Source organism: Coloeus monedula (assembly GCF_965178545.1).
Source record: "Coloeus monedula genome assembly, contig: HAP1_SCAFFOLD_242, whole genome shotgun sequence".
NCBI classification, from domain to species: Eukaryota; Metazoa; Chordata; class Aves; order Passeriformes; family Corvidae; genus Coloeus; species Coloeus monedula.
Window position 1 is genome coordinate 15,893 of NW_028120689.1, and position 70,253 is coordinate 86,145.

Genomic DNA, 70,253 nt, shown 5'->3' on the forward strand with positions numbered 1-70,253 from the left:
AAATAATTCTTTTGCAGAGGGAGAGCATGTAAACCTGATATGAATGGAGGAGACCAGAGGAGCACAGCAGCGAGGTGGGTCAGTGCCTGAAGTCCAAGCTACGGCCTGACTTTGGGCTCTATGTTTACCTCACTGTTGGGATTTTCATTTTGAAGATGCGAAGCACTTGGCACAGCAGGTTATTGGCACCGGGGGGACCATGAGCTGGATGAGTATTGATTCCAGCACAGAACTGGATGCTACTGGAGTTGTTGTATTAGTGATGAAACTATAAGTAGCCTTTGATTTTTTTTTTTTTTTTGTGTTTTACAGGTGGTCTGCAGCATTCAAATTGCTACTCCAACATGACAGACACCCTTGCAGAAAGAGGTCACAGTCGAGCACTTTCAGGTGGAACCTATCTCGGCAATGCAACCCTTTTGGACACTACATGGGCATGTGCCTTTCCATTTTGTTTTGCCCCTTCTCCCCTGGGAAGGTTGGTCATCATTCAGCTTTTCAGGGGTGGTGTTTCATTTTGGTTATGTTGCAGGGCTGTTCTTTGTCTTTATTTTTAGGAAGTAAACCTGGATATCAGCAGTCAAGGTCAAGTGAGTGAGGTAAGCAGTGACCAGTGGACGCAACCAGTTATTGCTCGGGTGCCAAATTCTGGGGCAGCTCAAAGCATGCATTGTCTGAGCATCCATTTGTGTGTTTTAGGTGGCCCACTTGTATTATGCCTACAGGGGCTGAACCCCCTCATGGACCAGCTGATGGAGCCAGTTTATCACCCTTGAGCTGCCTGTCCCTGTGAGCCTTCCAGAAGTATTACAGGGCTCTGCGATGAAGCCTGTACCTTTTCTGTTTGAAGGTGCCATCTGGGCAGCCTTTGGCAATGGCTGAGGAGTTGTGGAGAGTCGGGGAGGGAGGGAGGAGCGAGGGTCCCCTCAAGTTTCAGTAATGCCACATCACCTTGTCTCCCCTTAACCCAGGGATACCCTGTGACGTCGGCCTTGGAGTGCGGCCCCAGCGTGTGAGCCGAGGACCGGGGCGTTCTCAGGAGCCGGTGAGTAGTGGAATTGTTGGGTTTTGGCTGATGTGCTGCTGAGTTCAGGCACTGATGTTTGGTTTTCTTTATTGTAGTAGACTGAGAGAGAACAGCCCTCTGAGGGCAGGAACTTCCCAGATGATGAGGTGGCCTTGTTTTGCACCTGATGAGGATTTGCATCCCTGGATATCTGAGAGCTAAGTCGAGGGCTACACCTCAGGGAGGGGGATGAGAGTGGGGTGCTGGGTCAGGACTTGGTGGGAGGGATCTTTGAATTAGCTTTGGAGTTGGGGATGTCCACGAGAGGGACCCTTAGGCCACGTAAAGGCAAAGTCTCGCTGTTGATCACAATGCTGAGGTGTGCACGGCAGAGCAGTCCTGGTGCGTGTTGTGTCACTTGTCTATTGTGTGTTCTGTGTCTCTATTGTGGGCATCTTGTGTCACATGTCTTTTGCCTTACCCCTTTGAGGGGCTTATCAGAAATGCTGGGCATCATCCTCAGCAGCTCCTTTGCGTTCCTTGGCCCGACGCTGGTACCCTTGAACCTTTGACTTGCAGGCTCGGACATGCATGGGAATCGCATCTCTCTTTAGCACTATTGAGTCAGACACCTTTTACAGTCTTGTTCTGAGCTGTATTGACAGCTGTGCACTGCAACGATCCCTTATAACAGATTAGGACTTGGGAGAATGTGAGGATAGGTAGAGGATTCCAACCGTACGATTCTCGGGCGTCCATCTTTGCGGTTCTTGGCATAAGTCCTTCTGTTAAGGTCTTTTCCTGCCAGAGTTCTTTGAGCTTCATCTAGGTCATGTCATTGGTAATTCTTCTTGCTGAGACTTTCCTTTCCTTGTTGCATCCCCTTGTTTGTCATCTCCTGTGTCACAGGTGTCTGTGTGTTTGGCCTGGGGCTGCTTTGCCCTGCTACATAGTCTGGGTGTAGGTGTAATAGGATAAGTCCTAGGGACTTGACATTTGTAATGTAGGGATTAGTTGGACTCAAGATGGTATTTCTAGATTAACACAAAATGTTTGGAGCTGCTAAGTTATGATGCAGTACTTTGACTTTTGTCATCACTTTCTTTCAGATGCAGATGGATTGAATCTGTGGCAGAGTGCCCCATACCAGGTGAGGTGGTTCCCACAGGAAGGTCAGTCACCGTTTGTCTTTGCAGGGCAAGTGTAAATGGTGACTATGTTACAGCTTTGTTCTTCATCTTTATTTGTAGGAAGTAATGCTGAAGATCAGTGGTCGAGGTTGATGGAGCGAGGTGAGCGGTGACTGGTGGCCAAAATGAGTTGTTACTGCTTGGGTATCAGTTTCTGGTGCAGCTCTAAGCATCCGTTTTTGTTTGTGCATTTTAGGTGGTCCACTGGGAAGGTGTCCCGGCCCTGGGGATGCTGGAGGCCAGGTGGGTGCAAGCTTAAGCTATAGGTGTGGTGTACTTCAGTTGGAGCGGGGAGGCTGTGGTTTCAGTCTCTCAGCATGTTTTATTGCTTTGCTTCTCTGCAGGTGCTGCTGCTGCCCTGGGCATGCCAAGGGACAGAGGCGAGCAGGTGAGTTGGCATTTAGGTGGGGCGACTGATAGGTGAGAGGTACGTGGCAGCATGCGAAGCGTGTCCCTTTTCGCTTTGCGGGTATCGTCCGGGCCACCTCCGGAGTCGGATGGAGATTTGAGGTGAGCCTGGGCCAGTGGTGCAGAGGGAGCCCAGCCCGTGCATTTATTCTTCTGGAGGGCAATAGTTGCAGTTTCTGTTTTGTTGTCTTAGGTACCACAAGTAGGTGCAGAGCCTAAGTTTGGAAACGGCCGGTGAGCGATGAGCCTCAGCAGTTATGAGGGAGAGAGGCATTGTGCAAGGGGTCACTTCTGGGACATGTCATCACAGTCTGAATTTTGTCATTATTCTCCATCTTTTGCAGCCACCCAAGTGGGCTGTGGGCCATGTATTGACATCCACGGTGCTGAAGCGTTCTTTTCTGTTGAGGATGGATTTCGTCTGCTGGTCTTCAGAGAGCTAAGTGTGGGGACTGTTGGTTGGGAGAAGGCAAAAACCTTTGGAATCACAGGAGGCAATTTGAAGTTAGCTGAGAGGAGAGGGCTGTAGTGGGCCAGGCCCCTTGGAGGTTAAGGGAGAGAGGGTTTCTCTTCAGCATCACTCGAGCCTTTGCCGGGCCGGGCAGTTCCAACCCATCTCCATGTTCTCGTGAGCTTTGCATCATTGGATTTTGAGTCTCGATGTCATTGTCCATCTTTTCACCCGAGGAGCCTGCCTTCGGGTCTGGCACGATTGCCACAGTCTAAAGTTTGCCTACTCTTCAGTGTAGCCATGCTTTTGAGCACTTTTGAGCATAGCAAGCACGTGGACATCTTGCATCTTGGCCATTTGTGGGTCGGTCATGTTTTGTGATGTCACTTCAGCCTTTGGCAGCAGAATCCTTCTCTAGGGATCCCTTTGTATCAGCTGGCAGTCGTTGCCTCCTTCTCTAGGCCTACTGCACTTCTTGAGCATCCTCTTACCAGCTTTGGCACTAACTTCTCATAAGGAGTTTACCTTTCACTGTCACGTACTACTGCCGTAGAGCCTTCTTTCCTTTGGCGTCATCAGCCTCTGGCTCATCTTGCACTAGCAATCTTGGGTCCATCAGGTAAAACTGCTGGGCAGTTTCAGTTTGTGTCTATGTGATGTGGTCTGTGTCCGTTGTCTTCAGTGTCATAGGGCTTTGTGATGTCTCAGTGCTTTACAGGCATCGTTATGGGCCATATTGGCAGCAGGAGCACTTGCACACTTTCCTGGATCGGGCTTATTCTGGCGTCTTTATGGTTTTGCTTTTTGAGACCAGAAGAAGTACACAAGGTGTTCCTATCCATCTTCCTTCTCAGTTTTGGTAGTATCTTTTTTTTCATGTGCCGTTCTCTTGGACTTCTGTATGAAGTATACTAGACCCTCCTCACTGCAGTAGTTTTGTAGCTTCTGTCGCCTCAAAGCATCCTGGTCTCAAGAATTTATCTTCTGAAGCGTTATCTCAAGTCTTCATGTCATCTTTGCTTATATTTGATGCACTGTGTGTCCATGTGCCACTTATGCTTGGAGCTGCCCTGCCCTGGCACATTCAGTCCTGGCTAGTTTGAACAGTTTTAAAACTCTCCTCTCTTGTCTATGGGCTTTTGGGTAGAAAGTTTATGGGGCTGGTGTGGGGATAACTCCTAGCTGTCAGCTACTTGCAGACTGCCTCATGCTGTCTTGCAGGTCCCTGAGGCAAATTTTGATCCCTATGGTCACTGATGCTACCAATTTTCCCAGGATCTACTGTTCCACATCAAGGAGCAGCAGATGGAAGAAGATGTTAAAGCATCTTCTTTAGGGGGGAGTGTTTCTAGTAAGGGCTGCAGTCAGCGTGTAAACTGAAGAAGGGGTGTCTGAGAGTGTGTCTGTCTGTGTGTGTTGACTGGCTCTAACCTTATATGTGTGTTGTTTTTTGCCTTTCAGGTTCTTCAGTTCATTTTAAAATTTAGAATACGAAGAACCCAGCTGGTCCTGCCCATGCTGTGGGGTCAGTCAGAGGGACACAGGGTTCCTCTTCTCCTTTCTGCTGGGATGAACTGCCTAGGGAATACCATTTCTGACAGCCCAGTCCTACCTGTGTCCTTTGGAAAAGGGCAGAGGTGAAGAGGCGACTGCCAGAGTTCCTTGGGGATGATGGAATTGTGGTGTTTGGCTGTGCCCAGAGGGGCAGGTTGGGCATTATTTGTGTGTCTGAGGACTGGGGAGCCGAGCTCTCAGTGCATTCCCAGCTCTCCCAGGGGTGGGAGCTGGTGCAGGGCTCTGGTCGGGCTCGGGGCAGGCCCTGGCCCCGGCACAGACACGCTGGGGTGGTTTGGGGACGCTTGGGGAGCAATGGGAGGAAAATGAGGGATGGTGCTGGGCGGAGCGATCGGCCTGTGCTCGTGTCAGCGCAGCCGTGCAGGGCACTGGGATCTGGGTAAAACTCCAGCTCTCCTGGTGTTCAGGGATGCAAGGTCTGAGGGACTGGATTTACCTAGGGCTTTTCAGGAACAAGGGGAAATGTGGTGCCAGAGCTGTGCCCTATCAGGTTGTGTTTCCCTTTGGGGACAGGGAGTCTCTGGGCTGAGGTGAGATTGCTGTGTGAGTGGCAGGGAACAGGGAGCTCAGAATTGCAGGCACTGATGGAATAATTGTCTTAGGTCTGTTTGGTTTGTGCTGGTGAAAACTGGGATTTGGGCTGGAGAGGTGCTCTTGGGAACAATGGATAGAGTACATTTGCTCCATGGATGTGTCAGGAAGGACAGAGAAGGGGAGTATTTATAACCTGTTCTCAGTATTTCATGTAAATTTGGGGTGGAGCAGCAATGCAGGTGGGTGGGTTTGGCCTGGGCCTGTCAGGACTAACCACAAAGAATCCAGCAAAGCCCCTGACCCCTCAAGGCATCTGTGAAACACTGCCACAGCAACCCAAGTCAGAAATCCAGTGATTAGGGAGGTAAAATTATAGGTAATTGCATATGATCTGTGGGGAATTTCCTTTGGAATTATCAATCAAGGCAGGGCCTATCTTTCAGCTCTTTTCCTGGTGTGCAGTTTGCTCTCTGGTTTAAATGAGTTTGTGTGCTCCTGTTAACAAGCAGTGTGTTTTCACCCTGAAATTTGGGGTGATAGGCCTTCTTTAGCGTTTTTCCCACAACTGAATCATCCCTTCCATGAGTAGTCCATGTTATTCTACACAGCTGCTTTGGCCGTGGCTCAGAGAGAGAGAAGGGAAATGACTTTGTAGGGCATTGAAATTTCTCCAGGCAGGAGTGGGATGTTGTCTTCCCCCTCCCCAGAGCCCTGCAGGCGCATGGGAGTAGCTCAGTGCCGGCGCAGCTCTCTGAGCAATAACAACGCTTGGGAGGTTTGAGTGTTGATAGCAGCTCTCCTGTCTCCTGGTAGCAGTCCTAGGCGGAGGAGGGGAAAAAAGGAACTTGTGTTATTCATGGAAAACTTTCTGCTGTTTCTTGTGCAGTGTTTTAGATCTTTGTATGATTTACTATCCAGTGTCTGTAGGTAGAGAATGACTTATTGGAGGTAAAAATTGAGATAATCACTAATGGAAATGGTAGGGAAAACTTTTGAAGTGAACTTGAGGTGACCTGTAATGGAGAGCATGAAGATTTTGAAGTAAACTATAGCAATCAGTTGTGCACAGGTAGGGAAACCTTTGGGGGTAAAATACAAGGTCACCTCTAGGTGAGGGAATGAACACTTGTTGAGGTAAACTGAGTGAATCAGTTGTGGAAGTATTAGTAAATTCTGGGGGTGAAACTTGATGTAACCTCCATGGTAGAAAATAAATGAATCTTTTGAGGTAAAAAGGAAGTAATCAGTGTTGGAGAGGCAGGGAGATTGAGAGTAAACTTGAGTCTGTAGTGCAGAGAATGAACATACTGAAGTTAAATGGAGGTAGTAACTTGCAGACAGGGAAAAAATGTGGGGGTCAAGTCTGAGGTAATCTCTAGGGGAGACAACATTTTTGAGGTAAACTGAAGCAGTCACTAGGTGACAGGTTGGCAAAGTTTTGGGGGGTAGAAATTAAAATGACCTGTTGGGCAGAGAATGGACATACTGAGGTGAATATCAGGTAATAAGTAGTGGACAAGTAGCAATAATTTTGGAGGTGAAAGCTGGGGTGATGTGTGGCAGGGAGAGCGTACATCCTGAGGTAAAGTGAGACAGTACTGGAAAGATAGTGAAATATTTCAGGGTAAAACTTGATGAAATCTCCAGGATAGAAAGAGAATATTTATAGGTCAAAAAGAGTAAATAGTTAGTGGGCAGGTAGGGAAAATACTGGGGGTAAAACCTGAGGTTATCTCTAGGGGGAGAGAATGAACATAGTGAGGTAAAAATCAGGCAATGACTAGTGAATGTTAGGGCAATTTTGGGGGGGTAAAACTGGAGCTAATCTCCAGAGTAGTGAATGAATACTTTCTTGTAAAAAAGAAGAAATCAGAAGTGCACAGACAGGGACAGCTTGGAGGGAAAATCTGAAGCAATCCCCAGGGAAGAGAATGAACAGCATGAGGTAAACTGAGGTAGTCACTTGCAGAGACACAGTGAAAATTTTGGGGATAGACACTGAGACATTCTGGAGGACAGAGAAAATTACTTTTTGGGGTAAAAATGGGATGATGGGTAGGGCAAAGCTTGTGGGAAAAACTTGAAATAATCTGTAGGAAAGAGCATGAGCATTTTGATGGAAAAATGAGTTATTTATTCTTTGCTTCCCTTTGGGATAACTTAATCTGCACCCTTCCATGAGCAATTCCTTGGCTTCTCCTGGAGAAAACCCCCATGGCAGAGGCAGTGTGCAAAGGAGCCCAGAGCTGTGCTTGGAGCAGAGAGTGCTGAGAGCTGCGTGTGCCTCTGCTGCCCCAGGCTGGCAATATCCCCATGGAACAGACTGGGCAAATGGGATTAGAGGGAGCACAATCCCTTCCTGGAAGAGGTTTTTTCCTGTGCAGATCAGGCACAGGGCAGGAAGGGAACTTTGGAGATCAGCTGCTTTCCCCCAGAAAGCATCACTCACACCAGCATGGATGACATGACCTGTGCCCACTGCTCACCATGCACCTGGCCAGAATCAAGAGCAAAGGTTGGTTTGGGTGTGAGCACTTGAAATAACTTTGAAAGAGAAGCAATCACCTTTTGCTGCTTCTTTCTTTCTTGCAGATGCTGGGATTGCCTCTGGGCACATGTGCTGAGCTCTCCCTGCAGGGAACTGTCAGCCCTGAATGCCTGTGCAATAAGTGCAGCTGCCCAGGCAGGCACAGGAAACTATTCCACACATGAAATTGCCATGACCCAAGGCATTCCTGGAGAGAGAGTGTAGAGAGTTAGAGCACTGATCCTGCTCCCTGCTTTCCCAGTAGTGCATGAACATGATTTCATCCTGATCCTGAGAGCTCCAAGGACAGTAACAACTGAGGTGCCACTGATGCTGCCACTTTTCTGATGGGCCTGGCCCAGAACCATAGCCCAGCAGGGGTCTGTGGGAGCAGTTCAGTTCCCCCTCCCTTCCTGCACTCTGGGCAGTTCCAGGAGCCATCTGATCCCTTTCTGAGGTTGCCACCACAGCCTAAGCTCCCCCCCCCCCACTGGGCCATGATGGCATCTGCGTTCCCAGAGCCAGCGAACGGCTCCGGCCCTCGCACCACTGCCGCACATCAGGCCCGGCCAGGGGAGCTGAAATAAAGCCTGGAACTCTCAAGGGTAAACTGGCACCACAACCACAAACCTCCCTCAGTTGAGAGTAAAGAGGTGTCCCTGTATTTACACACGTCCAGGAACAATACTCTTCTAGAGCAGGCGTGGATTTACTTTTTTATCAGTTGAACTGGCACTGCTGCCACCTGATGCCATTAAATTCTCCATCCCCACAATCCCTGGTTACCCTTGGCTGTGGGGTTTTTGCTGTCCCACAGTGAGTTAGGAGGGATCTCTGGCCAGCCTTGTTGCCCAAGAGCATTCAAAATCCTAATCCTCACTTCTCTGACTACTGACTACCTTAAACGCCACTCTGCGTTGTGCAAAAAAGTGCCTTGGGCCCACTGGGAACTGCACATCTCTAACAGCTGTTCTCAGTTATTCCAACTGAGTAAAATAATTATTAAGGAAAAGAGGAACCAGTTAAACCTAACAGCTTTTGCCTGATGTTTTCCTCAGGAATGAGTTAGGAGCTCAGTAGCAAGGCCTTCAGACAGGCACAGTGTCTGATATAAACTATATCTGGGCACACATAAAAAATAGGTTATATATAAATAGATAGCTATATGCCCTAATATATAATACATATTTATATTACAGAGTTATGTAAGGCATAAATATCTGCCCTACACATAACCAAAAATATTTATCACCAACTACTTCTAAATTACCCCCTGACCCCTGATGCTAGGAATGTAACATTTTTAGGGATCCTAAAATCAAACAGATGCAGGAAAATAAACCACGATTTTATGCCATTAATTCCAAGATGTTTTCCTGGATGTGTGCTGCTGCGTCTGTTTTTCTGTAAGATCTTGTGCCTTATCCCTGAAGTGCACTCAGAATTGTCAGGATCATGAAATCCATTTGGGATTTTACTGTTGCTGCAGTATCCAGTGAGATGAGTTTTTTCAAAATTATTTCTCTTGGACCGAGCACATCTCCTCAAGTTCCTTCTCACTTTCTGCATCCTGGAAATGCAAAAAGGGAAAAGATCAATGTACAGCTCAAGTGAAACAAATAAAAAGCATCATTTCCCTTCTTTCTCTCCAACCCCAAATCAGTTTTTAAGCATATCATGGAATCCTGGAATGGTTTGGGTTGGAAGGAGTCTTGAAGCTCATCCAGTTCCACTCGCTTCCACTGGGCCAGGCTGCTCCAAGCCCCGCCCAAGCGTGAGTCTGAAAAACCCCAAACAAGTCCCAGATCTAGACAGCCCACTGGAAGAAAACCCAAAATTAATTAGAGCAGCAGAGCCTGGCTTCAGTCTGGCACTTCTCCTTGACAGCACGCAGAGCTGGACGGAGTGGTCAGGGCACACTCGAGGGCAAACTGGGAGAAATCACGGCGGGGTCTGCCCTGGGATGGAGACCCAGCGCCGTCCCGCTCGCCCCCCCTCCGGCCCCAGGGTGGGTCGGTCCCCGCAGCGCGCGCCCCTTCGGCCGGGCTCGCCCACTCTCCGTGAAGAGGGGCGGGAGAGGGGGCTAAGCAGAAGCTGCGGAGACAGGATCCCCTCATGCCGCTTCTCACCGTTGAAGTCCCCGGTGTCGGCCACCACCGTGGTGTGGTGCTTGAGCTGGTCCAGCGCCGACTCCACCTTCTGCCGCTTCACGGGGGACACCGACACGTCCGCGGCTCCGGGGGACTCGCGCGCCCAGGAGGGACGGTACGTGCCCGAAGGCCACCGGCCCGCGCGCTCCCGCCGCCCGCCGCCAATCCCAGCCTGGCTGGGCGGCAGCGGCCAATCAGGAGCGCGGACAGGAGACGGACGAGGCCGCGGGAGGAGCCGAGGCGGGGCAGCGGGAGGGAGAGCGATTCTGATTGGCTGGTTCGTGAGGGCCGGGCGGGGGTTCGCCTTGGCGACCGTGACGCCGCCATCGTCCCCGACGGAGCGTATCGGGGGAGTCTCCTGGCCCCGAGATCTCTCGGGCCCGGAACCTCCTGTCCCCGGAGTCTCCGTGTCGCCAGAACCCCCGGCAGTCTTCCCCGCGGCCGGTACGGCGCCCGACCCGCCCCTGAGCCACCCGTCCCTCGTGGCCGCGCGGGGCCCGGGCGCGGCCGGTGCCGCAAGGTGGCGGCGGGCAGCCCCTGAGGGAGGCGGCCGTGAGGGAAGGCTCGGGGCCGCGTCGGTGGTGCCCCGCTGCAGGAGCTGAGCGCTCTGGGCTCCCTTCCCCGCCGTTGTGGCAAGGTTCGAAATGGTTTATCGAGTGCAGCTCCAGGCGCTGAGAGAGCCCTCGGCCCAGTAAGGCAGGTGTTTTGGGCTCGTGGTTCGCCTGAACTTTATTTAGGCTGTAAAAGAGGTGATCTTGTTAGTGTGGGCCCACTTGGAAATTGTACTCTCCAAAACATCTACAGAAGGAATTACCAGTTATTTCAGCTGGGTTATTTAATTGTTAAGGAAAAGAGAAGACAAACTTTTGCTTCTGGAAACAGGATGGCTCTTGGCTGGAAATGTTGGAGAATCCGTGTAACAGGCTCCTAGTCATGGGGTTATGCTGTTCCCTCTTTCTGTATGGTTCCACTTGGGACAGCTGCCACAGTCGTTCCCCTTCCAGAGAGGCAAGAATGTGCTTTTGTGCAGCCTTCTCATGCTTTGCCCCTATTCTTAAGACACAGCTATCCAGGCCGTAACATCCTTCCTGTTGAATGTCAGTCCCCAAACCTAAAAGGAAATGTGTGGTTTCAGACATTCTGCTGAGTTTCTGAGACTCTCAGTGACAAAGCATTATGAAAACCCAGTGAAAGAGACGGAGATGGAGTTATAACTTAACTATTTTAATAAATCTTGTACAGTGCATGGTTATATCATTGTCTCCTTTGCTCAGTTACATCAATGTACAGTACTTTATAGCAGTGTCTGCAGGCAGTACAAACAGAACAGATGCACAGCTCAGTCGCGTGGAAATTTGTAAAAGTGGCCTCTGCAATAAGGTCTACTGAGCTATTTGTTTTAGGAAGTGCTCCTGTGGCTCCCGGCTTTACAGAGCTGTCATGTACACTCCTGTTAAAATCCCAGATAACTGTAATTCCCTGTGATTTGCTTTCCTCTACACCCCAGGACTAGAAGATGGTGTGTTTCCTAGCTCAACATTCGTTTTTATTTTCATTTTAGAAACTTTTTTGCCTCCCGTGCTTGCCATCCTGCCTCCCATCTCCACCCTAATCCGGAGCCAGGGCTTCTCAGGAGGATTGTCCTCTTCATCCCTCCCTGACAAGGTGAGTGCCCTTCTCAGATCCTAGCAGGGCTGTGACTAAACCCAGGATCCTCCCCTGCCTGCACCCTAATTCTGCTGGTGAGAGCAGTGTCCTGTTTCAAATGAAGAAAACAGATTATCCATTGGAGACGCTTAAGAATGAAGCCAAAACTAAGGTGCACTGGTGTTCTCAGTTTTAGACATGAGCTCCCCAGATGCTGTTTTAAAGCTTTTTCCATTAAATGTGCAATGACAGGCACAAATTTGGACGAAGAGACTCAGCATGTGCTGAGAGAGAAAACCCAGCTGTCCCTGGGCTGTGGGCAGCTCTGGAGCTCTGTGTGCTTCACTGCTTTGCAATCAGATTGGTCTGTCAGTCAAACAGAGCTAGAAATGCAATGTGCCAAACTTGCTGTGGACAGGAACTACGCTGCTTGCTTGAGTTTTGAAATGGTGAGTAAATTTTGGAAGCATAATCACTTAATTCTGCTTCTAGGGAGAGGGATTTTCCTCACCCCTATTTACAGATTGCTATATACAAATGCACATAACTTTATGAAGGAAAACGGGAAGTAAAGAGCAACACCCTGTGCTAAATTAGAGGGGTTTTTTTCTTGTGGCCATTTAATTTGTGTTAAACCTGCCTTTCCCAGTGTGCTTTGGGGTTTCAGCTATTTGGGAATCATTTCAGCTGACTTTTTGCAGTGAAAATGTGAAGATGGGGACAAGTGACCAACACCCTGGGAAGGGCTGTGGGTGTGCCTGGGTCGGGAGCAAACGGTCAGGGCTTATCTTCTCCTGGTTTGAGGCCCGGTTTGGCAACACCACCACAACATTCCAGTGCAGGATCCGTGCCCCAGGGAAGGGCTGCACAGCTGCCCCGAGCCCCAGCCTCTGCATCAGCAGCGGTGGGCGGGTGGAACTCACCTATTTCCAGATTCAAATCCCTTTGTTTGTCACTCCTGCTCATTTCTAGGCACTGAAAGCTCATTTCAGCTGTTCAGAGATAGCACTAGCTGGTCCATGGATTTAAGGAAGCAGCCAGACTTTGGGAATGTGTGTTGCCATTCTAGCCTTGTCCAACGAGGGGGCACAGGGGGACAGGACAAGGACAGGCAGTTGTCACCGGCCCTGTGCTCGTGGGCTGCAGGGGACACCTGCACTGAGGAGGAAATGGAAATGGAAATAGAAAGGGTTAGGTTGCCCAGAGAGGTCATGACTCACCATTCCTGGAAGTGTCCGAGGCCAGGCTGGACAAGATTTGGAACAACTTGGGCTTGTGACAGGCATTCCTGCCCATGGCAGGGGGGTGGAATGGGATGAGCTTTAATGTCCTTTCCTTAAACCCAAACCATTGCAGGGTTCTAAAGCCTTATTCCTCTGGTCCAGGCTCCAAGCCTTGAGGCTGGCCTCTCTTGTGCTGTGTGCCACGCCTGCTCTGCCAGGGGAGAGTGGGGAGCAGGGGACAGCCCTCGGAGAAAAGCTTTGGGGGTCTTTTTTTGCTTGAAGCCAGCCCTTGTACATCCAGCCCCGTGTGAATCCTGCTCTGATCGCATGCACGGAAAATTTCAGTATAAAATATATAGTTATAAAAAAAATACTTCATGCAAAATTAAAACACCTTTCCCAGTGGGACATGGTCTTATTGTCAACCCTTCCCAACAGTGTTCAAGGAATTGTCACTCTGATGGCAGCTGGACCCCAAGGGGAGCTCTGCTGCATCTGGCCTGGGCCAGGAATCACTGCTTTCATTCCCTTTTTTTCTGCACTACTTAGGGCTAAGAGCTGAAATAAAGCAGAGAGACTTTAATTTGCAGAATCAATCCTTTCCTGGCGGTGCTTCGTGATTTCTTGGAGCTCCGACTCCCCTCTGCTTTTCTGGAATGGAAACAAAACAGGCAGTTTGGATTTGAACTTCAAGCTGCAGTTAAGTGACAGTATTTAATTAATGCTGTAAAAGTAGAGCTAGTTTCAAAGAGATAAGTGATATCAGTAAAAAGCAGATTAATTAGTGGAAACAGGGGGATCTTACAGATTTGCTCAAAAGACACTTCGGAATTTTTACGTGTGTTTTATTGCTGGTGTAGGTTTGGTTGCATTTTTTTTCCCCACAATTGTATTTTTTAAAATGCCTGTTTAATGAGCTATCTGACGCTGCTGGTACAGCCCCCATTCCAGCAGGAATTATCCAGAAAAATGCTTACCTCCAGCTGGTTTTTCTCCACTGTGATCTTGCTGTAGACTCTGTTTCCCTCATCACCGCACACCTTCTTCAGCTCCTCTCTGTTGAGGGAGAAGAGCTGAGCTCCGGTGAGGATGCCCAGGTGTTCCACGGTCCTGGGGAGACACAAAGTAGGGAGGTGACGATTGTGCTGCACGTGGCCTCGTGCCAGAGGTGAGGAGTTGGAGATGGGAGGCCAGGAGCTGCAGTGGGACCATATCACGGGGCCCTGGGGCTGTTCCAAGGTGGCAGCTGCAATTCCAGTAGCATTTCAGGCCTTGGATTTAGTTAGTTAACTGTTTATCTCCAAGAAAATATTTATACCAGAGAAAGGGAGTGACTTTGGGCTCTGAACATTCTGGTTATAGAGCCTGGATTGAACAGGGTTGAAATCTAATTTGCAACACAGGCTCTGTAAGTAAATCCAAGTGGCTTGTCCCAGGTGAGATGGTGCCGGTGGCCTCCCCCGCTCCTTCTCCAGGGAAGGACGAGCATTGCACGTGGCAATAGGGCAAATCTTACTCTTTGCTGAATGACTTGGCCTCCAGCCAGGCTTTGACTTCTTCAGTGCTGGATTCAAAGGTGAGGGGCACGAAAACTTGCTGAGGCTTTTCCACTTTGAAATTCCTGTGGGGAGGCTGAATTTTATTGTTTGTGATCTTCTTTAGCAGCTCGTCGTTCAGCTCATCCGTTTGGTGAATAAGTTCTGTAGAAACAAGTAGGGAATGAAAGCAAGTCTTCAGTCAAAAATGCCATTAAATGTTTGTGGGGAAACTGTAAGGCAAATGGGGATGTGGCTCAACATTCTTATTTAAATTCAGCCCAGAAAAGTGATTCCCATTTTCCTGTGCCCCTGTGTTGCCATTTATTTTGCTCCCATCACCCCTTGGCTGTTGCCTGATGTGGAAGCACAGTTCTGTGAGAATCTACAATTGGAGGTTTGGAATTGAGACCTTTTCAGTCCTCTCTGCTGCTTCTAGTCACTAATTTGCTGATCGCAGAGCTCCAGGTTTTGCTCCGCAACAGAACAGAAGCGGCAGGAAGCACAAACTGGGAATGAGCAACACACTCATGATGGGATGAGCTTGAAGGTCCCTTCCAGCCCAGGGCATCCTGTGCTTCTGTGAAAACTCCAGTGACTCTTCATCCAGTATCGCTTTCCCCATGAAACTCCTGAAGACTGTGGAGAATAACTCAGTGATACGAACAGATTTGTGTCCTTGTATGGTGGGGCTTCCTGTCGTCCCAGAAGGGCTCCTGCTTCCAGGAGTGGACAGGGTGGGATAAGGGGTGAGGTGAGCAGGGCCCCTGATCTCTCTCCTGCTCTGTGAGCCCCACAGCATGTGCAGGGTGAGGGAGTGATGCGGATCTCCTGTTTGGCCGGGAATTCTGTGGAACCACATGAAGGAAGCGGCCAGGCGGGCACTGTGTGTGTGCCGGGAGATGAGCAAAAGGAAGTGAGAGAAAGGGATTGGCCTGAGCTGTTCCTTAGACACACTTAAACATTTTGGAAGAGAAAGGAAACTCTCTCCTTGGGAGGAGGAGGAGGAGGAAGTTAGAACTGGAGGAAGGAGGCATGGGGTGATCACTTATTGCCCTGCTCGGCCCGGGCCGCCCGAGAGCCCCGGAGGTGTCACAAGCCCCAAGGCTGCTCTCTTGGCTCTTGTCCTGCCTGGAATGGCCTCCAGACACAGTGCTGCTCCATTGCTGTGATCAGTAAAAGGTGCAGGGGAGCCCCTTGGGCAGGTCTGGTCCCCCGAGCGCCCAAACCCAGGGGAGCCCAGAGTGGGACACACACGTGCGTTCTTTGGCGTCCTGTGCAGAGTGGCGCGACAACATCTCACTGCCCCACTTATCCCCGGCGTAGCTGGCAGGCAGCTTGTGGGTTGGGCTGGATGGGCCATAGCCCCTGGGGCTCAGGTCTCCTTTGTAGCTCTGGTTAGACTGGTTAGAAAGGGAAAGAAAAGTAAGAATTTTTTTTGGTCGTTTTTAATTTTCTTAAGCTTTCTGCCTCACACCCACGGAGGGACAAACTGCCGTGTTCTCCTTGTGCTGATGTGGGGCTGGGGAGACCTCAGGTGGAGCTGCATGGAAGAAGTTAATTTCTGGGAATGAAGAACCCAAAGCAAAGTCTGAAGTTTGCGCAAGGGAATTCCTAGTTGTGCCAAACGTGTTCGATCTCATTGGAAGGCAGAGCCTCACTGCTCCGTAGCTGGGATGTGAAGCGGGACCACTGCCAAGGGCCTGGAGCGGACTGGAAAGTTTTTTGACGTTTTGATTAAACTAGCAGGGATTTATCCAGAAGCCTGCTGGGCCGCCTTAGGCTTTGCCCAAACGCTGCAATACCAAAATGGGGAAGCAATTCCATGCTTCCCTAGGGTGTTTAGAACACTCCAGCTCCACATTTCTGCAGTGCAAGTTGCAGTATTCAGTTAATTCTCACTTAGATGGTGTTTCCATCTGCCTCCACTCCAGTAACGTGTTCCTGGTGCTGAACTGAACTGGCTGAGGGAAGTGTCCATCTTTAATTTAACCCCCAAGAAAAATCTTGATGTGGAAAAATATGGAAAGCAGGAGGCTGGTGCACAAATAGGAAGGATAGGCCTTATTTGGGAAGACGATCGTAGCAAAATGTGAATTTTATCATAGGAGACTCAGGAATCTCCTGGCTTTGTCTACTTCTGAAGGTCTGTCCTGATTGGTGCATAGTATCCTAAGAAATCAGGGAGGTCTAATGCCAACATTATTCCCAGAGGCAGATTGTGCCCTGCAGCTGATACCAGTCAGGTATTACCTGACTACAGACCTGTTTGAGCTCTTCCAGTTTCACCACATCCAGGATATTGTACGGAACATAACCGGCCTGCCCACTCCGGTTGAGCAACTTCCACCACTGCTTATTATCTTCCAACACCTGAGAGAGGGACAAAAATAAATCTGCTGTGGGAAAATGGGATTTCAGGCATAAACAACCAGGATATAGCGGGGCCGAACCATCCAAAAGGTGAAGTTGCCAGAAGGACATCACTGAGGCCAGGAGCTCTAATCAGATCTGTTGCTCTCAGATGCAATCCAGGACTGAAACTTTTCCTGGAAAGCATCAGAATTTATCGTAAGGATGAACAGGAGAGCACCTCTGCGTGCTGAAGAACTCATAGTTCCTACATAATGTCCCTGTTTCTCCAGACCTTTTTTTCCTAATGACTGAGTTTCTGATGTCTTTTTGCATTAAAATAAATAATTAAATAAATAAAAAGCCACATTTTGCAGAGAAACCTTTTCCTCAGGTCACAGATCAGTGTCAGCCCAAGTCACGTCCCACCTTGTCCAGCTGCCAACAGTGCTGCAGTAAGAGAAAGGTTATGAGAAAGGTGCTTTTCAGAGAAAACAAATCCTCGTGGAGGAGGAAGTGGTGATAAGGAACCGACCCAGCGGGGGATGAGCAGGGCTCTAGAGCGAGTTGTTGTCCTCCCTCCTCACTGTGGTTAAAATGGGACCGATGTCTTTGAGCTGAGGAAATGACACGACACAGCACAGGCAGCCTGCTCCAGCTTTGGGTTTGAGCAAAGCTTTGTGTCACTGCTGAGATACCACCAGGGAAAATGGAGTTGGTGCTTGTTGCTATCCCGAGCTCTCTCCTGCCCCTGGGGGACACACCTTTTCCAGGAGCGGTCACGTACCTCCAGGATTTCATCCTTCAGCACCGAGAGCTCACTGGCGTTTCGCGCGGTGAAATCGTAGCGGATTTTGGCAAATCTCTTGGGCACAGCCACCCCCTGGGCCTCGAAATTCTTGCAGAAGAGAAGTGTCCTGAAGTTCATTAACCTGAGCTAGACTGTTGGAAGGACTCTGTGTGGAAGCTGGAATTGTATTAGAGGATCATCATAAACTAAAAATATATGTGACAATGTGGCCAGATTGCAATGAATCTAAAGACAGGACAGGGTTGGCTCGAGCTCACAGAGCTGCTGCCTCCAGTGTAAACTAACCGCCTCGTGAAAGCAAATGGTTTTTCACAGACATTATTCAAATAAAAGGGGAAAGGGGAAAAAAAACCCAACCAAGAAAAAAGGAAGGTTCCCATTAGCAAAAAAAGCCTACATGAAAAAGTGAGGTTGTGAGCTATGGCCGAAGGGCCGAGTTTGGTGCTGATTCTCAATCAATTCAGCAAATGACAGTGCATTGATGCAACTGTTTTTTTAGTCAAATTTAGTCCTGATTCTTCACAGTAATTTGCCTCAAGAAAATGAGCCCCATATCCTTTGGTGAGTTCCCTGTTGGCTGAGGCCCAGACCTTCAGGCCGTGACTTCTCAACATACTTGCAGTGAGACTGGCTCCCTCTTAATTGCTTCTTTTTGAAGTATGGTTTGTCACTATCATCCTGCTGAAGATGAACAGGGCTGGTGTCTCATCTTCATATATTCTTCCCCCTCGTCCCCTCTCCTTCTTTTCCCCTTTTTCACCTCTAAATAAATTTCTTCAAGGCGATTTAACCCTGGGATAGTCTAATCCACTTTAGTCCTTCGTGGTCCACCCTCAGATAGATGTGTTGGCACAGAAGAAGTAAGGGTGTTCTCTTAGGATCTGATACTGTAATAAAGGGAAGAGAAAGATGAAACAGGCATTTCATGTTTGTCTGTTTTCTCTCCATGTCATTTCGTGAACATGTACTCACACTTGGCCAAGAGTAGTGCATTCAGACACTGCATATGAGTGTTGAAGAGGGGACTGAGAAGGAAGAAGCTTAGTGTTCTGCAATAGGAATTATGCTTTGGGGATTTTACGAATTGTTTCCCTCTTTTTCACCATCATGCTCTTCTTGCACACTTCCTTGTCTTTTGCTATTGAGCGAAAGTCTGGAGGCTCAGAAAGCCCAAGTTTCATCTGAGAAAGATTTCCTGTGTCAGAGAGAACGGAAGGGATTCTGTTTCCATCCTTTCATGCCAGGAAGGATGAACTGCCTGTATCAGGAGGTGCCGAATTGGTTCTGGGTGCTGCTGTAGCTCACAGAATTGCAAGACCCAGTGCTGCAGGAGTTCAAATAACAGACCGGTGGAAAGGCTCAGGGGCCACAAGCTGTGCTGCATCTCTCATGGACTTGCAAGGAACCTCTCCTTTGGTGTCTGTGCAAGTGCTGGCTGATGTGGGCACTAGGATTGCTCTTTTAATCAGGCAGCTCCAGTACCTTTCAGAAAAGAATTTTCATGGCACATCATGAGCCATTAATCTCTTGACTAACCATAACATTTCCTTACTCCTTGGTTTTACAGCATTACTCAAACACTGACATTTGTCATTTCACCAGCCATCTCCCTTGACCTCTAGCATCAGGCACTTGCAGGGGGAAGGATCTGGTCTCACAAATATTTTCATACTCTGATCTCTGTGATTTATTAACCATGAAGTTTTGCCTTCAGAACTCAAGATGCCATTTCAAATAATTTCATGTGCAAAAGTCGAGTTATTGGGCAAAAGGGATCCTTGATAGCTGGGTACAAAGGACAGCAGGACTGCTGTTGCTGTTTTCTTTTCAACTACTGTGCTTGCTGTGTGACCTTGAGGAAATAGGTTCACTGCAGCTTTATGGTTCCGTTTTTGCATAGGGAAAATAAGGGCAGTGATAATTGCTTTCAGTTGTAAAACACTTCAAGATTTATGGAATATGAATGATTCTTACTAAGTGAAAAGTGTTGCAAAGCTGGCTTAGTTGCACACTGTGCTAACAAAATCCCATATCAGCCTATTGACCCCAGCCTGAAACACTCATTAAAGTTTATAGGACATTTTGGTGGATGAGTTGAGGCAGTTGTTCTGCTGGAAATATCATACTGAAAGCACTTTTAAATCCATCATCCGCTTTGACTTTTTTCTCTATTAAAACTAAACACAACTGCTTGCTCTTTCCAGTTTTCTTAGTTTAGTTTTTGATGGGTAAGTACTCACTGTTAACTCAGCTTGTACCCCCATGGCATCTGAGACATTACAGTTCATTCTAGTCACAGCATAAACACACAATAGCTGTTGTACTGAGACAAAAAGAGTTATAAAACATGTAAGATATCCAATGGACTGGTATTAACTATCAAGTTGCATGGTCACTTTTGAATGTCAAATGTTCTTTTTATGGATACTGCATTAATTTAATTTGTGCTTAAACGTTAGCTAGGCTAGACATTGGTGTCTGAAAAGTTTACATATTTTTCCAATGTCAAAATGTGTAAATTTAGTATTGAAGAAACAAAACATATTTACTTGTACTAGAGGAAAAATACTTTCGTAGCAAAGAAATTAACTGAGGTGCTCTTTAGAAATAGGTCTGGCTTGCTTACAGAATTGTTGCTTATGCAGTAAAGCAGACCTACAGATGTTTTCTTTTTTTCTTCCAGATAAAACTTGGATTGTTTGAAAAGTGGGGAGATATTTCACCATAGTACAAAAGAAGATACAGAAGAGGAGAGCAGAATGAGAGCTCTGCAAGTGCCACATGCCTGCAGCCTGCTGTCTTTAGCGATGCTGTTCCTTCCAGTCACTGGAACGTCAAAACAAAATATCCCAAGACTGAAGCTTTCCTATAAAGGTAAACTTTTCAGTAGTTTTTCTGATTCTGGCACTTTGGTTTCGATGTGATACTGCCAGCAGTTCTTTTTGTATTACTAACCAGGAAATACATAATAGAAGCCTTAAAGATGGATGAATTCTGCCTCGGGGCAGTATTAAAATCTGGGTTTTTTGTTGTGTCGGGGCACATGTTTCTGAAGTATAAATGTCTTTTAAAAGTATTATTTCTGTTTGCTCCAAGAGGATGTTAACAGACTCTACATAAATTAGAGGGGAGTGGTCCTTGAAAGGCTCTGAGGTGCATTGGAGACATTCCTGTGTGGCTGGTGCGGATGATGTGACACATGGAGGACATTCACACCTTCCTACAGCATCAGAGAAAGTTGAGAGCGCTGACTCAAGTGTTTCAAGGGGACTGACATTTATTTTTGTAATAATTCTTTTTCTATCACTAAGTGGGTATGTTAAACTCTTCATATGTGGTTTTCTTTCTCCTTGCCTCTTTGGATCACAAAAGCGTGATTCTCTGCAGAATTTCTTAGTCTTGTGTGTAGTTCTTGTTAAGAATGGTACCGTCTGAGGGATTTCAACACAGACATATTTATGTATTAATGGCCAATTTTTTAAAGAAGGTGGATTTCTTTTTGCTTTGCATGTACAGTACACCTCCACAGGCACAGAGATGTGTCACTGACACTTCCTTCTTTAGTGAAAACAAATGCTCTCCAGTTACTTATGTTTCAGCTATGTCAGCCCCTTGCCCTTAGGGGAGCTATTTCTGCTCTGTTTTTCAAACTTATGTCTTCCTATGCATTGCAGAGTTACACTCAGGATGGTGTGATGGGACAGGCTGTAGAGCCTTCATCGGGGCTTATGATATGTTTATCATGAGTTTAACACCCAGAGAAATGTATTGAGTAAGCAGAATGACATGCTATTTATTTACAAGCTTCTCTTTTGCTAGATTTGCATGCCACTGTGCATGCTATTCCACTGTGTATATAAATGTGTTTGGATGTGTTTGTGCGAGAGAGACAGAGGAAGCAAGATCAAGGGATCTTGACAACATTTTTATAAATTCAGGGAACAGTTGCACTCCCTGAAGCCAATGCATACAGAAACTGAAAGAGCTGACATGAGTTATGAAAGTTAGCAGTAAAACCCTCCTGACATACAGCCGGCCTTCTCACAGCTAGGCCTTTTGAGCTAATTCCCAAAAGCAGCATATACCATATGGCCATGGCATTTACTGTGGATTTGACACTCACGATTAGTGAATTCCTCTCAACTTCAAAAGCAGATAGCCTTTGGCAAAATCCTGATGGATGCCTTTGGCAGGTAAAGAGGGGGAGAAAGAAAAATTAGTGAGGTCAACACAGGGGAAAAAAAATGGCTGAAATCTTAGTTTAAAATAGTGGCAGAGACCTGCTGGGAACAGTTGGGAAAATGCCTGAGCTCGTTTAAAAAGACAGTGAGCAGATGATTGATATTTAGGCCCTGACCCAAACTTTTCTTAGCAACTTTATAAACCTTTCAGTTTGGCTTGAGGGATACCGTTTCCTGTCCAAACTTATTCACCTATATCCCTGTAGGGGGGGAAAATCAACAACAGATACAGATGCAAAACAGCACATAAATCTTAGTTTTGAGAGCTGTGATGGAACTGAAAAGTCAGAAGAAAGAGAATTACCAGAATTTATTGTGCCTTGTCTTACTTTCTTGGGGGGTTGGAAGGTGTATATTTTTCCACATGGAACAAGAAATAATTTAATGCTGTTTTTTCACATTTATGTATTGTAAATGATTCCAGTATGGCGTATCATAATTAAACTATATTTTGCGTGTTGACAACAGAATATCAGATGTACTGAATATTTAATATAGTTGTGAGAATTAAGTCTACCTTCCTCCCCCCAAATCTTTCAGACAAAACAATTCCAAGGTTTCTGAGAATAAGATGTAGGAGAAATGAACTGGTTTTTTGCCAGTTCTCATAAAATTGTTAGTCATGTCACTGACAAGTCCTGGCATCTCTGTTCTTTGGAATTCATACTTGAACTATCATGAAGAGGAGAATACAGGGCTCTTTTCCTTCTTTATGGAAAACAGATGAGAACTGGCCACATCAGGCAGTTCCAAAAACCTGGTCACATGTGTCTTTGAAGGGAAGGTTTCATCTCCTTTCAGGTGCAATGTGCTTATGGCATAGCTCCATCTTCCCAGAAGAGCTGAGCATTTGCTGGGGCAGGAGAGCTGGAAGTAAGCGGGACTTTGCTCTGCAGTTACTGAAGCTTCCAGTTGCATCAATCAGTGGTGGATGGAGGAAGAGGGAGAGGGTAGGGTGGTTAAAGATGTGTCTATAACTGCAGGAGTGCTTCAATAAACCACAGCATGTCAAAGCTCCTTTGTGTTCAAACAGCAATCGAAATTTTAGACCTTCTTTGAATGGCAGTTATAGGTTTCCTTCTTCTCAAGGTTGTCATCTTAACGAATGGGAATCTGTGCAGGAAATGTTAAGATATTCCAGTGAGTGATGTTGGGATCAATGTAAAGTCATACAATGGATTTCCTTTATTGTTTGTCCCAGTCTAAAGATGTGTTCTAAAAAATTGTGCATGTATAAAACTAAAACTACACACAAATCAATTAAAATATGTTGTAGTACAGAATCAAAGTCATATATTTTCCACCTGTGTTAACCGAATACACTATGATCTTTAATCACATATCTCATCCTTTCACATTTTCCCTGATCCATTAGTTGAAAAATTCTCTTATTCACTCAGACTTAACGTTTAGATACTCGTTCATGTCATTACTATCCCAGAAATTGTCACTCCTCTTGTGATGTTTTTAGGGTGCTCTCACTGCATATACCTTACTTATTCAGTGTATCTTAGATACTTCTACAAGATTGAGGTGCTTTTACTATTACAGCTTTAATATTAGGAGAAGGTAACAAACTGTCTTCTAATAGAAGATTATGATCTTTAGAAAACCAGGGGATGATTTTGAGTAATATTCCATATTTTGACTCTCTTTGCCTAGTACTGCTTTCAGTCTAAGACCAACAGTGTGTATTTATCACTCATTTTCATGTAGCTGGAGATAACCTGTGACCTTCATCCAAACTGCAGAACTCCACAAGCACAGAAGTGATATTCAGCTTCCCTAAGCAGCACGTCCTTGTTGTCTGCTGCCTCATTTAACATCCTCATTCCAACCTCTAGAGCAGATGCAGAAGGTTTTCATATACCAGTGTAATTCATTAATGTCATTTTCAGGACAGCATCAGTTCTGTTACTAAAGAATGGAAGGCTCAGTGTCCTAATTCATGTATGTTTAATTCATACAGTGTAGACAGTCTTGTTTCTGTTTGATCTTCTGAGTAATAATTTTTCCTAATGCATTGGGAGGTCCTTCCATAAATATCGTGTGTGTGTCTTTTTAGATTTTACTTCATAGGGAGAAGTAAAGAATAGCCAGACCAGAAGGTTGATTGCCTTCTGAGAAAAAGAAGAAAAAAAAGCAAATTTTTCTCAATTTGTGGCTATCCTAAAATTTTCCTGCCGAAAGAGAGAATCCTAATTGCAAATTTAACCCTATTGATTTGATTTACTTGGCTGCTTTTCATGGACATTTTAGTAAGTGCAGTCTGTGTTCTCAGTGAATGCATTTATATTACAAAAGTGTGCACCCTAGTTTCTTGGCTGGGGGGCATGCCCTAGCCCAGATTTGGACATTGTCACCAGTGACATCCACAAACATCTATCATTCCCGTGTGGGAATGTGGCCATTCCCCAGAGCAAGCCATGCTTACTGTGACAGCGGTGACTTGGTCAGAGGACCAGGAATCCTGCATTGTGACACAGTACAGAGGAATAAGCAGGACTGAAGGCAACGTTTGGCTTTTAAAGCAGGATTTACTTAGCACTGTTAAAAACGACTGTGGTAGTAATTTACATCTAATAAACAGAAGCATTATTCTCAGCTGATTTGTTTTTCTCCATATAGAATGAATTAAGATGCAGTCTCACTCTCACTGAAGTCATGGCAAGAGTTTTTCCACTGAAGTTAATTGAAGCAAGATCAAATTCACGCTCCTCACTTTTTACATCTTACCTAAATAAACTAAAGACAGGTAGTTCTTTCTCCTCTGCTGAAGGATGACAGTGCTAAATCATCAGCTCCACATGGAAATTAGCCATGTTTAAGGATTGTTTAGTTTCACGCAGTGTTTTGCACACAGGATTTTCTTCCCCCAGAGTGATCTATTCTTAAAACATGGTGAAAAAGCAAACAGAGAACATTTTGGTGCCAGGAATTCTTTTGAAAATTTGACTGGGTGAGTGCATTTCCTTAATGTTCAAAAATTATCCTTTGAGCATGCTATTTAACAGTGTCAAGCATTCTGTTCTCTATATTGTTTTTGCTTTAAACCTGTTTCATTTTAGAACTGATGAGATGCTTAACTGTTGCATCAGAGCAGTTAGTTTGTTCAGTTTCAGTACAGCTGGCTTATTTCCATGTCATGCATCATTTAATTATACATATAAAACATAGTTAAAATTGTACAGCTCCATGAGCCTCACTTAAACTGTCTGTGGCACTGCAGTAATCCCAGTACCCTGACGGGGTGTTGCACAGCTGTGACTGGTTGGAATGTGGTAAACTGGTGATGTGTAAGAGAGCCTAGAAGTGAGCTTGCATTTTGCAGCTGTGCTCGCTCTACTGGAAGAGGAAGTTAAACCAGAAAAAAACTGCTCTTGTGGCAATATCAGCATCTGTAAATCTGAATGCTTAATGAAAATCAAGGAAAATGTGCTGAGTGAGGAAGTGGTGCTTTTCCCTTGTTTGTCATTTAATTAAGTTTTGGTGGTTTGTTATTTCTCAGAAAAATCTATCTCAGATTCCTCTGTGGAAAAACATGAAGTGTTTATGTGAGAGTGAAGATCCTAGTATTGGATGATTGTCTAGATATGCAAAAGACTTTGCCTGTTTTGTCTCAAAAATGCTTTCTGGAGGCAGTGATCATTGACACTTAAAATGTACCCTAGCTTGAAGATGGATGGGCACTGCTGTCCATGTGTATATGCTGTCGACTGAGTATAAACTTGAAGGCATTTATTACATCTTAGTAATGGGAAAAGCAGCAAATTTCTTACAGACATTTTTTTCCTTTTTTAAGCTAGTGAACTTGAAGGTCAGATTCAACTATATGTTGCATTTTCTGTCATATAATTATCATATCTATAATGTCCTGAAGAGCAGCCTCCAGTCAGTGACATCAACAGTTTACACAGCAGTTGAACTAAGAATAACCTTGGAGAACAGACCCATGTCAACCTCTTATGAGTGTAAACTGTAGTTCACAACAGTTTCTGTTTTTTCATGATCACAGAAGGGCCTCAGTTGGATAAAAGAAGAATTGTGTTCAAAAAATACAAAACTATTCTGCTGAATGTTCACTTTACTGTATCTCAGAAGAGGAGAGGAAACAAAACTGAAAGAGTAATACTTAATAAAGTATTTTTGCTCCCTTATAAAAAGAAGGACAGGACAACATCAAAAACAGCTTCCCTAGAAGAATGCAGGGAAGATACATGATAAGTGGCATCAGCTTGGAAGAGGGATCAAAACTCTTTCTTTGATTGCTTTTACTAATGACATCTGTTTAAGCAAATCCAATTCAGAGCAGTTTCAGAAATCCCAAACTTGTTCTCTTTCTGAGCACTATTTGGAGGGCATGATCTGCCTGACATCAGTGTCTGTCTAGCAGTGGACATCTGTGGTCACTATGCAGGTGCTCGATTCACATCCTGTTTCCTTTTCCTCCCTCCCCATTTCTGCAGTTCCATTTATAGGTGAGTTCCCCAAAGAAGAGCTGAGGAACATAGGGGATGACTCTTCCGTACTCACAGTCCTTTGGAGATAAATACACAGAGATAGCAGAAAGAGTCAGAATTTCCCTTAATAAACCAGCGCAATATCAGACAGGAAGGGCCAGGAAGTGCTCCAAGAGCTAGAGCATTACACAGACGGGCTGGGAGGGCTGGGAATGTTCAGCCTGGAGAAGAGGAGGCTCTGGAGAGCCCTTAGAGCCTTTTCCAGTGCCTAAAGGCGCCCCAAGAGAGCTGGAGAGGGACTTGAAGAGCCTGGCGTGAAAGGACAAGGAGGAATGGCTTCCCGCTGCCAGAGGGTGGGTTTAGATGGGATATTGGGAAGAAATCCTTCCCTGTGAAGGTGCTGAGGCCCTGGCACAGGTTGCCCAGAGAAGCTGTGGCTGCCCCTGGATCCCTGGCAGTGTCCAAGGCCAGGCTGGACAGAGCTTGAAGCAACCTGGGATAGTGAAAGGTGTCTCTGGCCATGGCAGGGGGTTGGAACGGGATAATCTTTAAGGTCCCTTCCCACCCAATCCCTTCTGTGATTCCATGATTCCAGCGTCTCTACACACATGGAGAGCCAAAGCGCAGTGCAGCATCTTTGGCACCTGATCCTTAAGGTCACTTTGCTGGGCTGATGTTGGGAAACAAGACCTATGGATGGACTGATGAAGTCAGTCAATATTTTTGCCTCCTGCGGTGGAAAACACCTGCGATTCCTTTCCTTGCAGAGCTGCTGGGGGTTAAACAGCAGACAGTGCTTATGGGAATAACCCCTCAGCTGATCTTTGTCTTCCCTTGGTGGTTATTAACAGTGGCAGGGAGTTGTCTCCAGGATGCCCAAACGTCCCAGTGTCACTGTACGTGTCCGTGTGCGTTCATGAGGTTCCGAGGCGGGAGCCAAAGCTCCGGGCGTGCGGATCCATCACCTATTTCCATGTGGAGTGATGTTCTGTTTGAAGGCATCCCCGACCTGTGTCTGCTCAGCCGTCTGGCCACGCTTGAGTGAGGAGTTCCAGTAAGGATATCCATTGGCTGAGGAGAGCTGGAAAGGCAGACATGGAGTCAGTGTTACCAGGAAAGGGGAAAGCTGATCGGAGAAAAGGAGAGGGATAGTGGTAGATGAGTCATGGTCTGGCAGATTTTGGTCAAGGTGTTCTCCAGGGAAGCCTGTGTCCCTGGAGCTCAGTTACGCTGTAGGGTGCTGTTGCCTTGGATTGGGAGAGGCTCATTATTGCTGCCCTTTTCCAGCCTCATTTGCTTTCTGTATTTAACTGGGGCAACCAGATCCAACTGAGTTTTGAGCCAACTACTTGTTGCATGCCACCACTACCCCTGCAGCTCCATTTCTCCAGAAAAGGGGGAGGGAGAGTGAAGAGACAGGGACACAGGACTAACCTTCCTCTTGCAAGTGTCCAATGTCTATTTCCCAGGGAGCTCCACGGAAGATTTCTGTGGGTGGTTCCCAGCCGTTGCGGAATTTGGGGATGTAGGTGGGGACATTCGTGTCTCGGGGCCACTCGGCTCTAGGACAGAAAGTGGGAATATGAGGGGACATTCACGAAGAATGTGTCTTTCAGGGCATCCCCTGAAAGAAGGAGCAGGAGCATCAGGGAATCCAAGCATCCCGTCTGCGTGGGGAGCCTGGGGAGATGGCAGCTCTGTCCTTACCTGGATCTGGTCCATGTCTCCCCCAGGGAATCCCAGAGGTTTATCTCTTTGGGTGTCAGGTGTCCTCTCAGGAAATCGGTGGTGTCTTTAGAAAGCAGTGGGCTGAGGACAGACGGGGCCAGCTCGGGGCCACCGCAGCTGTTGATGATCTGAGTCACACACAAACCACACAAAGAGGAGAGAACTTGCAGGAAACGGTCAAAATGTCAAACCAGGGACACACAGATGAGCAGGAAGCGAAGACAAAGCTGATCCTTGGATCAGCACAGTCACTGCAAGAAACATCAACCTAAGTCTTTGAAGGAGACTGGACAGTTCAAGGGAACATGAGATTTTTTTGGATTGGAGTCAAAGGAAGAGCTGATCTACAAATGAGCTGTTGTTACAGACGAGTGAAGTGTCAGAAGCTGACACTTCAAAAAATGGAAAGTATCTTGCTATTCCTTTGTGGCTCCTTTTCCAAGTTGGGATTTCTGCTTCCAAGCATTTTCAGTGCAAATACTGAGCCGTATTTGCCTGAAGGTGAGACCAGACAGATTCCCAGTGGGGATTCCAGCTGGCTGCCCCTTTTGTTCACAGTAATGCCTTATTGACCCGGTGGAAGGATTCATATTTGCTGGGATTCCTGTATTTACTTCAAGCTTCAAACCGGATCAGAGGCCAGGAACAACCGGCATCGCTTCTGGAAGTTCCTGAGAAAGCTGTGGCCAGGTATGAGCAGTTTTCCAACCCTGTTGCACAATCTATCTACTTGTAAGTGTGAACTAGAAATAAAAGGAGTTCCCAGTGAGACCTGGGAATAAGATTTACCAGTTCCAGCGGCCTGAAGAGGAAATGCACCAACTCTGAAGCACGGGGGTTTTGGATGTGCTTCCTTAGTTTGGCCTGAAAAGAGAACGTAAACACAGTTTAACCCTAACCTGAGTGTGCCTTCTCTTTTCTGTCACATGGGGCGAGTGTTGTGGACTGATGAGAAGAGTAAGGGATGGAGGAGTAGGAATCATTCATTTTTATTTTGTGTCCATTTCTAATTCCTTATGAATTTCAGGGGGGGGGGGGAATACCCTCTCTGTTAAATCAGTGCCTTTAAAGCTAATTTGAACAGACACAGAAGACCTTGGCTTATTTTGAAAGTCCTAGTGAGGAAGGGCCAGGATTGCTGGTGCTTCTGCCTCTTGCAGGGTTGAGAATCCCACTAGTTCCATGGATGAAAACAACAGGATAGGTGTTCTGAGGGTCCCCTGGCAAACTGCTGACAAGGGAAAGTCTCCACCAAGGTCTTGCCTGGGGCACCTGGAGCTGCCCTGGCCACTGAAAGGCTCCAAATCCAGTGGTATTTGAGGTGAGCTGTGGCAGAATGGAGGAGCAAACACTTGGGATTGATTTACTGCAAGAACTGGGTTTCAGTAACAGCAATCAGCTGAGCTGTGGTGAGAAACCTCTCCAGTTTGTGCTCCCATTCAGCTCCTTCTCCTGTCCTGGACTCCTGGCACTGTTGCCATGGGAGACAGGCTCCCCGCTCCTACCGAAATGCAAAGCATTTGAAATGCCGGAGATGAAACATTAATGTGGAGTGGGAAACAACTGCTGGCAGCAGGGTGACCCAATGAACGGGCACTTCCCAGGGACTCGGCAGCCCCATGGTGAGGAACGTGGCAGGACCCCACCACAGTGTCCCAGCTCTGCTGCGTGCTCCACCCTGGGCTCTTGCCAGGAGATCAGCTGCTCCTTCTGATTCTGAGCAGGCACAAATTAGCCATATTTGCTTCTCAAAGAAAAGGCTGGAGCTTGGTATCCTGCTTTAAGGTTGTTTACAGTCTCTTGGTTTTCCTTATTAATAACTGCCCAGGAAGGAGCTTGTAGGATGTGTTCGCTGGACAAGTTTGGTCACAACTGACAGAATTCCTGCTGCAGTGGTGAGGCAGGGACTGAGCCTGGTTCATTGTCCCCAGAGCTCGGGTAGTACAGGACAGTCAGGCCAGTAAAGCCCCTGCTCAGGGCTGGGAACGAGATCCTGGCCAGCTTTCCCTCTCTGCCCCTCTCTGCAGTCCTGCTGGCCTATGTCATGCCCTGGGGCCACTCTGCCGTTGCTCAAATGGCCAAAATCCACTCATCCAGGAGTGGGAAAGGGAGGGAGGGCACAGGAATTCATCTTAGGTGGTGAGGCCTGGAAATTTTCAAGGCAACAAATTGATCCTCCTCCTCCTCCTCCTCCCCCTCCTCCAGCAGCTCTTCCTCCTCCTCCGACTTCGACTCGGATCCGAGCTCCTCCAACAGCAGCAGCAGCAGCAGCAGCAGCAGCAGCAGCAGCAGCAGCAGCTCTGAGGATGAGCCCCCGAAGAAGAAGAAGAAGAAATAGCTGGGGAGCTGCAGGACTGGTGTGGAGTGGGGGACAAGCCCCTCCCAGGGGCTGGAGCACACGGCTGCCAAACATTCAATGGTCAACATTTCTACTGCTCACACTTTCCAAGTGTTTTGCCTAGTTGTTCCTAGGACATGGAAGGTATTAAATGGCTTCCTGAGATGTACTGAGAGAGTATTTTTGTACTTTATCCTTTTATGGAAGATTTTACTTTTTTAGTTCCAAGAAAAATTAAAAAAAAATCTATCATCAGATTCGTTTCCATGAGCTGAAGTCCAGTAACCTGGATGCTTACATGCTGGAAAGCAAAAGCTTTTTATTGCAGGTTATGTTGTGCATCGTGTGCTGTTCCTCTGTTAATGACAGCTTCACTTCCATTGAGAAAATCCTCTCCAGCTGTTAAAAGCAGAAGTTTTTCAGCGCTGCTGTGGAGCTGTGGCATTGTTGAAGCTGAATGCACAACGTGTCCCACACAGAGCCTCCCATCTCATCAGCTGGTGCCAAATGGATTCTGTGCTGCTGAGCTTGTGTTCCAATGGCTTTTCCTGATGCTTCCAGGTCCAGTCTTAAGTGCACCATCCAGCTGAGCTGTGTTGGTTTGTTACTGATCAGTGGAGTGCTTGTCCTGCCCGCAGGCTCTGGGCTTTTCACTCCCCTGTGGCCTTGGCTCGTGCGTTGGAAGTGTTTGCTGAGACACAGAGTGTTGGTGGTGGGAAGCAGCAGCTCAGTGACTTGGGGCTGCTGCTGCTTTAGGAGTTTCATCTTTGTGCCTTTTTTTTGTCAATTCGGTGTGCCCCAGTGAGACAAGGGCTGCAGTGGGTGTTCTGCAGAGCTCCAGCACAATATTGCCACGCAGCAAAAGCAGAGAAATAATAACAGCCACAACTGGGCACTGTTCTCACTGGATGCTCAGTAAAAAAGAGACTCCTTGAAATAAAGGGCTCAAAGGAAAGTGTTTCCCTTTGCATGTGTGAAATGCAGGATTGCCGAGTGACAGTCTGCAGAAATTCAGTCATTCTTTGTTTGTGGGAACTGCCCTGGAGAAGGAAGTGAATGCAAAAGCCCCACAAGCCCTACAAAAGCAGATGCAGACAGGCTGCAGAGCAGGGATTGCTGGATGCAGAGTGGGAATTCGTTGTTCTTCTGGGGGATTGAAGCAGTTGCCATTAGGATTTTATTTGGTGATGCAGTCTCCTGAATTTCTTCTTGTCGGAGTGCCCTTTGTGGGGAGGGGGCATCACTTGTGGAAGAATTCTCAAGTATCTTGGTTTAGGTAAAATACAGTAACTAAAGTATTTTTTATAATTTTTACGGAAAAGGTAGTGCGTAGACTTCCTTTGGAATAAACTGTACTTCTTTAAATGTTTGTGCGTGTGTGTCTGTGAGCACTCCTGTGTTTTACAGAACACGCTGCAGACTGTAAATAAAACTACCAGAAAGGTGTTGAAGTCTTGTGGACTGAATGTACCATTTAATGGGAAAGGGAATAAATTATTAAGCAGCAGTTGCTAAGTGGATGCTTCCTGCAAATATCTGAAATCTTTGTGGTGTTTGTGTGCAGGTTTCAGCTGGAGTTGCCCTGGCATTGCCTCCCAGAGGGGCAGGATTGCTCCCCAGGAAGTTCTCCAGCCAGAAGTCCCTCTGGATCCAGATTATTTTTTAAAAAAAGTTTAGTTTGTCTTGGCTTTTTCTTTTTTTCCTGCCCTTTCTGGTTTGTCTCTCCCTGTTCTTCTTTTACAGAGGAACCCCTCCCCAGCCTGGCCAGAGCCGCAGCCTCCTTCATGTGCCGCTGCCTCACTCGCTGCTGCTGGTGCTGGCTCAGGAATGTGCTCAAAGCCCGGCTAAGCAGGAATTGTTCCGGGCCTGCTCTGTTGAATCGCTGCCGCCGCGAGCAAAGCTGCCCCTGCTCCTTGAGGGGAGCGCTCGCTGCAGCCCGGCAGGAAAAGAGCCCAGGAAAAGCCGCGCCCTTTGCAGGAGAAGCGCTGGGAGCAGAGGGGAGAGCGGGAAAAGGCAGCGAGAGCAGCTGGGCGGGCGGGGCGGCATCAGCGCTGATCCCTCCGCGGGCAGGAGCGCATCACAAATAGTCCCTCCGGCGGATCACTCCGCGGGCGGGCGCCATCACCGCTAATACAAGTATTTATAAATTCAAAAGAACTCATTAACACAGAAGAAAGCAAGTATGCTTCATGCTGGGTGGGAAACATAGGGTCTAAGGGATAAGAATTTTAAAGTTGTTTATTTTATTTTATTTTTTTTTTTTTTATTTTATGAGAGAACTACATATCCCATGGCACCCACAGAGTTCAGGACGGGTAGAGAGGATGAAACAAACTTTAAAGAGAACCTTAACCGAATTAATAATTGAAACTCAAATGTCATGGGGTATGTAGTTCTCTCATAAAATTAAAAAAAAATAATATAAAATAAACAACTTTAAAATTCTTATTTTATTATTATTCCATGTTCTTCTCCCCCTCCTGGATGAGGAATAGGGGTCGGTATTTGCGGCTGTGCACTGTAAGGAAATAAACGAGGAGTGGCTGAACCTGCCATCGCAGGTGGCTGTGATCTGGCCACTGGAGGAGAGGGTGCAGTGGATCTGGGTAGGGTACTGCCAGCATGCGGGATGGGTGAGGGGTGGGGACCCAGTGCTGCAACCTCTGGAGGCAGATAATCTGCACGTTCTCTGAGTCGGAAATAAAGGTGACGAACAAAGTCATCCGAACGCTGAAAGCGACGGTGGAAAAATGAGGGATCAGATGCCTGTTGTGGATTTCGAAGCTGTGAAGAAGGCATATGAGAAGTTGGAGTTGTATTGGTTGTTGTAAAAAAAGGAGATGAAGCTTGGGAAGATAGAGGAATGCTTTCTAAAGCTGTGCTGGTCACTATATCCTTCTCACTGAAGTGTTGAGCAGGCATTTGAGGATGAAAAAGTCCCATAAAATCAGCTGAATGTCCCTGAGAAGTTCGAGAAGAATGTGCATGAAATGGAATGTCTCGATGCGAGACGTCACTATTAATAACACGTGCTTGGTCCTGTTGTGATGGAAGAGGTGTCCACGTATAGTTGAGAAAGTCCTCTTTCTGTTCTGGAGATAAAATCGTATTTGTTTCGCTGAAATGGCACGGGAAACATGGTTCAGCATCGTGTGATTGTTGTGATAATCCTCTGAGTGGTGTTATCAGAGTGATGATAGGGGGTACATGCCGTGGTGACATGGCAGCTGTTGAAATGTCTCTGCTGTGTGTCCACGGCTGTGGCTGCGGTGCAGACGGGGGCTGTGTGGACACAGAGCTGGTAGGAGGTGTAGCTGCCGAAAGCTCCTAGGATGGAACTGCAGTAGCCGAACGAATTGCACTGCTGGCTGGAGGTGCTGTGCTTATCGGTCGTATCGGCGTGGCAGCTGAAGCGTCCGTGTGTGGCTGGAGGTGCCGGGCGGGCGGCCGGGACCGTGGGCGGGACCGGGCTGGCCTGGGAAGCGCTGGTGCCGGGCAGCGGGGCCGTGGCTGGGCTGGAAGCGGGGCCGTGGCTGGGCTGGAAGCGGGGCCGGGGCTGGGCTGGCAGCGGGGCCGGGGCTGGGTTGGAAGCGGGGCCGGGGCTGGGCTGGCAGCGGGGCCATGGCTGGGCTGGAAGCGGGGCCGGGGCTGGGTTGGAAGCGGGGCCGGGGCTGGGCTGGCAGCGGGGCTGGGGCGGGGCTGGAAGCGGGGCCGGGGCTGGGCTGGCAGCGGGGGCGGGGCTGGGCTGGAAGCGGGGCCGGGGCTGGGCTGGCAGCGGGGGCGGGGCTGGAAGCGGGGCCGGGGCGGGGCTGGAAGCGGGGCCGGGGCTGGGCTGGCAGCGGGGCCGGGGCTGGGCTGGCAGCGGGGCCGGGGCGGGGCTGGCAGCGGGGCCGGGGCTGGGCTGGAAGCGGGGCCGGGGCTGGGCTGGCAGCGGGGCCGGGGCTGGGCTGGAAGCGGGGCCGGGGCTGGGCTGGCAGCGGGGCCGGGGCTGGGCTGGCAGCGGGGGCGGGGCTGGAAGCGGGGCCGGGGCGGGGCTGGAAGCGGGGCCGGGGCTGGGCTGGCAGCGGGGCCGGGGCTGGGCTGGCAGCGGGGCCGGGGCGGGGCTGGCAGCGGGGCCGGGGCTGGGCTGGCAGTGGGGCCGGGGCTGACGTCCCGGGCAGGGCCGGGGCCGGGCCAGGAGCGGCTCGAGCCGCGAGCGGCGTTGCCGGGGTAACCGGCACTGAGGAGGGGCGGCCGATGCCGCGCCGCGCAGGCGTGGAAGCGAGGGCTCCCGAAGGCGGAAGTAAGGCCGGGATGGAAGCGGCGGGAGTGATGACGTCAGCAGCAGGCGCCGCCGTTCAAACGCGGAAGCGGCCGCGAACCCGGGCCGCGTGGGGATAGCGGGAGGGCCCGATGGAAGCTCCGGGACCGCCCCTGGCCGCGCGCATGGCTCATCTGATGGGAGGACCCCAGGCTCGGGAGGTAGGGACCTGCCTCTGCCTTGCGCCGTAACAGATGGATCGGGCGAGATGGAAACCGAGAAATATTCTCGGCACTCTCGGTTCCTACACTCAGGTGTATTCCTGGTTCCTGACATTCCTTTAAAACTACCGAATTCTTCTCTCAGGTCCCTGGCAAATGGGGCTTTGCAGCCTGGGGGAGTTCTTGCAAAACGGGGTCTAGTGAAGCACTCTGCAGGAGTGGTTGTGCACCTGAGCGGTCATTAATTGTCTCCTCTAATGAGGGAAACGTGATTAAACTCCCGGTGCTGTGCTGCTGTTGTGTGTCGGCCTCGAGGTGTGAGACAGTCCCTGTGTCACACTGGAGTTGCTTAGTGGCTGGACTGGGACTGGGACAGGTCTTGTTGGTCAGGAACAAAAGGGAAAATTTATCTTTTGGCTTGCTTAATATCTTGGCTTTATTAATGTATCAATGTCAATTGTTGTCATTTGCTGCCTCCTGCACAGTGTGTTTGCAGCTCTGTGTGAGAGCAGACTCTCCCCTGTTGGGGAGTGAGACAATCCTGGAATATCCTGAGCTGGAAGGGGCCCACAGGGATCACCCAGTCCCACCCCCGTCCCTGCCCAGACCCCCCAACAGCCCCAGCCTGGGCATCCCTGGCAGCGCTGTCCAAACGCTCCTGGAGCTCTGGCAGCCTCGGGGCCGTGCCCATTCCCTGGGGAGCCTGGGCAGTGCCCAGCAGCCTCTGGGGGAAGAACCTTTCCCTGATCTCAGCGTGAGCCTGCCCTGGCCCAGCTCCAGCTGCTCCCTGGGTCCTGTCTGTGTCCCAGGGAGCGGAGATCAGAGCTGTAGCCCCCGATGTGTTCTGACCTCACACTTCTCTACCAGAACAAATCCAGTGCCCTCAGCAGCTCTTTCATGGTCCTTCCACACCCTTCCCCATCCCCATGTCCCTTCTTTGGATGCTGTCAGCTTTGTATCTTTTGTATACTGTGGCGCCCAAAAGTGCCCCCAGGACTCCAGTACAGTTTAACAGCAATGAAAGAAAACAGTAGATTTCAACTTTGATCTCAAAAGCTGTCTCAGGCCCCTGATACTGCCTCGAAATGTCTTTGCAGTTCTTGCTTTATGACTTGTGTCAAACACGGAGAGAGTGAGACTGAGCCCCTGGGGTCAGGTTCTGTGTGAGAAGCCACACAGCAAGCCAGAAATCTTTGCTCCAGATCACCAGAAATTTACAGTATTGAGGGCGGAAATACTGAGAGTTGAGTCTTGGGAGCTGAGCCAGGAAAGCAGCACCTCTGCCATGGGCAGATTTGGCACGTGGAGAGAGCTCGAGCAGCTTGCAAGAGGTCCCAGCAATGTGTGTGTGGAGCTGGGAGGAGCATGAGTTGCAGTGTCGTGTTTGGAGTCCCCCTGGGTGAGGATGTAGGAATAGACTGGAGTTTTTGGTGACTGAGGTTTCTTTTCTGTGGCAATAATTGTTCTTGGCCACATCATTTTGGTTTGTTACTCGCCTGTGGTTTGTTCTACAGGCCTGTTTCCTTTCTCTCCTACTATGGTGTCTCAGTTATCTTCAGCAGAGGCTCAGCAATAACTAAACTTGAGCTTAGATACTTAAACTTCAGTTCAGAGTAGATACGCAGAAGAAATCTTTCCGTGTGAGGGTGGGCAGGCCCTGGCACAGGGTGCCCAGAGCAGCTGTGGCTGCCCCTGGATCCCTGGCAGTGTCCAAGGCCAGGCTGGACACTGGGGCTTGGAGCAGCCTGGGACAGTGGAAGGTGTCCCTGCCCTTGGCAGGGGTGGCACTGGATGGGCTTTAAGGTCCCTTCCCACCAAGGCCTCGTCTTCCTTTGCCTTCAGTGTCTGCCTCAGAGTTTGTACCCAAACCAAAGTGAGGTTGGTGTCACCTTCTCTAAACTGGGAGAACAGATCACTCCAAGCTGTGGGGAGGTGGAGAGGCTGTAGGATGGAGAGGGTGCAGCCCTGCAGACGCCGAGCTGTGGGGTTGCTGCTTTCAACAGCCTCGTTGTTGCTGCGGACACAGCTCAAGGTGGGTCTGAGAGAGACAAACTCTGCTTTTGGGGGTTTGTGTTGATGAGGAGGGGAGGGGAGGTCGCTGCTCTGCTTCTTGTAACTGCTGTGGCAGAGCCAGGAGCCCAAGGCAGGACAAGGGCAAAGCAAACCTCTCCGAGCTCTTGGGTTCTCTTCATTCCCAGATATTCTGATTCCTGCCCAAGTCCAAGTTCATTGTGCTGTGCAGGATGCGAGTTTAATCAGGTTTTAGTGCTGGTTTAGCTGAGTGTTTCTAGGGCTTGAGGATGAAGCCAAATGCTCTGCACTGAAAAAGTGATGGATGTTCAGCACAAGATTCTCTTCAGGAACTGGCACGAAAAGTGGTTGCTGAAGCTGAGGGAGGAGCAATTCACAGCTTGGCTGGAAGAGGGAGAAGTGCTCACTGCTGGTCTGTCACTTCATCCTCATGAGTGAGTGTGGGAGCTCCCGAGATCGGCCAGGCTGCAATTTCAGATAGTTTAGATGGGCTGGCCTTGAAAAAATCATATTTTGGTGCCTGGAGCAAAAGCTGAAGGTGGCAGGAAGTGGCAGCAGTGGCAGGGAACTGAAGTGACACCACCCTGAGCTCAGAACTAATTTTGGTTGTGACCTTGAGCAGTCCCTGGGCCACACCAGAGCTTTTTGTGTCACCTGCTTTGGGAGGTTCTTCCTTGCCCGTGGAGAAGTTGGGTCTGGCACAGGTCTGCTGTGGAGCACCTGTGCCACCACCTTTAAAGAGCCACCCTGGAGGTGTCAGTGAGCCCCTCAGTGCCTGCCCAGCCTAGAGCAGGGCTGGGAGGGCAGGGGGCTCAGGGAGTGCTCATTCCTGGTGGTGTTGGAGCTCTGAGCCCAGCCCTGAGCTGGGTTTGTGGCTCTGAGGGCACGGGGAGTGTCCGGAGCAGGCCTGGCCTGGGCAGAGTAGGAACTCCTGGAGTAACTCCTGAGTAAGCCACACCTTCCACGCGAGAGGGAGGCACTCCCAGAGTCAGGCGCTGTCTCCTCAGAGGTGCTTTGGGGTTTAATTCTGTTCTCACAGTGACTCCTCTCACCTGGGAACCCCGTGGTTACCTCCAGAGGGTCTGAGGCCTTAGGGATGTAAATATGGACAGGAGGGGTTGGAATCTGCCTATCAGGGAATCTTCCCCTTGCCCACAGGAGAGTGTGTAGAACTCTTCTGTGTGATGATAATGTTTTCATACTTTAGGTGTAAAAATAAAAAATGGGAGAAATCTCGTTTTTCTGGCAGCACGCAAAGAACTTTCTTCTGTGTCACCGCTAAAACTCTGTGAGGGGATGAATACCTGGGAATCTGAAAGAGACATAGCTGGAAAGCATCAATATGAATGGATTTTTCTGCTTCTTTTTGCACTTGAAAGAAAGGTGAAAGTTACAGGCTGAGTCAAGCTTTTACCCTTTATTTCAATCAATTCAGTTATTGCTAAATATGGCTACACACAGGTAGCCCAGGTGACAGAGCTGCCTCCAGCTGCTCCTTGGCCCCAGTGTCCCACGCGGGATGCTTGAGTTATCCACTGAGAGCCCCCTTGAGACTGGAGCACAGGTAAATCTGCCTGTCTGAAGGGCAGGATTGTGTCCTAAGTCCCTCCTCATTCCTTCCTTTCCTCAGGCCCCACCATTGTGGCTTGGGTGGCAGTGGCACATTGGAAAGGCCTGGGGGTGCCAGCTGGGGTGAGAGCTCGGGGTGCCAGCCCAGGCTCCACCAGCACTTGGCCCACACTGGGGCACAAATTGAGAGATGAACTCTTGGAAGCTTGTCCTGAGGAGGATGAGTGGTACCTGCTGGCGAAATTCGGTGCTTTTGCAGAGCTGTGATAAACCCCAAAGTCTTAGACTGCCAACCTACAGCCTCTGCACCGTCACATTCCCCAGTTGCATTTTGTATTGGAATTTTACCTGCTCCCACCTGCGTCCTCCTGCTGGCAGTGCCAGCAGCCCACGTGCTGCCTCTCCTGAGAGCAAGTTCCTGCCTGTTTCCTCTCCCAGCCCCAGCTCTTGCTTCCCTCTGGCAGAGGCAGCTTTAGGTGCAATATCCTGATGTTTCTGCGAGTGGGTTTTGGAATAAACCTACACACAGGATGTCCATGGGTTGCTGCTATGGATTCTGTGAAAGGTGATCAGGAAAAGCAAGTTCAGAGTTACTCAGGGGATTCTCTGATTCCTGCCCATCTCACGGAACTGCTCAGGGTGAAACTACTACTCCCATGCTTTTTATTTTGCTCCTCTTAGTGCTGGTTTTTCCCCAGGTAAGTCAGTGCTGGAGCAGCCCTTGTGGGTTTATCTGTGATGAGCAGTGGTTGTGTCTGCACACGGAGATAGCAGATTCCAGCTGTAGTGTGCAAACGTCGGTGCTTTGTGCCTTAGTGCACAGCCACATTTGTCAGCTGACAGGGCTGATGCGATGAGAAAACCTCGCACTCTCCAATAACCTGAGCACAGGCACTTCCTGCGTTGTTACATTTAACCAAAGCTCTGATAAAAAATACTACATTAATTTTTCTAATGGAGACCAGATTCCGCATGATCATCATTTACGTTTTTGGATAGTCTTTGATTGACTCTGGTGGGAAGGGAGGTGAATCAGTATCTTGTACTTTAGGGAAAGATCTAGGGGAGAATTGAATTGTACTTCCTTGGAATTCACATCACCCGCCCTTAGTCGGAGATGTTGATCTTGAGAACAACAAGCAGAGAACAGCCCAGGAAGGGCTGAACGTGACAAAACAGTGCAGAGCATACAGAAATCCTCTTTGCTGTGTTCATCATTCTGTCTTCATCTTGGATTGTTTCCACCCTTCTCCTCCACCTGGAAGTCACAAGCATCCTGCAGTGGCAGGTACTCTGGGTTCTTCTGCCAGGAGTAGTCTAAGAACAGCTTTTGCTGGGAGCAGCTCTGACCTTGCTGAAATCACTGCTGAAACCTCCCCTGACTCTTGCAGTGCCAGAATTTCAGGGTGCCAGTGGTGAGGCAGGGACTGAGCCTGGTTCATTGTCCCCAGAGCTCGGGTAGTACAGGACAGTCAGGCCAGTAAAGCCCCTGCTCAGGGCTGGGAACGAGATCCTGGCCGGCTTTCCCTCTCTGCCCCTCTCTGCAGTCCTGCTGGGCTATGTCATGCTACTATGTTACAGCATTGTTCCATGTCTTTTTTTTTTTTTTGGAAGTAATGCCGGATATTGGCAGTCAGGGGCAATGGAGCGAGGTGAGCAGTGACCGGTGGACAGAATGAGTTGTTACGGCCTCGGTCTCAATTTTTGGAGCAGCTCTAAGCATCCGTTGTTGTTTGTGTGTTTTAGGTGGTCCACTTGCAGGATGTCCTGGCCCTGGATGCTGGAGCGTGCAAGCCTAAGGTATAGGTGTGGTGTACTTCAGTCGGAGCAGGGAGGCTGTGGTTTCACAGTCTCTCAGCATGTTTTGTGTGTTTTTGCTTTGCTTCTCTGCAGGTGCTGCTGCTGCCCTGGGCGTGCCAAGGGCCAGAGGCGAGCAGGTGAGTTGGCATTTAGGTGGGGTGGCTGATAGGCCAGCGGTCTATGGCAGCGTGCTGAGCGTGTCCCTTTTCATTGTGCAGGTTTGTCCTGGCCACCTCCAGAGTCAGATCAGGATTTGAGGTGAGCCGGGGCAGTGGTGTGGAGTAGCCCGGGGATGCTCTTCTGGAGGGCAACAGTGACGTTTTCTGTTTTGTTGTCTTAGGTACCGTGAGCAGGTGTGGAGCTGAAGTTTGGAGAGAGCAGGTAAGCGCTGAGCCTCGGCAGTTTCGAGGGAGGGGGCCTTGCGGAAGGGGTCTCTTTTGGCGTGTGTTGTCAGAGGCTGAATTTTCTCCTTGTTCTCCATCTTTCGCAGCTGCCAAAGCGGACCGTGGGGAACGTGTTGACATCTGAGGTGCTGATGCATTTTTTCTGTCAAGGATGGATTTTGTCCGTTTGTCTTCAGAAAGCTAAGTGTTGGGAGCGGTGGCTGGGAGAAGGGAAAGACCTTTGGAGTTCCAGGAGGCAATTGGAAGTTAGCTTAGAGGAGAGGGCTGTTGTGGGAGGGCCCCTTGGAAGTAAAGGGAGAGGGTTTCTCCTCAGCATCGCCCGAGCCTTTGCTGGGCAGGGCAGTTCCCACCCATCTTTGTCATCGGCCTTTGAGTCTCACCGTCATCGTGGATCTTTTTGCCCGAGGAGCTCACCTTCGGGTCTGGCACGATCGCCACGGTCTCCATTTCACCTACTCGCTGGCGTAGCCGCCCGCGGGCATCTTGGCCACTTGCTGGTTGGTCACGTTTTGCAACGTCACTTCAGCCTTTGGTGGCAGAGTCCTTCCCTAGGGATCCCTTTGTATCACCTGGCAGTCATTGCCTCCTTCTCTAGGCCTGCCGAGCTTCTCAAGCATCCTCTGAGCTGCTTTGGCACTGGCTTCTTGGAAGGAGTTACGTTTCACTGCCGCGTGCTGTTGCCATAGAGCCTTCTTTCCTTCGGCATCGCCAGCTTCTGGCTCATCTTGCTCTAGGAATCTTGTGCCCGTTGCTGGGCAGGTTCAGCTCGTGTCTGTGTTATGTCATTTGTGTCTGTGTTCTGTAGTTTGTGTCCATCCTCTCCTGTGTCACAGGGCTTTGTTACGTCTCGGTGCTTTCTCGGCCTCGTTCTGGGCCGTAGCGGCAGCGGGGATCTCTGCTCGCGTCCTTTCCCGGATCGGGCTCATTCCGGCATCTTTACAGTTTTGCTTTTGGAGAGCAGAAGAAGTACACAAGATGTTTTCATCCATCTTCCTTCTCACGTTTGGTAGTATCTTTTTTTCATGGGCCATGGACTTCTCTGGACCCTCCTCACTGTGGTAGTTCCGTAGGTTCCATTGCCTCCAAGCATATCGGGTCTAGAATTTATCTTCTGGAGAGTTATCTCAAGTCCTCGTGTCATCTTTGCTTCTATTTGGTGTGCTTACACTTGGAGCTGCCCTGCCCTGGCACGTAGAGTCGTGGCTGGGTTGAACAGTTGTAAAACTTTGTGGTTCATCTCTTGTTTGTGGGGTTTTGTGTAGAAAACTTACGGGCCTGGTGTATGGGGATAACTCCGAGCTGTCAGCTACTTGTAGACTGCCTCATGTTGTCTTGCAGGTCCCCAAGGCCGATTCCGATCCCTGCAGTCACCGATGCTACCGCTTTTCCCAGAATCTGCCCTTCCACGTCAGGGAGCAGCAGTTGGAAGATGCGTTGAAGCGTCTTCATCAGTGGAGTGTTGTGAGTAAGGGCTGCAGTCAGTGTGTAAGCTGAAGAAGGGGTGTCTGTCTGTGAGAGTGTGTGTCTGTCTGTGTCTGCGTGTGTCAGTCTGTGAGAGCATGTGTGTTGACTGGTTCTAACCTTGTGTGTGTGATTTTTGCCTTTCAGTTTTTTCAACTGATTTTTAACTTTATAATAAGAAAACAGCCAGCTGTGAGGTTTTTTTTCTCCCCCATCTGGGTTTTGTTTTTCCTTGGTCCCGTCCTGTCTGTGAGGCGATGTTCATCACCAAGGTTTGGGTGCAGCTAAACAAAGAGCCTCCCTAACAGGGTGGAGAGTACACAGTGGAGGTTAGGAATACAGGGAAAAGGTGCACCAGCCCTTACACCACCCCTAACAGCACCATTTTCCCCCCACCAGCAGCACAATGCAGCAACCCTGGAACCCTCAGTGCAGCACAGCTCAGTAAGCCTGGTGCTGGGATAACCCTGGAACCCTCAGAGGAGGCCAAGCCCCACACCAAAAAGGTGGGGATGACATCTGCAGGCTGGAGAGTGACAGGTACGAGTTGGGGGCTGGGGCGTGTAGAGCAGGAGTGAGGGGTTCCAGGCAGCAAGAGCAGTGCAGGGTATAAAGTAGAGGGGGTTAAAGGTTAGGGGATAAAGGGACAAAAGTCAGGGCAAAGGTTGGGGGGTCAGGGAATCAAAGGTCAAAGTCCAGGGGTCAAAGGTCAAGGTGGTCAATGTCATAGCACAGAGGTCACATGTAGAAGGTTGGGGCAAAGGTCACAGGGCTCAGGGGGGGTCAAAGGTCCTGGGGTCAGGTGTCATGGGTCAAAGGGTAAGGGTCAAAGGGCTAAGGTTGGGGGTCAAAAGTCAGGGCTCAAGGTGTAAAGGTGGATGGTCCAAGGTCAGGGGTCAGGGATCAAAGGTCGGGTTGTCAAGGAATGGGTCAAGGGGTCAAAGGTCAGGGGATAAAAGGTCAAGGCTCGGGCTCAGGATTAGAGGTTCCAGCATGATTTTCCGTGGTGGTTCCCAGTGTGGGGACACGGGGTGTGGGGTCAGTGGCGCCGGGGGCGGGCAGGAGCCCCGTGGGCAGTGGCCGGCAGCGGCGGGGACGCCTCCGTACGGTCGCGCCCCTCCAGTGCCAGCAGAAGCCCCCCTGCGCCGTGCGGTGCCCGGCCCCACTCCTTGCCCTCCCCGCTGCTGCCTTCCCGCACTCCCACCGCACCCCCTGCTCCCCTCCAGCCCAGGGAAATGCAGGAAAACACAAAATCATTGAGGTGGAACAGTCACCAGAGCTGCCCGAGCCATCCCCCCGCCTGAAGGCGGCAGCTGCCCAGAGCCAGGGGCACCCAGCAGGATGCAGCTCCTCTTTCCCAGGAGCTGGAGGCAGGGTTTCCCAGGCAGGGGGAGCAGGGAGAATTTCAGCTCCCAGCAGCTCTCTGTGAGTGCTGGATGGACTCTGGGCTGAGCCAGGTGGGAGGTGTGGGTGGTGTTCATGTCCCCAGGAGCTGCTCAAATCCACCTTAAACTCCTGGAATGGTCTGTGCTGGCAAGAACCTTACAGACCATCCTGTTCAGCCCCTTGCCATGGTCAGGGACACCTTCCTGGGGTGTCTGTGCCAGAGTGGTGGAATGGGCAGGACTTTCTCCCTGAGCCCAGTCCCGGGCAAGATTGGGGTTCCCATGGGAAGAAGCCTGTGAGCTGCATTTCCGGAGCTGGGAGCCTCCATGCCCGGGAGTGTTTCCAGTACTGCTCTTTGGCTTTTTCCATAACTGGGCATGATGTTTCTCCCCAGAGCAAGGTGGTTTTCCCTGGATTGTTGGGGTTACACACTGGCTGTTTGACAGCTCTGTTGTCTCTTTGTCCTGAATGGAAGAGTGAGGAACGGGGGATGCTCCCGACTGTCCCAGGGATGTGGGAACAGCCCAGTTCCAGTGAGGAATGTGACGCCCAGCTCGTGGCGTGTGCCCTGAGATGGTCTTTGCTGTTGTTTTGTCCTTAGAGCCTGTTGGAGTGCTGGCCTGGATTTGGGAGGAGCCAAGTAGCCTGGAGCAGTGAGTTTTTTCCTGTCAGAAATCCATGCTGGGGATGTTTTCCCTGGCTGTCCCAAGGGGAAGGAACAGCTCTGGAGTTTTTGCAGCCACAGGCTGGGGATGCATCCCCTGAAAACCAGTTCAGGATCGTTCATCTGACTCTGTCCCTGACCTGTGGCTTCCAGGGAGCCTTCTGGTCTTCCGGATATTCCCAGGAGAGGATATTCCACCACCTGACTTTTAAGCCAGGAATTCCAAACCCAGTAAGTCGGTCACATTCTATGGGAGCTGCCCCAATGGTGGGATGCAGAGGGCACACCCCACGCTGCTGTTTGGGACATTCCTGACTGGAACGGGAGCCAGCTGGGCATTTTGGAGCACTGAGGCCACCAGGGCAGCCTTGAGTGGCATTCCCAGGCAGTGCTGAGGCATCCCATGCCTGTGGCAACACATGCCTGATGTGGAGCAGAGAGAGGAAGGGAGAAATTCTGAGTTGATGGGAGGAATGGAATTGGGCTTTCCAGAATGGAATTGGTATAGGTGCTGATGGTATCATGGAATCATGGGGTGGCTTGGAAGGGACACAAAGACCCTCTGGGCTCTGTTATCCCATCCCGTGGCAAAGAACACGTCCAAAACTGCCTCCTCACCCTCATGGAATGGCAGTGGGTGTTGGGAGCTCTGGCTGGAGCACCTGGAGACCAGGTAAGAATAGCAGTGGCATTGTTTTGGCTGCTGCTGGATGTGGTTTTCTCTTGTCAAGATGTTCCTCTGATTGATATTTTCACAGTAGCTTGCTAGGCCTCATTTGAGGATAATTCCAAGAATTTGGAAGTCGTTGGAAAAGAATGAGGAAAAAAGGTGAACCTGATCCATTTCTAGTAATTCTGAACTTCTCTTGCAGCACCGTTCCAGGGGAAAGCTGGTGAAAGGATAAAGATGCAGAGGAACAAGTGTTGTAAACCCCCCAGCCTCCCTGACAAAGCAAACCTTTCTGCAATCCCAGTAAATCTCTTGGAGAAACTGTGGGATCATAAGGTTTCCTAGGAAAGGAAAACTAAGGACAGAGATGAGGAAATAGGCTTCCAATTAACAATGATTTGATGGAGGTAGGAATGATTCTTGTATGTTTGATGCACCCCTTTTTATTCCTGGGATAATTTTAAATGATTTCTTTAAAAAATCATTTCGATTTGGGAATTCAGATTAGAGAGGAAACGATGCAAAATAAATGCAGGGAGAGATCACAGAATCATCCTGGAATGGCGGAATAATTTGGGTGGGAAGGGACCTTAAGGATCACCTCATTCCATCCCCAGGGTGCTCCAAGCTGCGGCCAGCCTGGCCTTGAACACTTCCAGGGATGGGGCTGCCACGATTTCCCTGGGTTTACGGGCACAAGAGGAAATTTCCAGCAGGAACTGAGGGGTTTCCCTTGCTCTGCCTGGCCCTAGCAGGGCTTTGGGAGGCAGAGGGTGTGGGAACAGGAGCTTTGTCCATTGCCTTGGGGGAGTCTCTGATGTCCCAAAACCCAGCAGAGCAAGTGGTTGTGGTTTAACATCCCGTTCAAAGGAGATGCCAGGCCAGGAACGGGAATGGACTGCAGAGCAGGGATGGTGCCCAGCAGAGGGGTGAGTGTCCAGGGGGTCCCAGCAGTCCATCCCTGCTGCCCAGGTTTGGGATGAGCAGGCTGGTGAGTGTCCCTGTGCTTGCTCTGCAGGATGAGGAAGCCAGGCCTGCTGAGGAGGAAGATGAGGAGGTGTGGGAGGATGGAGACAACGGCCACCAAAGGCTGGGGAAGGCACAGATCCAGGTAGGAGACGTTGCCTTGCGAGGAGAGGGACTTGTCTGTCCCGTTGGAATTTGGGGCGTGAGGCCAGTGGAACAAAGGCTTTGATTCCATTTTCTTGCTCGGGTTTTCACGTGCCTTAAGAGAGCTTTGCTAAAATGTCATTATCCCTGATTGAGTCTCTGAAAAACAGGGATTGAAGCTTTCAGAAGGGGCCCAACCCTGCCTGCATGTATCCAAGTGCAGCCCCCACTCCCTGTTTTTGTGTACAGCTGGGATGAGACCTCAGCTGCTGTTACTTGCCAGCTCACAAGTTGTGTAGCTCAGAGCCTCAGCCATGAAGGGCCAGGCTGTGTTTAAAACAGCCCAAGGTGCCAGAGAGCTGGAGTAATTTCCTAGCAGGTAACTTGACTTGGAAGCTGCATTCTAAAATTTGTCCGCATTTAATTGATGTCCCACATGGAGACACCTAAAGAAGCAGAGGTGGGGTGTTCCTAAGAAAAGAGCATCTAAATTCTTTGGTGGTAGAGGGCTTAAAGTCTGAGTGAGGTGCCTTTAGGACACTTCCATTCCAGTATCTGAATGGAATTTAAATGAAGTAGCCAAATCCTGACAAGCTTGTATGAACTCCAAAGCCTCTGCAAGTGGTTTACAGCCAGGGAAGGAGATAAGAGTCTGGAGTCTCTTCCCCAAAACCTGGCTCCTGGTTTCTTTGGCCAGGCATAGGAAGAATTGTGTATTCCCTGGGGCTCTCCTTATGGGGAGAGGTTTACTTATGTGCCCTGGGTTTATTCAGTGCATCTTCAAAGTGATGGAAACTGATTGCATTGAAATGCCGGGGTGCCAAATGTTTTCCCCAGCCAGAGCTCAGAGCCAGCCCAGTGGGAAGGGGTTTAGTGGCCATTTTCCCGCTCCCTCGGGGCAGCAGCACTGGAGCACTCGCAGCCACCCGTGCCCGAGGTGCCGAGTACTGGCAGGAGGCAAAGCCAGGGACTGGGCAGGAGGAGCTTGCAGTGCTCCTGGAATCGCAGAGCTGGAGCTGTGGGTTAGAACTGCCAGGAGCTGCTGCCTCACTCAAACCTTGTTTAAAGCTCAGCATCCCTCCTGCTCCCTTGGAATGATTGTTGCTTCTGTTGTTGCTCTTTCCCGATCCGTTATGATTATTATTGTAAATTCCCACTCCATTTCTTCCATAGCCCTTTGCTTCCCAGAGGTGGTGCTTTAGGCAAGCCCCTCCAGCCTGGGAAGGGGCTTTTGGCTCCAGACTCAGTCCCAGTCCCCATGAGCAGCTGGAGCTGTGCTGTCCCCAGCAGGTGCCTTTCCTTCCTTCCCTGCTGCACTTTGGCTTTTTGAGGGCTCTCTAGGGGGCTGAGGGAGAAGTTCTTTGTCATTCCAGGGCACCATAAGCCCTGATCCCACTCAAAGCAGGAGGAATCATTCCATCCTTGTTTTTGGATACACCTTTGGTGTTCTCTCTCTTTTGCTGACACTGTGTGGTGAAGCAGCAGCTCCCTGGAATAACTTTTATTTGTAAAACAATGAATTCCCTGCTGGAATCCCAGTCCCAGCCCCCCAGATCAAGGTGCAGTTTAAGGCCTTACACCCTGACCAGGACAAGTTCCTGTCCTTAGACATGGAAAACAGGGGAAAACTCAGACTGGATTGGAGCCAGCATCCAGAATGGGGAGAGTGAGGCAGCGTGTGTTCCCCATAGGATGACACCCGTTTGGAGCAGATGCTTCTCTTCCTTTGTCCAAAGTCCAATGGCAAAGGAGTGAAGAACCCACAAGTGGGGCCTGGAAGGAAAACGATTCTGTTAAAATTAGGCAAAGAATGCACTAAGAAAAAATGGACATCCTTTTTAGGTATGAAAGTAAGTAGGGGAAAAATGTTGAAAAAGAGCTCTTTTATTTGGTGCCACCTCTCATTTTTTTATGGATAAAACCCTCTAGTGAGCAATCAGAACAGGAGTGGGAAAGCCAGGAGCCTTTGACTTCCACAGTGGACTTAATTGCCATGCTTAATTTCAACAATTTCTTCTCTCTCTCAGGCCAGGAAAACCCACTTAACTTGTCCCATCTTTGCCAAAAGCTTTGGTGTTTGAGCAGCCAAACCCAAGGGGCTCTGGCCCCACCAGCCTGTACTGGAGGGCCCCTGGTCCTGCCTGTGGTGTGGGATGAATCCCCAATTGTCCCCAGAGGGGGCTGCCCTGGTCCCTGCAGTGCCCAGCACCTGAGACACAGAGAGAGCCCTGTCCAAAGGGGCTCCTTGTCAGGAATGTGGCAGCAGCCCCAGGAGCAGGCTGGAGGTGAGAACTGGGGCTGTGTTTGAGACTGACCAGCTCAGCTCAGTGTTTACCTGTGGGGGGAGTTTGGCCCCCCATGCTGAGTTGAAGCGGGATCAGGGTGACAGATGCTGCATTTTGGGCACCCTGAGAGTTTCTCTCCCCCTTGGAGATTTCCTGCGGGGATGGGGCAGAGCAGGGAGCAGAATTAACCCTGCACCTCCCGTGGGCACTGCTGGCCTTTGTCTCTCTGCTGTGCCATCAGCCTGTGGGAATTTGCTGCTGCCGCTGCCACCCCACCTGGGGGCTGCGTGCTCCTGGCAGCCCTTCCCAGCCCCACACCCGAGCTCCAGCGCTGCCTCCAGGCTGTGTTGGGAGAGTTTGCTGGGAATGTGCCTCATCCCTGGGAGTATCCTTTCCTTCCAGAGTGGCTGGATGGAGCTTCTGGGCTTGTCAGCTTCAGAGTTTGCTTGCAAAAGTCACTGCAGGGAAGAATGACAAGGAGGTTTGTCAGAGTGCTGCTGTCAGACCCCACCTGCCAGTCTGTGCTTTGGCTTGGAGGTTGTTGTGTATTGGCCCTGCAGGGAATGAATGTCCCCTTCCCACCTCAGCCCAGCAGATCCCAAGGGCTCTTCCTGGAGTACTTACTCTTTGCTTCCCTTTGGGATAACTTAATCTGCACCCTTCCAGGAGCAATTCCTTGGCTTCTCCTGGAGAAAACCCCCATGGCAGAGGCAGTGTGCAAAGGAGCCCTGAGCTGTGCTTGGAGCAGGGAGTGCTGAGAGCTGCGTGTGCCTCTGCTGCCCCAGGCTGGCAATATCCCCATGGAACAGACTGGGCAAATGGCATTAGAGGGAGCACAATCCCTTCCTGGAAGAGGTTTTCTCCTGTGCAGATCAGGCACAGGGCAGGAAGGGAACTTTGGAGATCAGCTGAATTCCCCCAGAAAGCATCACTCACACCAGCATGGATGACATGACCTGTGCCCACTGCTCACCATGCACCTGGCCAGAATCAAGAGCAAAGGTGGGTTTGGGTGTGAGCACTTGAAATAACTTTGAAAGAGAAGTAATCACCTTTTGCTGCTTCTTTCTTTCTTGCAGATGCTGCGATTGCCTCTGGGCACATGGGCTGAGCTCTCCCTGCAGGGAACTGTCAGGCCTTAACAGCTGTGAGGTTGTGTTCTTCTCAGTGGGGAACTGGAAATAATTATTAATTAATTGCAGAAATGTTTTCTGAACCTTTCCCCTTTCCTGGTAGATCTTCTCTCTCTGCCTCTGAATTTACAGCTGTTCCCTGGTGTCATTGGCCCTGCCTGAATTCCTTGCAGCTCCTCACTGGGAAAACCTGGGATAACTTTGAGGGGACAGAGGAGACATTTTCAGCTGAAAACCTGGGGTGACTGAAAGGGGACACAAGAATTGTTTGTGTAGGAAAATGGGAGGGGATGTCAAGCAGAGCAAGGTGGCATTTTTGAGGGAAAAGCTGAGGTGATGTTTAGGGGAGAGAATGCACATTTTTGGGGCAGAAAAGAGTTAATATTGTACAGGAAGGAAAAACTGGGGGGTAAAACTTGATGTAATCTGTAGGGGACAGAATGAGTATTTTGGAGCAAAAATGAGGTACTCAGTAGTAGACAAAGAAGGAAAATTTTGGAGGCCAAACTTGACAAAGTCTCAAGAGCAGAGAATGAACACTTGGAGGGAAAAAGGAGGTGATGAGTACTGAGCATGTGGGGAAAATTTGGGGGCTAAATCTGAGCTAATCTCTAGGGGAGAGCATGAACACACTGAGGTAACATGAGGGAATCAGTTGTGGGCAGATAGGGAAACTTGTGTAAAAATAATATTAAATAAGCTGTAGAAAGAACATTTTGAGGTAAAAATGAGGTAAGCAGTAGTAGACAGATGGAAAACTTTGGGGGTAAATCTTGATAGAAGCTACATGGTAGAAAGGAAATAAATATTGAAGGAAGAATGAGGGAATCAGTAGTGGACAGGTAGGGGAATTTTGGGGGGTCAAACTTGAAATGATCTAAAGGTTGAGAATGAATCTTTTTTGGTAAAAATGAGGTAATAAGTTGTGGACAGTTAAGGAAAATTTTGGGGGTTAAACTTGAGGTAATCTCTAGGGAGAGTGTGACCACTGACATGAACTGAGGCAATCACTGGGGCTAGGCAAGGAAATTTGGGGTGTAAAACTTGGGAAGATCTGTAGGGCAAAGAATGAACATATTGAGGAAGCAATGAGGTGATCAGTAGTCAAGATGAGGTAGAATGTGGGGGGAAAACCCTGAGGTAATTATGTAGGAACCATAAGTGGTTTTGAGAAAAAATCTGACCTAATTTGTAGGGGACAGAATGAACATTTTGGGGGTAAGACAGACATAACCTGCGTGGTTTGGGTTTTAAAATCTAGTCAGTGTACAGGGGACAAAATAGACATTTTGGTAATAAAATCCGAGTTCATCAGTAGAAGAAAGAACTCATGTTTTGAGGTAAAAAGGAGGTGATCAGAACTGGGCAGGTAGGGAAAACTGAGGGGGTAAAATGTGAGGTCATCTCTAGGAGAGAGCAGGAGCATCCTGAGGTAAACTGAGGGAATTGCTGTGGACAGGTGGGTAAATCTGGCAGGTAAAACTTGAGGGAATCTCCATGGTAGAAAATGAGTATTTGGAGGTAAAAATAAAGTACTCAGTGGTGGAGATGTGCAGAAAATTTTGGGGGTAAAATCTGAGGTGATCTGTAGCAGAGAGCATGCACTTGATGGGGTAAACTGAGGTAATCACTTATGGACAGGTAGGGAAGTTCAGAGGGGTAAAAATTGAAAGCATCTGTAGGGCAAAGAATGAAAAGATTGAGGTGGAAATGAGGAAAGAGGTAGTGGACAGGTGGGGAAAGTTTTGGGGGCAAATCTTGTGGTAATCTCCAGAGCAGAGAAAGAATGCTTCCTTGTAAAAAATGAGGAACTCAGAAGGAGGCAGATGGGGACATTTTGGGGGTAAAATCTCAGGTCATCTCAAGGTGAGGGAAGGACTATTTGGAGGTCAACTCAGCACTCACTGTGTCTTCCTTCCTTGGCAGCAGCTGGCAGGGAAGGGAGAAGAGGCCTCAGGCTGGAGAGGGGCAGGAGAAAGGCACTGTGGGCAAAGGCACCTCCCTGGCATCCCCAGGGCACCTGTGGGGAACACAGTGGACACTTGGGGAGCAAAGGGAGGTGATGGCATTGTCCCTTTGGGGGATGCTGGCATTTAGATCATTCCATCCATTTGCCTGCTGACATTTCCCAGCCCAGGGGCTTTGGCTGCCAGGGCAGCACAAAGATTGTTCCCTGGGTGGTGGGCAGATTTGGGGGTTGGCTTTGCTAGTTCAGATGAATTCTACCCAAAGCCCTGAATTCCCTGCTGAATTGCCACTGGCATAGCCTCCCAGCGCCTCCTGGAGCATGGATATTCCCATGCAGAGCTGCCTATTTAACACCAGCTGTGTCAGGAACCAGCAGAGCTTCCAGGGAAGCTCAGCAGGGTCAGGGCAAGGACAGCTTCATGTTCCATAGAATTTGCTGTTTGTAACCCTCATCCCCCAGCCCCCCCCCAATGTCCCTGGGGGCACCTGACAGAGTTCCCTGGAATTCAGCTGCCTGCACCCCCCGAGCTGGGGCTCCAGGTGATATTTGAAAGCAGGAACAGGCGCTGGCTGGACACGCTCCCAGCCCGTGCTGAGGCAGCCCCTGTGCCCACGGGAGGACTTCTCTCCCTGCAGGAGTTGATTTCATTCCAGAGCCTCAGGAGTGGCCTCTGCAAGTTCTTTTCCCTCAGGAAAGGGATGCACATCCCTGCCTTCAGGGCACCTGCAGTGGGAGCCACCTGGGAAAGCTTTCCATCAGTTGTGCAGTTCCAGCTGGCTCCCCAAAAACTCCCAACTCAATCCAAAGAGATTTCTCTGACTCTGACCTTTCATTTGAAGGCATCTCTGAGGGCATTGCTTGGCATTTCATTGCTGTGGGGGAAGCTTGCCTTGGCTTTAACACTGCTGAGGGATGATGGCCTCAGGCTGGAAGGGAAGGCATTTTGGGTGGCTGGGACATAGCTGGCAGGTGTGTGGGAGGTCAGCACTGGGAATTGCTGTCTGAGCCCCTCTGCAAACAGCCCATTCTGACATTGCCCAGTGCCAGCTGTTCCTTGGGGCATTTTTGGGGTGTCAGTGGGGTCTGTCGGGACTGAAGCATCTCTGGGTGCCTGTTCAGAGCAGCCCCTGGCCGAGGGGCCGCGGGCAGCCCTTTATCCATGTCCATCCCAGCGCTGCCCGGGCAGCCCAGTGCCCGTTCCGGGGATGTGTGTTTGGCACGCTGCGTGCCACGGGCAGGACACTGCAGGCACAGCTCCTCTCTGCAAATCCAAAGCACAAGAGCTGCTGCTTCCCTTCCTGGGCCTCCTGGCCTTCTCCTTCCCCCCATTCCCTGCCAGCTGGGACACACAGAAGGAGCACCAAGGAACACTCCTGGCAGTGAGCAGGAGTTGCTGGGAGCTCTGTGCAGCTCTGGGCCACAAAAGCTGGCGCGGCCTCAGCAGCCCCTGGGATTTTGGGCTGTGAACACTCACCTGTGGGAAAGGCCCCTCTGCAGGCAGGAGCAGCCCTGACCCTCTCCAGAAGAGCTTTGGCCGTGGACCAAGTGAACCCTCAGGATTTGCCTTGCTCATTTCTCCCTGGAAAGGGCCATAGAACAAGCACCTTTACAGCTGTTGGGTAAATCCTGGAAAGGGCAGGAAATCAGGGTTATGGGAAGAGTTCAGTGCTGTCACACAACTGCTCACCTGTGTTGTTGCATGATCAGGTGCTGGCCATGGAGCTCTGCCCTATGGCAATTACAGGGGCTGGTGTGGCAAGCAGTATTAGCATAAAAGAAGGAGTTGTATTTGCATAGGAATGACCTTGCTGGCACTTGGCATTCCTATCCCAGGCAGGACATTGCCAGGAGCTGAGATTGGCTTGGCTGGAGCAGGCTGCTGAGAGTGCCCAGGTGTGGGTTCAGTGGCCAGAGGAGCCATTCACATAAGGGTTCGACTTGGTGGTCCTTGTGTAGCCATTGCCACTCAGGATCTCCTGTGCTCTGGAAATAAAGAAGAAACATTTTTCCCTGGCCTTTTAAAGCCAGAGGTTTTTGCAGTGGAGCGTGCAAGCCGCAGAGAAAGCGGGGGGGGGAGGAAGGAGAGCATCAGGTCTCAAGCGGCAGTTGTGGGATGAGCGGCTCAAGCAGCAGCGAGCCCCGGCGAGGCCCCGGTCCCGCAGCGGGCGCAGTCAGAGCAGGAGCGGCAGCAGCGGCCTCGGCGCCAGCGGCCGGGCCGGGGGAGCGGCTCGTCCCGCTGCAGGCGCGCTGGTTGGGCGGGGCCGCGGCGGGCGGGAGGCCCCCGGGGGAGCGGCCCGGGGCAGGGGGTGCGGCGGCCTCAGCAGTGCCGGGGCTGGGGGAGCTCCGCGTCCCCGCGGGGGCTGCGGGCGGGGCCGGGCCGGGAGCGCCGGCGCTCCGGTTGCGCCAGGGGGCGCCCCACAGGGCGGGCGGCGCTGAGGGAGCGGCGGCCTCGGGGGGTGCCGGGGCGGGCACGGGCGGTCCCCGCGGCCCGGCCGCTTCCAGGCGCGATCCAGCGCCTGCTGCGGGGAAGCGCCGCCCTCCCGGCGGGCCCGGCACCGGCACGGCCCCGGCTCCCCACGGCCGCAGCGGGAGCGTAGCCGGAGCTCCGGCGGGAGCCCAGCCCCGCGCTGGCCGCAGCCGGAGCGGCAGCGCCGGGCTCGGCGCCAGCGCCTATCCCGGAGCGGCACTTGCCAGCCGCGGCGATCCCGATGCCTAATGCCATCCCCCATCCCACCTCAGTTCTCCGAGCCCGGCAGCCGCACCCCGCCCGCCGAGAGACAAGCGGCTCGGCCCGGGACCCCCAGCAGACACCGACAGAACCCAGCCCCGAATCCCAGGGCCCGGGTCCCGTTCCCACCTCAGCGCCTCGGGCTCGGCGCAGCGCCGGGAGCAGCCCCCGGTGCCGGGCTCCGCACAGCGCTCCGAACGACGGTCCCGCCACAGCCCGGGAGGAGCAGGATGAGCATCCACCGCACAAAGCGGAGCGGGCGCGGATCCGCCGGCATTTACGGGCGCGGGCGGGGCGGGGCGGGCCCGGCACAGGTGTGAAGGGCGGGGTCCGCACAGGTGCGCGGGGCCCCAGAGCGGCTGCGCGGGGCGGGGCCGAGGGGATTTAAGCCTCGGGAATCGGCGCCGCCGCCATTTGCTCCCTCGGCGCTCGGTGGGAACGGTTGTGGCCGGACCGGGCTCTAGATCTCTGTATTTCCATATTTCTATGTCTCTGTAGTTCTTTTCCTTTATATTTGTGTTTGTCTGTCTTCTTCTAACCCTTCTCCGTTCTCCCCCCTCTGCCTCCCCTCCCCCACCCCCTACACCCCCCCCCCTACCCCCCCCCCTCTCCCCCCTAGCCCTCCCCCCCCGGCCCGGTCCCCCCCATCCCCCCTCCCTGTCCCCCTACACACCCCAACCCTGCCCTACCCCTCCACCCTCTCTCCCCTTCTCCACCGTTCCTTCGCCCCCATCCCGGGTCCCCCCTGCCCCCTCACCCTGCTCCCCTTCCCCTCGCAGTTCCCCCCACCTGCCCTCAATCCTCCCCCTCCGTCTCCCACCTTTCCTTCCCCCTCCACCTCCCCCTGTTCCTCTTCCCTCTTTCCCCCTCTGCACCTTGACCCCCCCCCCACCTGTGCTCCGTCCTCGTCCTCCCCCGCCTCCTTTCCTGTCCCCCCATCCCACCTCTCCCTGCACACCCCGAACCCCCCACCTGCGCTCCTTCTTTGACCCCCTCTGCTCCCTTATTCCCGTCCTCTGTCCTGTCTTTCCCCCGCAGCCGCGGGGCTCGGGGCGCCGGAGAATAAAGCCCAGAGGGCCGGAGCCCGGCGCCCCTGCCCTCGCTGGAGCCCCACACGGGCCGGGCCCGCTCGGCGGGTCCCCCGTGCAGTACAAAAACAGCGCCGGGGCTCCGGCTTTCCACACATCACACTGGGGATCCCCTCCTCAGGAGGGGTTCCCGGGGGGGTGGGTGGGTTTCAGGGAGGGTGGTGGGTTGGGGTGGGCCCCCTCCGGAGGAGGGGGTCCCGGGAGGGGGTCAGGGTGGGCCCCCTCCGGAGGAGGGGGTCCGGGGGAGGGGGGTGGGGCGGAGGGGGGACTTTCCCCCCCTCCAGTCCCCGCCCACTCTCCCGGACCCCCTCCTCCGGACGGGGCTCACCCCGGCCCCCTCCCGGGAACCCCTCCTCCGGACCGGGGCCCCGGGGAGGGAGGGGGGTGGGGGGGGAAAGCAGAGGGGGTCACGTCACTCTGTGGCATGAACAGACATAGAGACCACAGGCCAAACCAACAGCCCCACCCGCCCGGACCCCCCCACCCGCCCACCCCCTCCCTCCCCCCGGGGCCCCGGTCCGGAGGAGGGGGTCCCGGGAGGGGGCCGGGGTGAGCCCCGTCCGGAGGAGGGGGTCCGGGAGAGGGGGCGGGGACTGGAGGGGGGGGAAGTCCCCCCTCCGCCCCACCCCCCTCCCCCGGACCCCCTCCTCCGGAGGGGGCCCACCCTGACCCCCTCCCGGGACCCCCTCCTCCGGAGGGGGCCCATCCCACCCACCCCCCCGGGACCCCCTCCTACGGAGGGGGCCCACCCCAACCCCAACCCACCCCCCCCCCCGAAACCCACCACCCCCCCGGGAACCCCTCCTGAGGAGGGGGCCCACCTCAACCCACCACCCTCCCCGAGACCCACCACCCCCCCGGGAACCCCTCCTGAGGAGGGGATCCCCAGTGTGATGTGTGGAAAGCCGGAGCCCCGGCGCTGTTTTTGTACTGCACGGGGGACCCGCCGAGCGGGTCCCCTGTGCGAGGCTCCAGCGAGGGCAGGGGCGCCGGGCTCCGGCCCTCTGGGCTTTATTCTCCGGCGCCCCGAGCCCCGCGGCTGCGGGGGAAAGAGGGAACGGGGAGGGATGAGATGGGGTAGGGAGAGGAGTCGGGGTGGGTTGGGGAGAACGAGGGGGGAAGGGAAAGGTCGGGTGAGGGATGATGGTCAGAGGAGGAGGAAGAGAGGGGAGTCGGGTTGGGGAGCGGGGTACGGAGAGGGGAGAAAGGGGTGGGGGAGAAAGGAGGCGGGGGGGGTCGGGGATGCACAGGGGAGCAGGGAGAGAGGGTGGGGGGGCGCTGGGGAGAGGGCAGGCAGGGGGCTGGGAGAGACAGGGAGGGTGTGGGGGAGAGAGAAAGAAACTGGGGGGGGGTAGGAAAGAGGTGATAAGCGGGGGAAGAAGGAGGAGGATAAGGGCAGGAGAAACAGGGGGAAGAAAGACGGGGAAGAAAGAGGGGGAGCGGGGGCCTCTCCCGGGCCCCGCCGGGGGAGCCCGGCCCGGCCGCAGCCTCCCCGAGCTCTGAGGGAGCAAATGGCGGCAGGGGCGATTTCGGGGGCTTAAATCACCTCGGCCCCGCCCTGCGCAGCCGCCCTGGGACCCCGCGCACCTGTGCGGACCCCGCCCCGCGCACCTGAGCCGGGCCCGGCCCCGCCCCTGAAGCCGCCCCCGGCCCCGCCCGGCCCCGCTCGGCCCCGCCCCAGAGCCCCGGCCCCGCCCGGACCCGGGGCCCGCCCTGCCCGGCACGGGGGCGGCTCCATCGCTCGGGGCCCCGCCCCTCTCTCCCGGGCCGGGCCCGCCCCGCGCACCGGGGCCGCACCGGGGCCGCTCCCGGGACCGGGGCTCCGGGTCGTGCCGGCGGCCGCTGCGGGTCCCGGGCGGTGCCGCCTCTCCCCCGGCGGGATCGGGGCTGGGATCGGCACCGGGAGGAGCCGCTCCGGGACGGGCGCTGGGGCCGAGCCCGGCGCTGCCGCTCCTGCTCCGGCCGGCTCTCCGCGGGGAGCCGGGGCTGTGCCGGCGCCCGGGCAGCCCCGGGATCCCGAGCCGGGCCCGACGCGCCGGGCCGGGCTCCGCTCTCAGCCCTGAGCCCCTCCCGGAGCCCGCCTTGGGCCCCACGACGCGGCCCCGGGCTCTGCCGCCAGCCCCGGACGCGGCGCTGAGTCGCTGCTCCCGAGCTCTGCGTGGGGCCGGCGAGCCCGGCTTCGGGCTGTGCCTGAGGCAGGACTCGGAGCTCAGAGACACACACTCGCCCTGGCCCGAAGAGCCCGCTTTGAGCATCAAAACACGGCACTTGGCCTTTAATTCAGGTCCAGCAAAACGCAGCACTTCCGTTTCTCTTTGTGAGCCCAAACACACAGGACTCGCTCTCTTCCTCAAGCCCTGAGAACAGGATTTAGTCACTGTTTCTGAGTCCCAACTCTGGCCATACCAGCCTGCTCTCAGGACTCTGTAGATCGAGAAATGCTGCTAGCAAGGATTTTCTTGCTATTTTCTGTGAGAGACTTTTCTCTCTCACAGAAGAGGTAGCAGAATTATGTAAACAACCAAGCCACCTGCAACCTTGAAAAGTCTTCTTTATGGTACAGTAGAAAAATATTTTGACAATGGATGTTTTAGGATTTTAGCCAATCACCCCCAAGGGGAGGCTGATCCTTTGTCCAATTAGACTATGAAGAAAGAAGTCTATAAAAGAGTTTGTAAAATAATTAATCAATCTTGCTGCACAATTCCTGCCTGCCGGATCTTCTCTCCTCCTCCTCCTCCCTACGGCTGTGGGACAGTGATATACCCTAGGGCCTCGGCCTGCGCTAATAGGACTCCACAATGCAGGATTTAGTCTCTGCTTTTAAGCTCTGCGCCTGCTTCTGAGCCCCAGAAACGCAGCACTGGGTCTCTTTTTGTGAGCCCAAAACCGCTCCTGTCCCTCGGGTTCGGAGCCCCCAGAAGTGCCCGGGGCCATGGCTGGACCCCAGCTGGGCACCAGCAGCCGCTCCCTCACCCCCCGTGGGATGGGGAAGAGACCAGAGACAAAATTCCAGCTCAGAACAGTTTAAGAATGGAAACCAAGACAAATACAATCATTTGAGATTAATGACAACACATAGTAACAGTGAGAGCAACAAGAGCAGTGGTAACACTAATGAACAGGAGAGGGAGAAAAACCCCTCCACACCTGCCCTGTTATGATCCGGTTTAAACGCAGAAAAGCAAAGCAAGCTCAGTCTCTGTGCCTAAACCAGAAAGAACTTAGAAGGTTCAAAATATCCCCAGAAACGAGATTAAAACCAAACGAGGCTAGATGTTGTTGCCAAAAAAATGGATGTATTTTATTTAATAGTAGAGAGACAAAGAGAAGGGAAGAGAGAGAAATAGAAAACAGAAGGGTAGGGTGCGTGGGGAACAGGGAGAGGGGTTGGATGGAAGCCCATCACCCATCTGAGGGTGCCAACGACGTCTCGTTGCTCCCCTCCATCCGCCCTGCCGGTGGTGAGGGTCCCCCGTGGGCGCCGTGGCCACGCCGCCACACGCTGCCCCAGCCGAAGGGTGCAGAATTCCGTGGGTTAATGCACACTTTGGGCCAGCTGGGAACGCCCACGTGCCTCTCTTGCAGGGGCCGGCTTGACGCTGTCCCTTGCAACACTGAGGGTCTGCTGCATCATCTCTGGTGCTCTGCTGCAGGCTCTGGGGGCCCCTGTGCTGGGCCATGTCACCCCTTCTGCTGTGGATGAGCTTCCTCCCCCCGGTGAGGACCCCGCAGCCGGGCTCTGCACAGTGCAGGATGGGCAGTCACTGCGGCTGTGACCACCGGCTTTTCCAAGGTACCCAAAGCCTCTCCTCCCTCCACCCCTTGGTGCCAGCCCGGGCAGCTGATAGCCCTGGGGCTGTGCTCCTCATCTTGGAGGTGTTAAGCCTGAGCTCCGTGAATATCCCCAGCCCTGAGCTGTTACTTTATCTTACCTTCATCAGCGAGCAGTGTCAGGCCTCGGGGCCCCATTCAGGGTGTGGGAGTCTTCTGCAGTTTTTGTAATACAGTTTTAAAAGTCTTTTAAGAAAATGTTTGAGTCATAAAACATAATATTTCAGTCTTTGAAACCCCTCCCTTTAACGTTATAAATCCAAAATCTAATCCAGAGCACCAGAATCTCCCACTGTGGGGGATTTCCATATTCCTGTTGCTTTCTCTGTGTTCTGTCCTGGGGATTTGTGGACTGAGGGAGGCACTGGCCGCTCCTCTGGCCAAGGGGAAGGCTCCTGTGCTATTCCCATGAAGAGAACACCTGGAATTACTGCCCTGGGAGCCCAGTCCGGTCTTTCCAGTGACTGGGGGGCACCCAGAGGGTCTTTACATGAAATGAAAATGAGACCCCGGCCCAGTGCATTGACAGCAGGATTGGACACTCCTGGCCAAGGTGACCAGTCCATGGGAGTTGGACCGGTGACGATCCAGGGGGGATTTTAAGTTGGATACTTGCAGATTTCATCGTGCAGAAGCTCCAATTCTTTTTGGCACCTCTTGTTTAAATGTCTCCCCACTGGAAGAGGTCAATTAGTCTTTTTAATGACCTGACTGCCAGAGGCAGGGAAAACCAATCAGCGTTCCCTGAACGCCTCCATCACTTCCATGTCCACCTGCAACGAGTGGCCGATGGGCAGGAGCCTGCCCAGAACAGGCTCAGAGATGGGGCTTTCAATGCAAACCATTCCATCATTCCATGATCTCTGCCTGTATTAATGTTGCACTGTTCCCTCTCAAATTTAAATTCCCAAATTTAGATGATTTATTCAAGGAATCATTTTTAAATTATTCAGGAATAAAAAGGGAAGCATCAAACATACAAGAATCATTCCTACACCCACCAAACCATTCTTAACTGGAAGCCTGTTCCCTCATCTCCGCCCTTGTTTTGCTTTCCTGGAAAACCTTGTGATCCCAGAGTCTCTCAGAGCGATGTACTGGCATTACTGGAAGGTTCGCTCTGTCAGAGAGCCTGGGGGGTTTACAGCACTTGTTCCTCTGCATCTTTATCCTTTCATCAGCTTTCCCCTGGAACAGTGCTGTGAGAGAAGCTTGGAATTACTAGAAATGGATCAGGTTCACATCTTTTCCCCACCATTTTTCAACTGTTTTGAAATTCCTGGAATTACCCTCAAATGTGCCCAGGAACACTGCTGTGAAAGGATCAATCAGAAGAACAGCCGGAAAGCAGAAAACCACCTCCAGCAGCAGCCACAATGATCCCATTTCTCTTCTTACCTGGTCCTGCCAGAGCTCCCAACAGCCATTCCCATTCCAAAACAAGAGCTATGGAAGGCATTCCTGCTGTCCGTGAGGGTGAGGTGGCAGTTCTGGATGTTCTTTGCTGTGCAATCAGACAACAAACAGAGTGTAAATGATCCTGGTGGTCCCTTCCAAGCCAAACCAGCCTCGATTCCATGCGTGGATCAGCACCTGTCCCAGCTCCATTCCAGAAACCTCCTCCCACTAACCCAGAACTTTCCTTTTTCTGCTCAACATCAGGGATTTGCTGCCGAGTGCCCCGGGCAGGGGAAGCCTCAGCATTCCCTGGGACGCCTCAGCCTTCCCTGGGCTGCCTCAGCATTCCCTGGGACGCCTCAGCCTTCCCTGGGACCGCAGCATTCCCTGGGCTGCCTCAGCATCCCCTGCGCTGCTGTTCCACGCCCATCCCGTGGTCCAGCGCCGTTCCGGGCTGCAGTGCCGGGCTCTCCCCACGGGGCGGCAGCACCGGGAGCGAGCAGCCCCGGCCGGTCCCGCTGTCTCGGGGCAGCTGCGCCTTTAACCCGCCCTGAGCCGGCGGGGCCGTGAACACAGCGGGCACAAACGCCACCGCTCCCCTTTATTTCACCCTCAGAGGCACAGGATCGCAGCATTTCCTGGGCTGCAAGGGACCCACAGGGAGCATCGAGTCCAAATCCTGGCCCTGCACCCCAAGAATCCCACCCTGTGCCCGAGAGCCTTGTCCAGACCCAAACTCTGCCCCCAAGGTCCTGAAAACACAGCGGGGCTGGGAGAAGGATGACCATGGAGGATTTTTTATATAGATCTCCTTGTACGATTGTTATATAGTATCATTAGATAGTGCAGCAATCAATATCTTCCTTATACCTCGTTATAGATAATCCAATAATCAATATGTTCCTCACACCTTGTTATAGATAATCCAGTAATCAATATGTTCCTTACACCTCGCTATACATTGTTACACGTCGCCTTCCCGGCGGCAGCTCCAGTGACCGACCAGGACCCCTCCTGACCCCCCCTTCCCATTCCCGCAGTCAGACCAGGTTTCCTTCCCGGCTCCACCCCAGGATTCCCGCGGCAGTCTCAGGTGTCTCTTTCTTTCCACAAAGCAAATTCTTCACAGCAACACAGAACCAGCCCGAGCTGGCCCCTCCGGCGAGCACCGATCAGCTCATTCTTACCCCAAACTGTTCATTCTCTCCCCTGCAGATTAACCCAGATTTTACCCCAAAATGTTCATTTTGTCCCCTACAGAATCCACCCCGGAGCGACGCCTTGGGCCCCGCACGGATGAGGCAGCTCCGGTGCCCCGTGCCTGCAGCTCCCCCGCTGTGCCAGGACAGCAATCCCTGGGCCGGGACAGCAATCCCTGGGCCGGAATACCGATCCCCCGGGGCCCCTGCCGTTCGCTCGGGGCTGTCCCCGTTCACAACTCACCTCCAAGCCCGGAGCAGCCGCCCCGGTGCCCCCGGCCCGGCCGCGCTGCTCCCCGGGCTCCCCGCCATTGCCGCTCCTGGCGAAGAAGGGCGGAAGTCACCGGTACCGCACCGATGTGGCTATTCGACCTTCTCAAGATGGCGGCCGGAAGGACCCCCCCCCCTCGCCCCCCCGCTCCGTCTATTCGACTGCCTGAATGCTCCCGCCTGCCCCAGGCGCCGCTGACCCCACAGTCGGTGTCCGCGTAGCGGGAAACGCCTCAGAAAATTGCGTGCAAGCGCTGGGCTGGCGCCGGCATCGGCGTCACGTTCAGGCAGCCGAGTAGACGCAGCTTGGGGGGGGGGGGAGGGGGGGGAGGGGGGGCTTTCCCTGCCGCCATATTGAGAAGGTCAAAGAAGCCTCGTGAGATGCCATCTTTAGTGTGGCAATCACGTGACTTCCGCCCTTCGCCGCCATCTTGGGTGCTGGCAGAAGCCACTTCCGGTCGAGCCGCCATCTTTAGTGTGGTGCATTTAAGCCCCCCCTCACAAGGGCTTCTGTCTAGTCGGCTGCCTGAATCCGGCCCGGACTCCGACACCGATCTCGCGCTTTCCGCGCGATTTTCCGCAGTGCTTCCCGGTGCGAGGACACGGCTGGTGGGGTCAGCGGCGCCAGAGGCGGGCGACGGCTCCGCGACCGGCGGCAGGCATCGGCAGGGACACCTCTCGCAGGGGGCCTAGTGCGTCCGCCATCTTGAGTGTGGCGGAAGTGGCACCAGCCCTCGTCAAGGTCCTGGCAGGTGATAATAAAGCGTCACTTAGGCCGTCCCGAGAGCGCGGAACTGCGCCTTCCTTTCCGAGCCGCCTCCTTGAGAGCGACACGCGGGCGGCTCGATTCCGACCGTGCCCGCCCGGTGCCTCCCGCCCGGGTCGCGCTGCGACCGCGCCTCTGCTGCCCGGCAAAACCGGCCCCGCCGGGCCGCCCCCCGCGCTGTCATTCCCCGCGGTCACCGCCCCGCACGGCGCCCACTCCTTTTCACCGCTCTGGCCCCGCTCATGCACGGCCGTGTCCCTCGGCTCCGAACCGCCCTTCGCCCCTCCCCTCCGCTGACAGACCCGGCCCCGCTCGCTCCCGCTCCTTGCCACGCTCGGCAGCCACCGAGGCCGCCGCCCTCTCGGCTCAGCCGGCACCGGGCGGCAGCAGCGCCGCCCAGCTCAGCCCGGGGGCAGGCACAGAGCACAGGGAAAAGCCGGCTCCGGGCGCTCTGCAGCTCCTGCAGCCCGAGCGTCTCGGCTCCTGCGGCCAGGCGCTTGCTGCTTTCCTTCCTACAGAAAAACGCCGGCTCCTTATTCTCAAAACCTGCTGATCTCTATTCCCAGCTTCTTATATTCCTGTATGCGACAGAGTAGAGAGAGAGGGCTGGCCCATTTCAAAATGAATTTACATCTAAATCAGTAGCATTTGCCTATAGAAGCAAAAATGAAGAACATAACAGGTTTTAGTATTCTGCACACAGCCCTCGCTGGGAGGAATGGTAAAAAGTTAAAAACAAATGAAATTTAAAAAGTAGAAAGTTAGAAACAAAGTTACAACGGCAGAAATTTAGAAACAAACAAAGAGGTAAAATACAAGAAACGAACACATTTCTAAAGGTAGAAAGTTAAAACCAAACAAAGTTAGAAACAAACAAAAAAAAATTAGAAACAAACAAAATTAGAAAGGTAGAAATTTAGAAACAAAGTCAGAAAGGCAAGTGTTGAGCCTTTGACAGGGTACCCCTCCTTCTCGGACCAGGGTGAAAGAGCAGAGGAGGCTGCTGTTCTGCTAAGTTCTTTATTTCACGGTCTCACAGCTGTCTTGAAGGCAGAGTTCGAATGGGGTTACATGATAAAGCCAAGCAGCAGCAGCAGGCAAAACCAGCTTCTTCTATATGCTCCATACACTCTATTTTTTCTTACAGAAGTGTGGATTCTATTTGTTCATTGACCAGTAAGATTAACACACGGTTCTAGTTTTCCTTAAACCCATCCTGGTCTAATTCTAACAGTCGTAAGCCTCACACAAGTGTCATCTGCCCTTGTTCCATAAGGAATCCCTCTACAGACAGGGAGTTGTCACCGGCCCCGTGCTCATGGGCTGCAGGGGACACCCGCACTGAGGAGGAAATGGAAATGGGAAAGAGGGAACTGCAACCTGATGGGACGCACCTCTGGCACCACATTTCCTCTTCTTCCTGCTGTCCTGGAAAGCCCCAAGTAAATCCGGTCCCTCAGACCTTGCATCCCTGAACACCAGGAGAGCCGGTGCTTTACCCAGATCCCAGTGCCCTGCACGGCTGCGCTGACACGAGCGCAGGCCGATCGCTCCGCCCAGCACCATCCCTCATTTTCTTCCCATTGCTCCCCAAGCGTCCCCAAAGCACCCCAGCGTGTCTGTGCCGGGGCCAGGGCCTGCCCCGAGCCCGACCAGAGGCTGTCACCCAGCCCTGCACCAGCTCCCACCCCCGGGTGAGCTGGGAATGCACTGAGAGCTCGGCTCCCCGGGCTCCCCAGCACCCAAACCGGTCCTCAGACACACAGAAATGCCCAACCTGCCCCTCTGGGCACAGCCAGACACCACAATTCCATCATCCCCAAGCAACTCTGGCACTTGCCTCTTCACCTCTGCCCATTTCCAGTAGCCGGGGCTAGGACCGGGCTGTCAGAAATAGCATTCCCTAGGCAGTTCATCCCAGCACAGAGGAGAAGAGGAGCCTGTCCCTGACCCACACCATGGGCAGGACAAGGGGGGCCCTAGCTGGCTTTGCCTACTCCAGCACCAAAGCTCTTGGTCCCAAAGATGGGGCGAGTTCAGTGGTTTTTCCTGTCCTGAAAGAGAGCAGAAAAGGGAAGTTAATCCCACTGTGGAATCCAAGGCTCCTGCATTTCCTATTTCTGCTCTGATTGCTCACTGTGCAGTTTTATCCATGGAAAAAAAAGGAGAATGACACCATATCAAATAAAAAGTGCCCTTTTCCAGCATTTTTATTCCAGGCATTAAAAGGATGCTCATTTCTCTTCTAGCATTGTTTCCCTCATTTTAGGAGAACCGTTTTCATCCCAGGCCCCACTCGTCAGTTGTTCGATCCTCTGGCACTGGATTTGGACAAAAGAAGGGACGCACCTGGACTGCAGGAAATCACTGAGAGAAGCCCTTCCAAAACGTGACAGAGAAAAACAACAGGAGATGCAGGAAGACACATCCCTCATTTGCACGTCTGGAACGCTTTTCTAAAGACTTCTCTGCATCTGGATGCTCTTTGCTCTTGGCTTTCTTCACAGGAATGCATTTGCTGCTAAACACGTCTCAGACCCTTACCTGATCGGGATAAGGTGGGATGGAGATGAAGACTCCCACAGGGAATAGCCAGGGAGATGCAGGGCCTGGGAACATCAAGGACGGAGAAGAGAAGGAACAGGGATTGTTTTTCTTGTTTAGAGCCAGCAGTGCTGTGAGCTTGGAGAACACACGGCACCGCAGGGATCCAGGGCAGGAGCGGGATAACTGCGGGATAAGGGGAATCTGCTCCCACTCCAGGGCTGTGCCAGGGAAGGAGGGGAATTTTTTAGTGCCTTCATTGCACACAAAAACCAAACCCAGCACCACTGAGCTGGACTTTCGTGAGCTGCAAAACAAAGCGGCCCCTGGCCTTTGGGGGAACACAACCTCACCGAGTCACGGAGCCAGGGGATGACACTTGGGAATGATCCTTGCTGCTGCCTGCAGGCAAATCAGATGAGGGAGCCACAGGAGCTGCGGGGTTTCCTGCTCTTCCTGCAATGCCATCGGTCCAGACCAGGAGACCTTTCCTGGAACAGATCTTCCCTGTAAAGGGAGCTACACCAAAGCTCAAGCCCTCATTTAGAGACCCTTGGAAAAGCAAAGGTGAGAGGGGATTACCTGGAGCCCCAGGGGACCGAGGCGAAGGCGATGAAGAAGCAGACAGCAAAGTGCTTCCACTGCTTCTCACTCCAGCAAAGGGAACATCCCTGGAATTTCATGGCCAGCGTCGCTCCCAAACCCCACAGGTGAACCCACACATACTCCAGGACTGATCTCCTTCAAACTTCCAGCAGCACAGACTCACCGGGAGGAACTGCAATCCAAGGACACACAGCAGCAACCGTCTTCCCGCTTGCCCCTCTCTCCACATTTTCCCTTTCCAGCGGGATGCAGGTGCCACCCCCCAGAGGCAGGAAAACTGCCTTGCAATCCAGTACAAAACCTGCCTGGAAAGCCCAGGATGCCCGGAGCCAGCAGCCGTTTCTCCTGGAGCTCCTGCTGACAGGCATTTGAAGCCTGCTGTGCCTCACAGCTGCTTTTCTGCCAAGGGCATTCCCATCTTTTCTTTTTTAGCCCAAATAAAGGTTTGCAAAGCTGAGTTTTGTGAGAAGTGCTTCATATTTGGATTATTCTTAACTTGGAGTTTCCCTTGGCACCAAAATCAAGGGGTAAACCCAACATGGCCTCAAAGGGCCATAAGATCCCAGATATCCAATCCCCAGTTCCCTCAGGATTGGTTCATTAAAGCTTTTCAGGGGTAATTTGGCAAACTTCAGGGTTTGGTGATTTCACCATCAAAGCAACATGAAACCTGTGCAAAAGGAACTTAACTAAAGCTGGCTAAAAGTGGTCCCTGCTGATGACTCATTAAAACACCCCCTTAAAAAGGAGCTAGGGCTGATTCCATACTCACAAACGCCCCTTGCCACGAGCGGCGCTCTCTGCCCGCCAAGGACACGGCACCGGGCAGGGACATTTCTCCCACTCCCCGGCAGAGACCTCCTCCTGCCACATCCAGGGAACCGCAGCCGCTCAGGGAACACCAACTTGGTCCTGGGCTGGGAACAGGACAGGGACAAGGAACACTTTGAAGTCATTCCCACCTCGGTGCTGTCCAGACCTGGCAGAAAGCGCTTCCCACACCTCTCCTGGAATTCTCTTCCCCGGCCCTTCCAGCTTCGGACGGCTTCTGTGGGAGCCTCAAGTTTCGGTGCAGCTCAGAAGCTGCACGCGCCTAAAGCATCCCCACGGGAACGCGAAGCTTCCCTCGGGCATTTCGTTTCTTTATCCCAAATATTCTCCCCACTCAGCCACAACCTAGAAAGAACAAAAGGGAAAAGAAGGAAGACCAATTAATTCTGACAGAAGGAGTCTTGACTATCCCAACACACTGCCAGGTGAAAAAACATCCCTGCCCCTCTAACAAACCCCTCTGATACTGTCTCCATTCAGGATCAATTATTTAAACGTTGTATTAAGGAGCGTAAGAACACAACGCTTGGAATTCTCAAAAACAGCTCAGCTCTCGGCTGCTCCAAGCACTTTCCCACCCGGGGAGCTGAGCTGTCCCAGATTTAAACGCCACGTTTGATCCAAATCCAACAGAAATCTGATCTTGTTTGGCTACTGAGCTTTCCCAAAAGCTGTGCAGTCAAGCCTGGAAATCCTCGCTGAAGCTTTGCCATGTCACATTGGGATTTACCCTTGGGAAAACCCCACTCTGAGCACTTGGGTTTCAAGAGGTTGCACCCGATGTTACAGACACAGAATTCCTGTGGCGTTTGGCATTTCCTGCACCTCCAAACACGTGAAAAGAATGAAGTGCAGAGTCCCAAGGCTCCATTATTGCCATTCTCCTCACATCCCTTTCCTCAGCTCCACGTGGCTTTGTGCCTCCTCGGAAGGGCTGGAAAGGAATTTGGGAACCCCCCCTCAGCTTCTTCGGTTTTCAGCTTTTTCTCTGAGGCGGCCCAAAAGGCAAACAGGAAAAAAAAAAAAAACCCAGAAGTGCACAAAATCCCAGCCCCTCCCAAGATGCAGCTCCTCACACCAAACCTTGGGAGAATCCCTGGTGCTTCCAACACTGCTGCAATCCCACCTGGAGCTGAGCTTCCGGGGTGCTCTGCCTAATCCACATGCAAGCCTGGATAGCCCAAAGCCTGCAAGAAAAGAGGAGGCAAAGTGAAGGGGAGAGGGGGGGAAAAACGGAATTTTGGGTTTTTCCCGTGTTTGCAACAGGATTGAAGGGCAGGATGGAGAGGTTTCGTGGAAAAGAAGTACCAAAGGCTGCTTCATTGCCAGCAATTAGCGCTGCTCAGGTTGAATCCAAGAGGACAAATGCACCAGGATCAAACAGGAGCGGCCGACAGGATGGGTTATGACACAGATCTGTGAAGCTGGAGCCTTCTTTCTTCTCCCGGGCTCTCCCAGAAATTCTCCATGGCTGGACATGCTCCCGCTCTCCCCGCTGGGATAGCCCGGGTGACTGGTGAGCCTAAAACAAGAAAGTGATGCAGTGATCCAAGTGTTTTTCCTGAGGAAATGACATATTCTCTGGACCTGGGATAACCCATATCCCATGGCCTTCTCCAGGAAGGGTCCCAGCTGGATATGGTCTCCCAGAAAGGATTCCATAGGGGCTCACCTTTTGCCTGGAGCTTGGCTGAAGTCCTCAGCAATGCCAGGGAATGTGGCCATTGGAGGCTTTGGGCAGATTTGGCTCATCTGCCTTTTTAGGCTTTGCTTCCTTCTCTCAGCCTTCCCACTGGATTGTGGCCTCCGAGGAATACGTAAAATCCCATTCCATTCCTGCTCTTTTGGACAATTTTTTGTACCGTCCCTGTACAAAACGAGGCCCCCTGTTCGGATGCTTTTCCCCACCGTTCCCCGGCACTTTTATCTGCCGGTGCATTCCCTGCGTTGCTTGGGCTCTTCCCAGCTCTCTGAGCTCCTTCACAAGGCAGGAGATCGATTTGGCCCAGGAACTAAACCCTCCCGAGGAATTGTCTGATGCCATCTCCACATTTGACACCTGATCCTTGTGCTCAAAGGATCCCTCTTTCTTCCCTTCAGCCAATTCCAAGGCTCGCTGCCCCCAGCTGCGATCAGGCCCCAGCCTGATCCCTGCAGTCTTCCCTGCCGGGATCCTGCTCAGGAATCCCTGGGCTACAAATGTAAGAATTCATTCTTCCCACCCCTGCCCACTTCAAATTCCAAAGGATTTGGTGTCTGCCTTACCCGGCTGGAGCCTGCTTCCAACTCTGTTCTTGCTGCTTCTGCTGCTTTCCGTTTCCCAGGAATTCCACCGATGGAGTGACAGCGTTTTCCACCTCCTCCAGGATTCCCTCTGTTGCGTTTGGATGCTGGAAGGATATCAAAACTTTATTCCTAGTGCTGGGCTCTGCATATGGCCGAGAAAATCCCGGCCTCCACACAGACCCAGATTCCAAACTTTTTGATACATTTTAGCAAACCGAGAAATTCACCCTCCCTGCTTCTTCTTAAGGGCATCCTTCTCTTCCCTTACCCGGTGCGCTCTCTCCCACTGGGGGTGGGTTTTCCCCTTCCCATGCCAATTAGTCCCTACTTCTAGGAGGTTTAGGTACCTTTCTTCCCTGGCAGGGATTTCTTAACACAGCTACCGAGGCTTTGGGAGTCTTCTTTATCTCCTACTTTCTGGAAAAACACCCTGTGATCCAGAAATGCCACAGTCCAGACGCCCAACTTCAACAAGACATCCTTTTTACCTAAGAACACTCACTCTCAACTCTTAGATCTTTTGAAGTTTTACCCCCGCAAAATTCCCCTATTTTTCCACCACTGAATTCCTCACTCCTGCTTCCAAGGATTTCTTGGGGCTTTTCTCAAGATTTACCCCCTCAACCTTCCCTACGTGCCCGCTGCTCATCACCTCATTTTTCCCTCCATGTGGTCGTTCTCCACCCCAGAGAGTTTGTCAAGTGTTGCCTCCAAAATGTTCCCCATCTGTCCACTACTGAGTGCCCCATTTTGCCTCCAAAATATTCCTTCTGTCCCCTCCAGATTGCATCCACTTTTACCCCCAACATTTTACTTCCTCTACAATATTGATCAAACCTTTTCCACCCCAAAAATGTGCATTCTCTCCCTTAAACAGCACCTCAGCTTTTCCCTCAAAAACGCCCCAGAGAGAAACTCAGATTCAGCCCCCAAACTCCCATTTGCCTACACAAACAGTTCTTGTGGCCCCTCTCAATTCCCCCAGGCTTTCAGCTCAAGGAAGAACTGGAAGCCTATTCCCTCATCTCCGCCCCTGTTTTGCTTTCCTGGAAAACCTTGTGATCCCACACTTTCTCCAAGAGATCTGCTGGGAGTACTGGAAGGTTTGCTCTCTCAGAGCGCCAGGGGGCTTTACAGCACTTGTTCCTCTGCATCTTTATCCTTTCATCAGCTTTCCCCCGGAACGGAGTTGTGGGAGAAGCTTGGAATTACCAGAAATGGATCAGGTTCACATTTTTGCCCCACCAGTTTTTATCTGGTTTCAGATTCCTGGAATTACCCTCAAATGTGCCCTAGAACACTGCTGTGAAAGGATCAATGAGAAGAACAGCCGGAAAGCAGAAAACCACCTCCAGCAGCAGCCACAATGATCCCATTTCTCTTCTTACCTGGTCCTGCCAGAGCTCCCAACAGCCATTCCCATTCCAAAACAAGAGCTATGGAAGACATTCCTGCTGTCCGTGAGGGTGAGGCGGCAGTTCTGGATGTTCTTCGCTGTGCAATCAGACAACAAACAGAGTGTAAATGATCCTGGTGGTCCCTTCCAAGCCAAACCAGCCCGTGATTCCATGCGTGGATCAGCAC

At 51.7% G+C, this 70,253-nt stretch overlaps 1 pseudogene across 1 annotated transcript; it reads right to left on the minus strand.

Moving 5' to 3' along the window:
• Positions 1 to 13,290: 13,290 nt before the first annotated feature.
• On the minus strand, positions 13,291 to 41,531 carry LOC309585751 (epidermal growth factor receptor kinase substrate 8-like protein 2; annotated as a pseudogene). The gene is made up of 11 exons: positions 41,496 to 41,531; positions 28,628 to 28,702; positions 27,818 to 27,966; positions 27,546 to 27,672; positions 27,076 to 27,191; positions 17,386 to 17,515; positions 16,512 to 16,619; positions 15,502 to 15,649; positions 14,228 to 14,411; positions 13,689 to 13,821; positions 13,291 to 13,362 (listed from the first exon to the last, which is right to left on the minus strand). The product of its transcript is annotated as an epidermal growth factor receptor kinase substrate 8-like protein 2 (transcript).
• Between the last annotated feature and the right edge of the window lie 28,722 nt (positions 41,532 to 70,253).